Source organism: Solanum dulcamara, chromosome 3, assembly GCF_947179165.1.
Source record: "Solanum dulcamara chromosome 3, daSolDulc1.2, whole genome shotgun sequence".
Classification (NCBI taxonomy): domain Eukaryota; kingdom Viridiplantae; phylum Streptophyta; class Magnoliopsida; order Solanales; family Solanaceae; genus Solanum; species Solanum dulcamara.
Window position 1 is genome coordinate 12565239 of NC_077239.1, and position 72089 is coordinate 12637327.

Here is a 72089-nt window from a genome sequence, read left to right on the forward strand (position 1 = left end):
ATTTAAGTTCACTCCAAGACCTCGATAGGGCATGAACCATTCTTTAGCATTTTCCAAGCCACCATCATAAGAACATGTGGCAATTTTATCCTTTCAACTTGAGTGATACACATAATTTTCCTAGTATGGAATACGAACCCATCCAGTTCTTCCATAATTTTAACAACAGGAATTGAGTTGTTAGGATACATTGAATTATTACCTTCTCTATAAACAACATTTTCATGATGATTCCAAATAAATTTTAAAGCTTGGTGCAGGGTAGAAGGGATCGCACTAGTCATATGGATCCATACCCTCCCAAGTAATAAATTGTAACTAGCAGATATGTCCAATACTTGAAATTCCACTATGAACTCATCGGGTTCAATTTGCAATAGCAACTCAACTTCTCATATGACTCCCCTTTGTGTCCCATCAAAACCTCTAACCCTCACATGACTTTCATGAATTTTTTCAATATTAGTTTCCAAAGCTCAAAGGGTAATGAAAGGACATATGTTAACAGCTGAACTATTATCAATCAAAACTCTAGAAATAACTTATACCTACACTTGACAATAATGTTCAATGCTTTGTTATGCCCTAAGACTTCAAGTGGCAATTCATCTTCATGAAAAGAGACCTTGTTAGCTTCCAAAACTTACCCTACCATGGCTGAAAAACTCTCACTTGTGATATCGGCCGGAACATAAGCTTCACTTAGGACTTTCACTAAAGCGCTCCTATGAGTTGCAGAATTCATCATTAATGACATTAAGGAAATTTAGGCAGGAGTTTTCGTTAACTGCTCAACAACAGAATATTCCTTCATTGGCATTTTCCTCCAGAAATCCTCTATTTCATCCTCTGTCACAACTTTTTTTATAGTTATTCTCCTTATTTGATCCTGCTCGTGCAACTTATTTAGGGGTATAACAATGCTCAAATCTTGTCATTCCTGCAGCAGCAGTTTCTACAACTATCTTTTCTTTTCCTTTATCCCTTGCGTCAGTCGAGTAACTCCAAGGAACAACTTTGGTGTCAGAAAAAGTTGATTGAGCAACCAATATTTTGATCTTAGGCTTGGGAACTAGAACTTACACTTCAATTGGTGGTCATACTTGGACTATGATTATGGTAGCAATAAAGGCAGATATCGCAACATTTTTCTCTTCTTTGACTGGTACAATAGTCTCTTCCAAATTGCATTCTTCATCAATAGTGATCATGTTCACATTTTCATGGTTTGGCAGAGGATTGTTATTTATATTAGGGGCAGCACCTTTGAGTTGAATGACTCCTTCTTTGATTAATGCCTCAATTTTATTGTTGAGAGTAAGATAATTTTCGTGCCATGTCTAGCAGCTCCAAAGTGATAAGCACAATGCTTAGCCTATTATACCATCCTGGAAGGGGATTGGGAATTCGTCCTTGGATTGGTTGGAGTACCCCTACAGTTCTCAACCTTTTATATAGTTAGGATAAAGGTTCATCTAGAGGTGTATAGGTTTTGGCTAGTCTTCGTTCAAAGTTTGAGTGAGGTTTGGGTGCATTTGATGGATGATTTTATGATTGGTAGTGGGATTGAGATGGGTATGTAGGTTGGTATCGTGATGGATTTGGCTAGGTAGGTGCTCTGGGTGGATAATATATTGGTTGAGTGGTGTAAACTTGGTAAGGGACGACAGAAGGTTGATAATAGGGTTGAAGAACCTGGGTAAACTGACTATAGCATGAAGATTGGGGTAATGGGTTTTGGTATGTTAACATCTGGTTTGGCCTACGTTCCTGGATGGTCATGAAAACAGGCACTCTATCCTTCTTCTTAAGGGCTTCTCCAATTGAATCTGACTGAATTTCCTTACTTGTTGCTTACAAAGCTGCTAAATTAGTGATTCTCTCAGTTTTAATACCTTCTTCAATGAATTCTCCCATTCTCATAACTTCAAAGAACTTTTACCCTACCACACCTATCATCGTTTTGTAGTACGTTGCATCTTTTTGAGACTGTATAAAAAAGAGGTCATCTCTCTTTCCGTCATTGAAGGTTGAATTTTGTGGCATCTGCTCTCCACCTCATGGCATAATTCCTAAAAGACTCCGTTGAATTATTTTCCAACTTCATTAAATAAAACCTATCTGGTACAGCCTCATTGTTAAACTTGAACCTATCGATGAACTATTGTGCCATGGTACCCCAACTATGCCATTTCTTTGGATCCTGACTTGTGTACCAGTCCAGGGCTTCTCCTGTCAAACTTCTTATAAATAACTTCATTCTAATAGCCTCATCTTTCCCCACTCAGACTAACTTGTCATAATATGATCTTAAATGAGCTCAAGGATTTCCCTTTCCATCAAACACATCAAATTTTGGTACCTTATATTCGAGGGAAACTCAACATCGGGATGAACACATAAATCCTTATACTCAAGCCCTTTACACCCCTTGTGAACTTGAATACTTTTGAATGCTTCCTTCAAATTATGAATCTCCCTAGCTACACTTTCATCAGATAATTGTTGCTTCAATCAATCAATTAGACAAATAATATTGAGAAAACATGCATCACATAGCAAATAAATCACATAGTAAAAGGAGAAATTCATAACACAAATGTGTCTTAATATGTACGGGACCTCTTTTATGCTAGAGGTGGGCCTAAATGCCAAATAAATGAGATTATGATAGGTTGATCCAATCCATTAAATTGAGACAACTCGAGTTTGGAAGAAAAAAGACCAAATTTTCATTAAATAACAATAGAAGGGTATAATAACAACAAAAATACATGAAAAGATGACATAATATGGAAACAATCCTAAGACTTGGCCTAATTTCTTCTCTTAATAAAGATGGTGGAGGGAATGAGGATGATGCTCCAACATTGTTATGCCCTGCTCTCTCATTATCTAGAATTTGCATTATATTCATCATTTGAGCCCACATCTCTAGTGTAACTATTTTGGTTTCAAGATGACAATGTTGTATCCAAATTGTCATCCTAATATCCTCAAAACCTTGCTCACCTTCCGGTCTTATGCTATTGCGATCCTCTCGAAGCCATGCCTGATATTTTCAAATTCTTCTTGCTAGTACATTTCCTACCTCCATCTTGATAACATTATCCTATTCATGTAGAATCTCTTCAGCTCTAGGGACTTTAAAATCTGATCCAAAGGAAATTTCAAAAAATCTTATGTTTGCTTGAAGAGGAATCACTTATACTTGATCGAACTGTTGGAGCATGCATATCGGAGTATATGGCTAGAGACCTCCCAACCCGATAAGCTCAATGTAGTAAAACCCTCTACATCTTATGTAGGACATGGAACATGAGAGTAGTGGATATTTTCATTGAATTTGGTCACTAGTGTGCGAAATTAAGAACTCATACCAATCATTAGTACCAACTGGAGACACAAACCTTTTCATACCATGTTGTCACATTGGTAAAAATATTCCATTCCCCACAATTACAAAAGAAGATTGCAATCTTTAAAGAAGCTTATTTCCCCTCTTTTACACTTCCCAAGGGCTCAAAGTATTACAACCAAAATCATAGAAACCAAGGTCTTTTCTATCAAGTCTTTTGAAAAGTGCTTTAGCCACAGAGCATATACAAGTGCTAATATTTACATGTTCTCGTGGAAATACCAAAGTTTTAAGTGAAGCCATAGCAAATGCAATAGGATGGTTAACTTGTCAATGGATAGAAGTACAATAGAATCCTTTTTTGAATAATTTGTAACCATCCAAGCCGTACCTCTCATATAAGTAATTCAAGGAAATCCAATTATGTTCGAAGCACCCAAGTTTCTTGGTATTCTTCAATCCTAAGTATCGAAGAAACTTCTTCCCTAACTGACTATGTGGAATAATCTGACCTCTTCCTCGATATTTCAAACTAGTGAAATAATGGATTTCCTCCAATGTAGGTGTTAGCTCAAAGTCTCTAAATGCGAACACAACATGATCTGGATCCCAAAATAGAAGTAACGCTCTAACCATATATTTGTTGGGGGAGATCTTGAAATGTGGGAACCGCATCTAGAATTCTAGAATTGAAGATAAGATACCCATTTTATGATTGCCAACTTTAAACAAAACTCAAAACAACATATCTATAATAGGTTTCTTTTAAAAGACAAACAATTCTAAAATTCACCACATCAAGTTGTAAAGAACTATTTTCTAAAGAATTAAACTAAGACCTTCAGAATTTTATATATGCTACTATTTAAATGTCATGATCCAATTTCTCAGGTCATGATGGCACCTACTATGACCCACCAGTAGACAAGCTAACCCATATTCCAGAACTGCAAGTAATGGGATATCAAGGAAGAAGAACAACAATCTAATCTAAGATAGTAATGTAATAATAGGAGCATACAATGAACGGGCAGAAGCAACTAAATATATATACAAATAAAAAGGATCCCTCCCAGAACCTAAAATTCACATGTACAGAGCTTCTAATAAAAGAGTACAAGTCCCAAAAATGGACCACGGAAACAGAGCTGTCTCAAAAAGCAAAAGATAGGTAAAATATATGTATAGAAGGAGATGGGTAAATCCAGAATGTAGCGTGCTCACCCTCACCACCGATCATGATCGCAGCTAGCGTGAATCAATGTCGGTAACTAGTATGAGGACCTGCATGACAAAAATAGATGTAGAGTGTAGTATGAGTACCAAAATAATAGGTACCCAGTAGGTATCATAGGCTGACTGAGCAAGAAAAGCAAAAGTAAACTGAAATGCGAGTAAAAGATAACAACCAAAGATAGGGCAAAAAGTAAATGTGGGTATGTACACGAGCGTACTAGAAAACAAAGAGAAAAAATCTAACTAACTCCTCCGGGATCCTATAAACCCGAAGGGTACGCTCGTGCACAAATAAAGAGTAACCACCTGCATGGACTCCCATAAGCCCAATAGATGCAAGAATAGCTTAAATAAAATCAACGAAACCAAAAGGATTTTGATAATATCATCATTTTCTCGGACTTGAACCAAACCATTTCTAAACTCTAACACCTCAACCCACAGTTGAGAATAAATGAAGACATAAACCAAAAATTCATCAGAGAATTAGGAATTTAACCACGTGCAACCTGGACCACGGACTGCAATTGGGCAACTGTAGCTAATGAGTCAATATGAGTAGGCTAGACCACGGACTTTAACTGGGTAACTGTAGCCAAGGGTAGAGCATGGGTAAGTTAGATCACGTACTTTAATTGGGTAACTGTAGCTAGGAAGCCTGAACACAAGTAAGCTGGACCACGGACTTTGACCTAGTATTTATAGCTAAGAAGCCGAACACAAGTAAGCTGGACTATGGACTTTGATTGGTTATCTGTAGCTAAGGAGCCGAACACAAGTAAGTTGGACACCAGACTTTGACCGGGTATCTGTAGCTAAGAAGCCAAACACAAGTAGGCTGGACCACGGACTTTGACTGGGTATCTGTAGCTAAGGGATCGGATCGAATTAGAATTCACGACCACGGGAAGTACCCCTAAATTGAGTGTCATCAATGTATCGCTCTAGCCCGAACTAAATATAACCCAAATTGCCGAGAAAACTTTCAAAAATCAAGAACCAGGCAATACATGACCGATAGGAAAATATGACATTATGGAGGTAAGTTCGCAAGCTGAGTTACTGCTTAGCTAAGGCTCAGACTATCAGACTTAAGTCTGCTATATTAGTCTACAGGGAGCTAACGGTCTGAAACAACATTAGAGAAGTTCTAAGGCCCAATGGCACCAAAATTGCACAACTCTAAGGAACACTAATCTAAGCCTAGACTAAGGCCAAATATGCTCACGTATTACCACAAGTACATCATTCATTACAGGATAGAAACAAACAACAACCACGGGAGTCATGCTTACACAGTCCAACAATTACCCGAAATAAGGCCTAGGACATGGATTTTGGGAATTTAGCATGCTCGACACCCAAACCCCTCCAAACTCATACAAATCAATGAACAATTTCCTAAACATGCTTAGTCTCATAAGGGAAAACCATAGCCTACCTGTAAGTCGACAACGCGCGCTCCAACTCACAAAATCAGAGTTTTTCCCTTACGAGCGGCCTCTAAATGTTGTCATGCTATCAACAATAGAATCACAACGTTAATACAATTGTTATGACACTAGAATTATCGAATTGGGAGACAGACCAATTTCAAGATCTAAAACATGAAATGTGGAACCCACATCTAGAATTCTGGAATTGAAGACAAGATACCCATTTTATGATTGCCACCTTTAAACAAAACTCAAAATAACATATCTATAATAGGTTTCTTTTAAAAGACAAACAATTCTAAAATTCACAACATCAAGTTGTAAAGAAATCTTTTCTAAATCATCAAACTAAGACCTTCAGGATTTTATATATGCTACTACTTAGATTCTGGAAGATAAAGTATATATATAAATCTACTAAGTGAGTGGGAAAGAAGAATAAAAACTTATATTTAGTGCACATAGAAATACAGAGCAAAGCTATATGCAACGTATCCACTTTACATTTTTAGTAGGGAAAATACATAATATGCACAAGATTTCAATTCAACAGAATAAATATATGAGAAAACGTTTATTATCACATAAAGATACCAAACAATACCCACTTGGAATCAAAAAATAGTTTTATCATTCTTTAAATTCAAGGTGTTTAAAATATGATGGAAAATGGCTTCAAAATCCCCAACGAAATACAAATACATTTTAACACTGCATTTTATTACAACTAAGCTAAATAAAAATCAACTCACATATGAAATTTCTTATGATTATACATAACACTTTATCATAGAAACAAAATAGAGGAAAGGGGCGACCATCACCTGTTTTGGAGCAGCAAACTGAAGCCCTCTTGATCATGAATCGACCCCCGTTCTTCTAGAAAAGTCAAGTGCAATAGAGAGAATTCAAAATTTCTTTTTTTGAAGTGATATTCAAATGTAAGAGTTTAAGGATTTTTGTGAGTATCAAAGCCTGTCTTCAGCTAAGTATTTAGAGTAGTATTTATAGGCAAAAATTAGAATTTTTTGAGATTTTGAAATTCAAATTTTTTTAGCCGAATAGAATATTATATTGTAGTAAGTATGGGTAAAAGAAGAGGAGGTAAATGGGCGGATGAATAATAGAAAATGGGTGGAAAAGGAAAACGACAAGGGATGGGCATATTTAGTATGTTTATTGTTGGGTCAGTTGTTGTAGTATAAGGATTGATTGAGGGAATATATTTATAGGGGAATGGGTCGGTGGTATAGGGAGTGGGGATGTTGTTGTAAATGGATAGTATGAAATGTTGAGTTGAGAATTGAGTTAGTGGAAATTAGGATGGGGTGGAGTTGACACGTGTATTGTATATTGGCATAGTATTGTTGGTGTTGGAGTAAAGGAGTTGAGTTGGTCAATTTTGGGTCTTTGGTTTGTTGGAAAGGAACATGTTACTGCATATGGAAATTAGGTGAAAATTGGGTATAAGGAATGGGCAAAAATTAAAAGAAAAAAGAGCCCAAAAGTGTCTAGAATTGCGATTAAAAAAAAGTCACATGAGTTCAATTATAGCCAATTGAATTAAGAAATTAGCCATATTGAATTAAAAAATTAGCCAAGGTGAATTTAATTAGGAAATTTGGCTAAAATTTGAATAAAATGAATTAACACTAATTAATTAACAAATTTCTTAATTCTAACAAGATAAAGCAATTAATTTACTTGTAAATTAATTAATTAAAAATATAAGGTACTAATTTACGAAATGATTAATAAAATTAAAATCTTTTTTTTGAGATCATTTTCGAATATTCATAAAACATAATAATTATATAAATAATAATTAAGAACTATAAAAATGACAAAATTTCTTTAAAATAAACTCAAAAATATTTTTGAAATTTTTTATTTAAAAATAATTATTCCGAATTGTTTAAAATTGAAGAAGAGTAAAATTAAAATAAGATGAATAAACATCAATTAATTAACAAACTTCTTAATTTTGACAAAGTAAAATAATTAACTTAAGTTTAAACTAATTAACTTAAAATATGAGTCTATTTATTAAGCCAACTAATTAACAAAATATTTAGTTTAAAATAAAAAATATATTTGAGACGATTTTCAAATAATGATAAAAAAGTAATAATTATATAAATAAAAATAAATATTGTTCAAGAATTATAAAAAATGTCAAAATTACTTTAAAATAGTAAATATATATATATATATATATATATATTGGATTTTTTCAAGCTAATTATTTTAAAATTGTCTAAAATTGAAGAAACTCGATTTATAAATTACGTTGTGGAGGGCCAAATTTGAATGTCAAAACAAGTTATCTAAGTCACTGTATGGGCTTAAGCAGGCTTCTAGACAGTTGAATATCAAGTTGACCACTACCTTGTTGAATTCAGGATTTATCCAAAGTCACCTGGTCTATTTACAAGGCAATGATGTTGCATTAATTCAAGAGACAAAAGACAATTTGTAGCTATGTTTCAAAATTAAGGATTTGGGAGGGTTAAAGTACTTTCTTAGGATTGAATTTGCTAGGAGTAGAGAAGGCATCATGATGCATCGGAGGAAGTATGCTGTTGAACTTATTTATGACATGGGGTTCACTGGTGCTAAGCCCTCTCAAGCACCTTTAGAAGTAAATAAGAAGCTCACTTCACTTGAATTTGATCAACATGTTCAGGATGACACTGATCACTTGTTGAGTGATCCAAGTGAATACCAGAGGTTGGTAGGGAGACTTTTGTACTTAACTATCACCAAACCATACATTGCATTTGCAGTCCAATGTCTCAGACAATTTATGCATTCTTCAAAGGTATCTCATATGATTGCAACTGTTAAAGTGATTAAATATGTGAAATAGTCACTCAGACTTGGTATACTCATGTCATCATTTGCATCTACTTGTCTTACAGCATATAGTGATGCTGATTGGGCTTCTTGTGTGAACACAAGAAGATCAGTCACTGGATACTTACTTAAGCTTGGTGATTCTCTTATTTCTTGGAAATCCAAGAAGTAGCAAACCATCTCCAAAAGCTCAGCTGAGGCAGAATATATGAGCCTTCCTTCCACAGTAGCTGAAGTTGTTTGGTTAACAGGCCTACTTGGTGAGTTGGGAGTGACTCTTAATGGTCTAGTAGCTATGTTTTGTGACAGCAAGTCTACCATTTAAATTTCTACTAATCTAGTTTTTCATGAACGCAAAAGCACATCGCTATAGATTGTCATTTCATTCGAGAGAAAGTACAACTTGATTTGATGAAATTACTGCATATTTCTACTACTGAGCAACAGGCTGATAAGGTGACAAAAGGACTTAGTGCGGGTCAACATACATATTTGGTGTCCAAGCTAGGCATGAAGAATGTCTTCATAGCACCTAGCTTGAGGGGGGTGTTGAGGAACTAACTAATTGCACGACAGTCCCTTGAAGTCACTGTGCCACGTGATTAGTTAGAGTTAATTAAGAAGTTAGTTTGTTAGATGACAATTAGTTAGAGTTATTTAGATTTAGTTAGATTGATTAGAATGAGCTGGATTCTAGAAGATTCCCACTAGCTCTATATAAACAATAGCTTGTACAGATATTAGAATTCAATTCAATATGGAGAAAAGCTTTCACAAATGTTCTTGCGTTCTCTTCTCCTTCTTCAAGTAGTTACATTTTGACAAATATATGTGTTTCAAGTTCAGCTAACACAAGAGGAGCAAAATCTATTTGAAATTGGATAGAATTGTGGTGCATAAATGTAAACAATTGCATATAACAGTGAAGACCAACAATGTTATATTGAAGTGAATGTTGGACCGCTAAAGTCTGACACATATACAAGATGAGTGTATCAAAAATACGGATACTAAAATGGATTTGTACTCATACAATATGAAACGACATGACATGTCGAAAATATTCAAATAGCACATATAGATGATAAAATAATCGAAGGTTGTTTGAGATATTTTGTCCATGGGTCCAAAATGTGAAGCCATGACGAGTAATAAGGTAGAAACCACTTAGAAGAAAGTTGTATTGAAGGACCTACAGTTTCTTGGGATTTATGCTGATTTATTAAAAAATATGGTACAGTGAAAGAAAAAAGATATATAAAAAGGAAAAAGACATAGATTTTCTTCTGAACTTGTCTCGAAAAGTCAGTTACACATTTAAACTATCATGACGATCTATTATAGTGAATTTACTACTTAAAAGTGAATTTGTTTACCCCCTAAAACTAACGTGGTAAAAAAAATTATATGCATCAGATAAAAATTAAAGTAAAAAGAATTAAAAAATTCAAAATCACCCCACCCCCCACATCTCTTCTTCTTCAGACCCCACCCATTATCCTCTTCTTCTTCATTCTTTATTTTTTGTCACAACCTCAAAGTGTGAGACAACAAAACAACATCAGAAAACCTTCCTCCGGCTACGCCTCCCCCGCCGTCGCCCGTGAATCTTAAAGTATCTTTGGAACATAAAGACATGTATTTAAACCCAATGCAAGTTTTGCTTTTCTCTATTTACTTTGTATTTTTGAATTTTGATTTTTTTTCAAAACCCAAAAAGAAGAAGAAATCTAGCTGAAATTCATAAAGAATTGAACTTTAATTCAATGGTGTCATACCCCAAGCTAGACCCTAAGAGTGACACAGTGATCGGAAATCCGAAGGATCCCAACCAAGTCTCTTAGAATACATTGCATTCATAAGGTAAGTAAAATATAATGAAATCAAGCGGAAGAACAATCTCAATCATAGAAGTCTAGGAATAAAAATAAAAACTCAAGTCATATGTTCAAGAACGGACTACATCAACTCTATGTCTAAACATGCCTCTATATACTAGACGGGGGATTAGGACAAGCTCCTAGCTCACCCTAACATAAAGGGAGTCAAAAGTAACAATCACAAAAAGAAAGCCTCATCCTCGATGAATAAGGACTCACCAAAGTACTCTAGAAGTAGTAGCAAGTGCTAGCCACGAAGAGGATGCGTGATATGATCATCCGTCCCTACATTATGATATAATGTAGGAAAAAGTATGTGTCAGTACATGAAATGCACTAAGTATGTGAGATATACATGAATAATAAAATACGGACATAATCAAAATGAACATAGGATGCATGACCAATATAATGAAAAGCATTTGAAATCATATGGTCGACATGTGGTCAATGCATCTTAAAACATTGTAGTAAGACTTACTTCATTTCATAAAACCTGTGTGGGATAAGGCCTTTAACCTCATGAGAGATCGTGGACATGTGTGAGAGATACCGTCAACCGACATAAACCATATGAGCTAACATAGATTCCCAATGTTTACCCATATACCGGAGGAAAGGAGGAGACTAATTGCCGAGGTAGACTCCTATATGCCTAATTACATCCACTAACTTACATGAAGAATCGAGCCTCAACTACGGGTGACCCTTAAAGAATCGATCCTCTACTATGGGTGATCTTTTATCCTATGGTGGCACATAATTATGGGACAATGAGATCTTACTACGGGTCTCTTGTCTTAACTACGGGAGAGAGAGTCTATCTCAAAGTCTACTCGATGTTATGTAAGCTCTCAATGGAATAGACAAATCATAAGTCATAAAGTCAACATCATGTGGGAGGGGCCATATCTATTACCCGTCTACCATTCATAAAAAAATATGATCATAGAATAGCTCCTTAATCTTGTCTCATGTAGCGTGAGTATATGCCTTTCGTCATTACACATTCATACTTAGGTGAGAAGAACCCACCATCATTCATACTTGAATTGCATTTCATCATAAAGATTATTTCAAACCTTTCATGTAACTTGCTTGAAAGCCTTATCAAATCATGCTCATAATATATAGCTTATCATTGAAAATCATAGCATAATGCATAAGACTATATGGAATCATCTTAAAATCATGTAATTAAATGAAAATCATGCTTAATTATATAGGAAAATATCAATTGAATCATAATCGAAAAGACCCATTAAGAAATTTATGAACCCTAAATAGCTTTATAGAGAAATTACTTATAAAACATCAAAACTCATGCAATTTAATAGTAATTCATACTTAATTGAGTAAATAAACAATAATTAAATCTTAATTCATGCAATTGAAAAAAAAGAATTAAACAAGACCCATCATGAGATCATGAACCCTAGATAACATTGTAGAAAATTCATGAGAAAATCATCAATTTCATGCAATTAATTATCATCAACTCATGTTGAAATAGATTTGTAATCATAGAATAAATCATAACTCATGCAATTGAATGGAAATTGAGAAGGCCTATAAATATACATACTTGAATTGGGTAGAAAAGTAGAGATTTCTTTGGGCTCCATGGGTGGAAGGAACCCATGGATGAATACCCACATACCTTAGCTATCAAAGCCCTAACAATGGAGATTGAGTGATTGAAACACTTGAAACCCTAGCTTTGAGAAGATGAAGTCCTTGGGAGAGTTTTTCTTCTTGCATTAGAGAATTTTGAGAGAATGAATAAAAGTAGGGGAAATTTGAAGAATGGGGGTAGTTATAGGTTATGAATAATACCCAAAAAGAGTCCAGGTTCATTGAACCAAGAATGGGAAAGAACGCTAATACCCTTAATGAAAATTAGTCGAAGGACCCTATGACTGGCTCCTACGAATTGTCATCAACTCTACGGGTCATAGACCCAATTCATAAACTCCCCTTGCACAAACCAGTAGCCACTGGAAATTGAACTCAGCCTCTACGACTCATTTCCACAAGTCATCGACTCTTCTACAGGTCGTATAAACGACTTGTCAACTTCCCCTTAGTCAGAAATCAAAACTCAGGATCCAACCTTACGAGTCCATCTATAACTCATCAAACACTCTACGACTCATCCTGTTGAGTCGTAACAAATGTATTGAGGCTTGTTATTCTTTATAAATCAGACATTGACCCTACGACTCATTTCTACGAGTTGTAACAAATCCTACGAGTCGTCAATTGAGTCATAGACTCAACCCACACTTAGTCAAATTTTCCTTCCTCGGCATCCTTTCTACAAATCCATCCTACGATCCATAGAATCCTCTACGAGTCGTAGGTCGACTCATTTGAATTGACACCGTCCAAAAATCCTCCAATTTCCCTCGTTTTGACTTTTCGACTTCTGGGTCTTACAAATGGTGTTGATGAAAAAAACTTAAGATTTTTTTGTAAAAATAAAAATCTGGTGCTCTGTATTTGGGTTTTCGATAATGGTTCTAGTGATATTTTGTGGTGGGTGATGAAGAAGAAGAAGAAGAATTGAAGGTGATATAGTGATGGTGAATATATCAAAAAGCCCAATGCTGCAATAAACGATATAATTTCTATAAATATCCTCCCTATGAATAGTAATAATTTCACTGTGTTATTGTCCTCGACCACGATATAAATACAAGCCTGAATCAAGTATATTGCACCATTTATCGAAAAATAAGAAATCCTCAACTTATATGTTGATGATAAACTATTCGTAGCTTGGTGATATATCTCAGCCCAAAATAAAATAAGGATTGTGAATGTTGAAAAGAAAAGGAGTCCTTGTAGGTCCAAAATTGCGCGAGTCAGAAGGACCTTATTAGGATAGAACAGAAAAATGTGTTTGTGAAATTCAAAGACGATTGCACCAACACCATTTGCAATAAAGTTCATTTGATTGAACACTTTTTGTGTTGTCCAACCATATTGAGGTACCCTTAAATGAATTCTTACTAATTGAATTAACGCAACAATTGAAACGAGAGCATACGAAGCACAAAGGGAGAAGAAAATTTCATCTTGCCATTGAACGGACTTGTTGATCACGTCGTACAACCAGTTGTACACCAACTTGTCAATTGGTGATGATCCAAGTAGTAACCTTGTCATTAATTTTCCTGCTGCTTTTATTATTTGTGCTGAAAATTTGATGTTGTTAATGTGGCGATTGATAAGTAGGGGTTGATTTATATAAAGGGCAGGGCGCAAAGTCCAATTTCCACTTGAAAAAGGATTCAAATCTACCTACTTCTAATGGAAGTTTAAATTGAGAACTCACCTAAATTGGAGCAGATTGAGATTTAGGGTTTAGTAATTTGTTGGAGAAAAAAAATGATTAGGAGTACTAGTGTGCGTGTATTCTTTTTAAAATTTAAATGTTTTTACCTAAATAATTTATTATTTAAAATATTTAACAAAAATAATATAGTTTTAAATTTTTTTATTAAAGTAGACTAAACGTATGTCACGGTAACGTTTTTTGAATTATTTTATTAAAAAATTCCAACTAACAGAAGACTGACAATAGACAATGTTAAATTATGTTTACGTACTCATCAGTTACGAAGTATGGATTCCAATAACGATTTAAAGATTTTTTTTAATATGTGTCTGGTAGGGTTGTTCAAAATTGAATCGAAATTGATAACTGAATCAAAAAAAAAAAGGTTATTGATTTATTGATAATGAGTTATTAATTTAGCGGTTTCAGTAATGGTTTTAATTTTTATTATTATTGAATTATCGATTTTTAATGATTTGAGGTTTTTTGTTAACGAGTTAACCAATAACCTGATAGTAAATTAATAAATTATATTTATACCTTTTTTCATTCGGTATATAAAGTCCTTGACTTAGAGCTTAGTTTCAAGATTTTAGCTCTAATTATCTTAAACTCTCGGTTATTCTACAATGAGTCAGTGTTTTGCATTTTCTCAAGATGTAAAATGTCAACTCATATATGTATGGTTCATTTGGTTTGTCACCTTGTTTCTAAATGATTTTTAATTGTATATTTTTTGTGTCAAATTTTAACAATTAAATCGAGAATTGAACCGATAACGATCAATAACCCAAAAATCGATAATCATAAGCCAATATTTTAATGGTGCTATAACGATTTAGCATATTAATTTATAAATTAATAATCAATAAGTCAAACTAATAAACTTCAAAATCGAACCGACCAATTTGAGATGTCAGTTGTACGAGACTTTTTCTAGAAAAGTAAATTTTGTGGGTCTTTATCCCACGTCCTTACTAGTATATATACTCGCGCGATACGCAAATAATATTAAATTAATATTTTTAATCATTTCATATTGAAATATCTCGTCTAAGCATGTTAAAATCATATAACCTTGAAAAAAAAAAGTTCAACTATCATCGTATTTCTCAATAAAATACAGGGAGGAAAAAGGTCTAAGCTCACCCCCACCCCTCAATTTCTTTTATCTTTTTTTTATAAAAAAATATATTCTACTCTCCCCACACCTCCACCCCCACGACCCCTCCACCACCCGATGACTCTAATACCCCGACCTCTAATCCAATTTATACAAAAAAGAAATATTCATGTAATTGTAAAAAGAAAAGACTTTTATTCTTCATATTTTTAATTATATTATTCAAAATTTAAAGCTATTAGATTGTTAATATCTTTCACCCTCCCCCTACCTCTAATCGAAATTTATATGAGTGAAAATAATTATGTAATTAACAATAAAGCTTTTGCATTTAATATTTTTTCTTATTATATTATTTACAATATAAAGATTTTTGATTGCCAAAAATAATTTAAATTTTTATTCTACTTTTCTTCCATTTCTTCTGTTTAAAATTTATAAATAATAATATGTGTATTATCTAATCACATCGTTATATTATCAAAAATACCTTCACCCCAACCCTGTGTTTACATTTTCTCTATTGTATTTTAATTATTTTTACTTTTCTATAATTTAACTTTGAATTAAATTATTTTTTTGTGTTCGAACGATAACCAGTTGAGTTTTCTTTTCTCTTACATCAAAATATAGAAATTAGAATAGATAGTTTTTCTATGCATAATAAAATAAATGAAATATAGATTAGAAAAAGACTCCAAAATAAATATTTAAAAATAATATTTTTTAAAACAGTTAATATTATAATTATTATACCACTACTACTCATATCAGTTAAAGTATTTAGATACTATTTTCTATTATATTTTTCTCTTTTAATATATATAATGGACTTATCTATACTTATAGAAAAATAAATTTTGTTTATTAAATAGATATGAGATAAATGATTTCCAAACACACATAACATCAAAAAGATAAAATAATTGAGCACAACAATATTTTAGTTGAAAAAACAAAATATTATTAACTACATTACAAACTACTCACCTTTTTTTAATTATTATTATTATTATAGTTTTATCTTTTATTTAATATTTAAATTAAATATATTAAATTATATTTATTGAATAAATAAAAATTTGCAAAAGATAATAATAATTTAGAAATTGTGTATATTAAGGCGAAAAGAAAAGAATGAGAAGAAGTCTACACAAATGTCCATAGTGTATTCATTTTTTCAAAGACCTCATATTTATCTTTCAAATGTGGTATTTGGTTAAGACTAAGAAATATGACTTACTTGATTTCAGGCGTGAATATAGTAGGAAAATAATTTTGTCTATATGACCATCACTCATCTGCATATGAAAATAAAAATGTTAAAACAAAAAAAAACTTTAGAAAATGAGAAATAAAGTAAATAAATTCACCAATATAAATAATGATCTTCTATATATAAAAACATAACAAACTTAATATTAGATATAATAATAGGAACATGTATAAGAAAAAGGTTAAGAAGATAAAATTTCATTTCAACTCAAATTCCATTTAAATTTAAATTCGAATATCACATTTATATGTTAAAAGAAGGTCAGTTTATTACTCTTTCTTATTTTTAATTTTTTAAATACAATCCAAATATATTTTTATAGTTAACAATAACTGAATAAAAAGAGGATCAATCCTTTTCCCATATGTTCTCCCTCTTTTTCTCGTTTCTTCTTCTTTTCTTTTTTTCTTTTTTTCTCTTTTCTTCTTCTTTTCTCTCTTTATTTTTTTCTCTTTTCTTCTTCTTTTCTTTCTTTATTATTATTATTATTATTATTATTATTATTATTATTATTATTATTATTATTATTATTATTATTATATCTTTATTTTTTATTTAATATAAATACTACTACTCATATCAGTTAAAGTATTTAGATACTATTTTCTATTATATTTTTCTCTTTTAATATATATAAATATAATAGACTTATCTATACTTATATAAAAATAAATTTTATTTATTAAAATAAATATAAGATAAATAATTTCCAAACACACATAACATAGAAAGATAAAACAATTGAGCAAAACAATATTTTAGTTCAAAAAATGAAATATTATTAACTACATTACAAACTACTCTCCTTTATTATTATTATATATAAATATATGTTTGTTTTTTATTTAATATTTAAATTAAATATATTAAATTATATTGATCGGATAAATATAAATTTACAAAAGATAATAATAATTTGCAAATTATTTATATTAAGGCCAAAAGAAAAGAATGAAAAGAAGTCTACATACGAAAATAAAAATATTAAAATAAAAAAAACTTTAGAAAATGAAAAATGAAGTAAATAAATTCAGTATAGTTAATGATCCTTTATATATAAAAAGAAAAGAAGCTTATTATTAGATATAATATAAAAAGAGAAAAAATTTAATATTAGATATAATAGTAGGAGCATATATAAAAAGAAGTTAAGATGGTAGAATTTCATTCCAACTCAAATTTTATTTAAATTTAAATTCAAATATCATATATGTGTTAAATAGCTTGTAGTGAACAACCTCATTATGAAATCAACCGAAAGCAGCCTTTGGTATTTAAGTAGTTAAAGAACATCAATTTAATACTCTTCCTTATTTTTAATTTTTTAAATACAATTCAAATATTATTATTATTATTATTATTTTTATTATTATTATTATTGTTGTTATTGTTATTGTTATTGTTATTTTTATTATTATTATTACTACTACTACTATTATTATTATTTTTATTATTATTATTATTATTATTAAAGATTATTATTATCGTTGATATCATATCTTTATTTTCTATTTAATATTTAAATCAAATGTAATCAAATATATTTTATAAAAACTCAATGATAAGTTTATGAAGTAGCCTGTCATGAATTTTTTTAAATACGTATTTCTGTAAGTTATTATTGAACATAAATAGTATATTTAATTTTTTAATTGAAGTATATTTTTTTTAAAATTATCCATACTCCCAAATTTAAATATTAATATATTTAATATTCAGATTAAATATATTTATAATATCTAAAAACAATAATTTACGAAATAGTAAAAGTTCATTTAGAACTCTTCTATTATGTATTTTTATTTTTAAACTAATTTTTTTTCAATTCAAAAATCTAATGTATTTTCAGATTCAAATATTATTAGTCTTTCAATTCAAATTTTTTATTACAATATTTATTATTAACTTTGTCTTAAAATCTTCAAGTGACTTTTCAATGGCTTGCCACTTGGCTTAACCACATTGCAAACTACTCTCCTTTATTATATATATAAATTAATTTTTTACTTTTCCTGACTTATCTTAACAAAATACTCCCTTCGTCCCATATTAGATGAACATCTAATTAATAATAGTTATTTCATATTATTTGGTCACTAACTAAATCAGGATATAATTAATTAATTTTTTTTATTTTATCCCTACAATTAATATGAACTTTGAAAGTTTAATTGAATGTGAACAATTTTCATTACTAGCTATTCCTATACTTCATGTATATTTTTTCTAACTTATTTTTATGTTCATTGATATGAACAAAGAGAAAAATAGTAAAATTAATCAATTTATTAGTAAAACTTTTAATCACTGTATAAAATAAAAAATCTTCATTTAATATGGGACGGAGGGAATACTCGCTTCTACTATTCAATTAATTAAGACCCAAAACAAATGAGTTTTGAAAACTTGAATCAAAGATATGCATGATTTGTAAAAATATTTTCCAAGAAATTTTTAAGTACCCTACATAAATTTTCATGCGGTTCAATTAGTGATTCCAATATGTCAATTAATATGATTTTAGTTATTATATTCTTTAAGCCATTATAAAATTTTTGCTTGAATGCACATTAGGTTTGAGGTTGTGGTAATATTCTGAAAACGGGCCTTGTTGTCGGAGTAAATTTCATAGATGATTACATGACTATGAGTTTTTTTTTTTCCATTAAAGTCATTTAACTGTGTTTTCAACATAAATATATGCCGAAAATTCAACTTTGATGGGTAATTTTTTTTTACTATTTTTTATTTTTAATATTATAATATAAATTCAATTAAAACAGATCGACCTCATTCCGATCTAAATCTAAAACACAAATTCAATGGGTGATAATTTTTTAATTTTATTTTTAATCAAACAAATACAAAATCACGAACCTATCCAATCGCACTTGACCAAAACCCATATGAAGAAGTTAAAATATTGAAAGCGTGAATATATTTGAAAGAAATTTTTATTACAAAATTGTTACTCTCGATGTAAGTAGTAGTAACAATTAGTGTATGAGCCCGTTTGGATGGTCTTAAAAAAATAACTTTTATGTATGAAGTGTTTTTAAAACTTTGAAGTGCTGAAAGTTATTTTTATAAATAAGCAGTTGAGTGTTTGGATAAAAGTGCTTATGTTGAAAATAAGTGTTTGAATTTTAGGGTTAAAAGAATAAAAAAGGTAGTTTGAGAATTTAGTTAAAATATAAGGGATTTAAAAGTAATTTCTATGGTCAAACAAAATGACTTTAAGCATTTAGAAAAAAAAAGTTAGAAATCCTAACTTTTCAACTTTATGGCTTAAAGTTAGCATTAGGCAAATACGTCTAAAAGCTAAAAAGTAGTTTATAAGATGGTTTGACCAACTTAAGGCCCATCCAAACGGGCTCTCTATATATATACTAAAATTGAAAACATCCTAAGTTAAATTTAATTTACCTAATTATCCATTTAAAGTTGAGCGGCGATTTGTCCTTCAACAAAACATTATTCCAAAATATTTTGAAAATTAATTTATCAATTACTATTATTCCAATTTTCGTATTTCTTATTATAAATCAAATCATATATGCATGAATTGATATTGAAAAGAATAATAGTACATCTTTATTCATTCAAAAGAATACAATTTTATATTTTACTAGCATCATATAACATATGATATGCTTCTTATGTATCAAAAATTTAGACAAGAATAAGAGTATTTTAATTTTTGCATATGAATTTTGGTCGAAGTGGGTTTGAGCGATTCTTTTTTAATAAGATTTGAATTTATTCAACTAAAAATGAATCATAAACAGAATAAAAGATTATCACCCATCAAATTTAGATTTTAAATTGGGTCGAGTAGAATTGATCTTTTTTAAAATGCATTATTATTATTAGATAAAGAAGGGAAAAATGCCCATCAAACGTTAAATTTTGGGGAATTTCGTATATAATCACTAAAAAATACTTTAATTATACTTCATACCTATAGTTTGCTAATTAAAATTCGTAGTTATAGTTATAACATCGTTTGTATAATTCGTGCAACATTTGTATATGTTTATATAATTTGCTATACAATTCGTAGTTTTTGTATAACGTTTGTATATGTCACTATATAATTCATACAGTCACTATATAATTCATGCAGAACGCTTGTATAATTCGATATACAATTTGTAGTGTTTGTATACAATTTGATTCGCGCACAACGTTTGTATAAATCGCGCAAATTATATAAAATTCAACTGTATAATCACGCGTATTATACAAAACTTAAATTGTAATTATAACTAGATGTTTGTCGCGAGCCATAATTAATTTAAACTATAGCATGTTAGCTAATTAACTAATATATGCTTGTTTATCCACGTAATTTTTCCTTAAACGTTTGGTTATATGCGACTTTTATGTTAGTAACAATAAAGTCCTGTGAATTTTGTGTTAAAAAAAATAATTTTGACTTTACGGAAAAAAAACTAATAATAGCTTTGTGATCTATTTTTTAAAATTTTCCTTTGTTGCCGTAGTTAGTATCTTGTTGAAAAATGAGTTTGAGAATTTGAGATTAAATTAGATGATCTTGAAAAATAAATTTTGAATTTGGTAGTTGATACTATTTTGAAAACAGCCTCTTTAACTCCTCGAGGTAGTAGTAATGCGTGCGTACACTCTGTCTTCTCCAAACCTCGCTTAATGAATTTCACTGAGTATTATGTTATTGTTGTAGTTGGGTAGTTTACTACCGTTAGGTTTGCCCAGAAATATTTTTAATAAAGAATATAATTCATAAACCGTGACTACAAAATTCTTTTAATTTATTTTGATAAGAACTAAAGAAACTATATTATTTTAGTTAGATATTGTAAATAGTTGATCATTTAAGTCAAAAACTAGGAGAAATAATAGGACGTCGTTTTAAACCTATTATTAAATAAATAAGACATAATAACCAGTTAGTAATTTAAATGTTACCTAATAATAAATTATTTAATTAAGTCATTTATATTTATTTATTTTATATTAATAAAGTCACTTATGTTAGACTAGTTTCCCTACAAAGTAATTATGACCTTAACTAAAGGAATAATTACATAATCCTTCTTCAAATTTGACTTCACAATACTTATTTTCTTTGTAATTAAAAGAATAATTCATTTCTAATATATTTTGTTATTTAAATAATTACATAGACATCCTTCTCTTCAAGAAAAGAAATTGTGCTATAGTTGAATGACTAAAAAGGTTATTTTAATTTTTAATATTAGAATCCTAAAGCCAGGTGGTAATTTCTAAGATTGTGCTGCAATAATCTAACTTTAAGTTTTACCTTCTCTTTGTTGAAATAAGAAAAAACGAAAATAATATGATAAGCGATTATCAATAAATTATTAGACATAATTTTTCTACCTCTTAAGATAGAAATAATTAAGAGCTGAAGAGTATCCGACTACATAGTGCGCCTATACTTCATTGATGTCATCGGTCTGATGATGTATCAATATGAGATTAGAGATATTTATTCATGATTTGAATTTTAACTGAACTGATACTTCCACATAGAGAATTCATTATTGATCCACCTAATAGGATCGAGTTTGACTTTTCTTCCTCTTAAGATAAAAACAATTAAGAGCTGAGGAGTATCCGACCACACACTGCTCCTATGCTTCATTGATGTCATTGTTCTGATGCATGAATATGAGATTAAAGACACTTATTTATGATCATAATTTTTGAACTGATGCTTCCACGTGTCGAATTCATAATTAATGAATTGATCCACTTGTTGGGATCGAGTTTCACTACATACACAAAGAACATATAACACTCTGAGAGAAAATATCTTTCAAAAAATATATTCCTTCAATTTTTTTTGGATTAAAAGTTTTTGCAAAACAAAACATTTTTTTTGCTAGTGTATCACTAAGCATGCATGAAGTACAATACGGGTTCGGATTCTCCCATGCCCGCCCGTTTTAACATTTTCAGTGATAAGCGAAATCTTTGATACTCTCTCAGGCTTCAATGGAGAAAAATGGCGGAGACAAAACTTTGTTTCCCATTTTCCCTCAAAACTGAAAGAATGGCTTTTTATCTGCAATTCAGTTACCCCATCTCAACCTTTTCGTGTTCCAACCTTTATAATGGAACTAGAACTCAACCCTTTAAATTCTTGTGTACTTCTTCTTCTCCACAATCTGATTCTTCCAACAGTAGAGAAGAATCTATTAAAGACTCATCTGGGTATGGATATTCTATACTTTTGATTTCCTTTCAAACTAAGATTGGTAATGGGATTGGGGCTTTGTTGATAATGGTGCATATTTGTAGACTAATCATCTTCATCCTCTTAATTAAAGGGAAAATGATAAAGGGCATGTGATTCTGGTGGAGAAGTACAGGAATGGAAATTTGAAAAGGTGAGTATATGTTTTTAACTATTTTTTCAACATTTTGCTTCATTCCTTAGGCTTATTGATTGAATGCTACCTATAAAAAAATGTGCTGATTGAATGATGGAGATTACTTCTTGATGTTTTACTAGTCTTGATTTTACTGAAAATGGGTTTAGTGTGGTCTGAGTATGTAATCAAGAATGAATAGTCCGAGGTGGATACATGATTTAAACATGATGAGTTCGACATAAGGTTTTTAGCACTGAACTCGCGGCACCATTAGAAATCAGAATTATGGTTTCGCAAAAACTAATATTTATTAAAACTTTACTAGTTTCACATATATGCCTACACTACGTGTCAAAAATACACCCTGTAGTTGGAACACTACATCCGCCTACATGAATAGCATTTTATCTTTGCAAAATGACATGAATAGTAACCATTCTCTCGAATGTTTGACCATGTTAGAATTGATTCCTATGGATAGGTATGTTATAGATAATGACTCTGAAATGAAAATGTTTCTTGAGGAGCATGTGCCCACAACTACTGGATCCCAAGATCTTGATATCTCTGGCATGGAGTTATCTTGGCTCCCTAAGGTTATCAAGGATTTTGTGTTACCATCAGGTTTTCCAGGTAACAAACATCATATTATTTGTTTACATTTTCTTCTTCTCTTTCTTATTTCCCTTTTAACTATATTTCTAGTTTTTATGTTCCTACATGCCAAGTGCCCTTTTTTTTTGATGACCGTGGTGTCCAGACTAGCTTTCGCGCACCTCGACTAATTTCATGGGATACTTGCCACCTCCCACCAACAATAGGTACTAGGTAACTCTGTCTACCAAGGCTAGGACAAATGAGAAGAATCACCTAGTGTTTTTTTGTCTCCACTGAGTTTCGAACATGAGACCTCAGGATTCTCCACCACTTCATTGACCACTAGGCCACACCCTTGGGTGCATGGCCAAGTGCCCTTTTGACCATTGAGAGATTGGTTATTAAGTCCATCAGTAATTTTTAGATGTTTTATATGAACTATCGTTGCAGATACAGTTTCAGATGATTACTTGGACTACATGTTGCTTCAGTTCCCAACCAATGTAACTGGATGGATCTGTCACACGCTGGTGACTTCAAGTCTCTTAAAGGCATGTCAATCTTATTCAGGCCATTAGTTCCACTTGGGTATGTTAAAGTGCTTGTAAAATCTGCAACTGCTTGCCAGGATCGTGACCTTTTAAATGAAAATCATTGACAAACTAATGAAACAGAGTCTAATATAATTTTACTTTATTATCTTACAAATTGTTCTCTGCTCAGTGGCTCTCATTTCGATCTGCCTCTGGTCTCTCTCTCTCTCTCACTTTTTTGCCTTTTGACACTTATCTTTGAGTTCTCATCTTCTCCAGAAGGTTCAATGTTATTCAACTGTCAAGTTTGTTGCTTTTATTTAATGATGCGTCCCATGTATATATGTGAATCATGTTATTACACTTTATCCTAGTTATATTGGGCTTAGGAGCTGCTAACATATTTTATGATCGTTGGACTCATGCCCACGTGCTTTCAGTTTGATTCTGACATATTGTGTACTGATTAATATCTAACATCCAGGCGGTTGGGGTGGGCTCTTTCTCCGGAACTTCCGCAGCTGCTTCTGCTGCTGCCATCAGGTACTGTTCATTTTCATCAGCGTTTTATCTGCATGCAATGTGGCCTTGACTTTAAGGAATTCAATATTGCGTGTATATATTTATCATTGAACCCCCTAAGCATAATCCAAATGGTTTAGCTTAGTGGTAAAGGGGTTCAATAGTTTGCCCAGCTGTGCTAGTTCGCGGGTTCAAATCTCGTTAACCACACTTTTTTTTCCTTTCTAATTTTAGGCATATTTGTAGGCTTAGTTTTAGGCATGCTTGATTTTTTTTGAACCCCCTTGATAAAATTTCTGCCTCCGCCACTGGCCTCATATGTTATTATGATTCACGCTGATTGCTACTAGGAAACTTGGATAGCGTTGTGCTTTTAAGTTCATAGCATGCACTATAGTTTAGTGGTTGTCCTATTGTTTTTGCAGATGGGTTTCAAAGGATGGAATTGGTGCCCTTGGACGCTTTTTCATTGGTCTGGTAGTTTAAAATAAGAATAAGAACAGAGTTAAGGACTTATCTGATTAAAATTATTAGTAAAGTCTGATGTCTTCCAGGTGGGCGGTTTGGCAATATTTTTGATTATGATCCTAAACAATGGCGCATGTATGCAGATTTCATTGGCAGTGCAGGAAGGTATTGCAAATATTCGTCTTTCTTGGGTACATCAAAGTTTATTGGTTCTAATGAACTGATGGAATTGATTTTTTTTTTGCAGTATATTTGATCTCTGTACCCCTCTCTATCCATCTTATTTCCTACCTTTAGCATCTCTTGGAAATCTTGCGAAGGTATTTAGCTAACGAAAAATATAGTCAGTCTTCATGCATCCTTGGGAAATGATTCCGTGAGCAGTATTCTTTGTGTAGAAGTTCTCTATGAATCTTATATATATCTTTCTTTTCTCGAGTTGTGTACTAAGTCATTTTTTTGATGTTTCTCAAGTGTTGGTATTTTTTAAGTAGGCTGTAGCTAGAGGGCTAAAGGACCCTTCATTCCGGGTTATACAAAACCACTTTGCTATTGCTGGAAATTTGGGAGACGTAGCAGCAAAGGTATTACTTGAATATTTCTGCCATGGATCAGATCTAGTGAACTGGATTTGCCAAATTTAATCTTCATATGATGTTTGACTTCGATAGGGTAGTTGTTTGTATGCTGGCATGCCTTTCCTTTCCTTGTAACATATTTGGATAACCTAATATTGATGACAGGAGGAAGTCTGGGAAGTAGCTGCTGAGCTGCTGGGTCTTTCTCTCGGCATACTAGCTTTGGTATGACATATGTTTGTTTTATATGGTTACAAGCTAGGTCTGTCCCATCATATGATAACTTTCTAAGGTTCCTCGGCCAATATAATCCTCATCTTTTTCATAACAGCAGAGTTAGATCTTACTTTTTCTTCTGAAAATTGTAATTACTGAAAATGTGATGCAGGATACACCTGGTATCTCAAAGTCTTATCCTACATTGGCACTAACATGGTTAAGTGTGCGGATCCTACATCTTTGGTTTCGCTATCAGTCTCTTTCAGTTCTGCAATTCAACACGGTGAGACTTTATTCTTAGTTATCAGTATACTGAATAGCCATTTTGACTTGCAACAAAATGTTTTTGGCACTACTATCAAGTAATATTTAAAATTTCTTTAACACTCCGCCTTCTCATCTTCATCTTTTTTTGTGGACCCTGAGCATAAGTTAAGAGCAAGACATCATTCACCTATTTAGTAGACCACAAGAAGGGTCCCTGATGTTCGATATACTGGCTCTATAAGATTTCTGAAAGCTTTTTTTAGACAATAAGATTTCCCAAAGCTTTCTTTATCCATATATACGGAACAGCTAAGCGAGTACAACGAACGATAAAGAAACAGAAATTTGGAATTCTGAATTTCCTTGGCATGTTGACTTCTGATTACTCTGTTTGTGTGCAGATAAATCTCAAACGGGCTCGCATATTAGTGAACTCTCATGTGTTACACTGTACAGTTCCAGGTAAACTCAGTCTTGTTTGCTGTGCAATCTTTAGCTCTATGCAGTAAGTCAGGCCTGTTACTCCATGTGGACCAGGAATCAATGAATGCAATAGGATGGAAAGCATCTTATTGTGGCAAAGATTCTTAAGGCCACAAATTATTTTTGAGGTATCTTTGGAGGAGATGATCAATGGGGGCAAATACAGATCCATGGTATATAGCCTTCTTGGCCCATATATAGCTTTATGACCAGTTTAGTTGGCTTATGCTTATGAAGTAACTTATATCCTGGGTTGATAATAGCAGAATAATGTAAGAATAGCAGTTAATGTCAGTTTCATGAAGTGAAGTGAACTGTTCAATAGAATCTGCAAATGGATTCAGAGAACTTTTGATGTGTTACTCAAATCCATGACTGTATTCTTGAAAGGTGATGTTTGATTCATTCTTTGCAGCAAATCAAGCAGCTCCTTCATATGTACAAGGAGGAAGAATATTTTCTTGTAGTAAATCAACAAAAGCTAACACATTTTCAGGTCTTTGTATCTTTCAAGGTATGGATTAATTATACTCTGCTTAAGAAACAGAGCGCTCACTTTACTTGCAATGCTTATGTCTCTTCTCACTTCCCCGCAGGAAGGAGCCACAAGCCTATCCGTGTTTCGAAGTGTATGGCAAACCTATTGGCTATATCAAAACTGGGGCTGGTCAGATAATATCTTTGATCGACTTGAACAGAGCTTGGTCGAATTAAGAGATAGATTTCCTGATCTACTACAACAACTAACTGATGCTGGATGGGATACAAATAGTTTAAGTTTAAAGGTCCCAAAAGAAATGTTGATCAAGGAGCTGAGTTAATTTCACATATGACCACTGAGTTTTATCCACTACAACAGTAAACCTACGTTTTTGTCTTTTTAAAGTAATTGAACTTTACCTACTGTTATAGTGAGGAAAGTTAAGTAACCATACGTGAAATTAACTCTTCATGCAGCGTAACACCAGGGAAACACCTGTCTGCAGTTGATCTTACTCCAAAGTCCTCACTAACTTTTTTTGCCTGTTTGATGGGTCGTCGTCTCAAGTTTACCTTCACTGTCCCTTTTGCCATTGGATGACAAGTTTTCAATGGCCTCGTCTCCTTGGAAGAGATCGATGCACAATTGGAGTCAAGTTTATTGTTATAGTAATAAATCAGCTTGGTAAATTTTTTTGCAGTTTATGGAAAAATGCTGCTGGCAAATGAGATAATTTGTACATGTTCAGGAATACCATTTTAAGTCTTTCTTTTTGTGCTGGTAAATTTTAGTCTATTTATGTGAAATTTAGAAGGAAGCTGTCGTCCTTGTTACTTGAATAATACTCGTGCAAGTTTATTTTTATCGAAAACCTTAAAGGGCTAAAGTTACCCTTGAACTATTTGAAATAGGTCACATTTATCTTCTGTTTGTGTTTGGTATCAAAAAAATCCTTTCCGTCTATTTTTTGACCACAAATACCCTTATGATGTTAGCACATAAGCCATTTAGATTCTGACATGGCAGTCCAGCATGGCAAAAAAGGGGCAAAATTGCCATTAAACTATCATAAATAGCTCAATTTTAGCATTCGTTTGCTTTGGGTGTAAAAAGTACCGTTGTCTTGTAGTTTTTTGGTGCATTTATCATTTTCTTTTGTTGGTTATTTGATGGGTTTAATAGGTTTTTTCTTTATGCTAATGTTAGAATCTTCTAAAAAAATTATAGGTTCAACTAAAAACTTTCAAGTTCAAATGAATTTAAGTAATAGGTAAAGAAAGAGTTATTAAGAATTAAAATATGTTTTTAAATCATCACAAATTAAGTTCAAGTTTAAAATTATCCCAAATTTTGTGAAACGAATTTTATGGATGTTATTTTTGGAAATTGAATCTTGTGTTGAAATATATATTACATCGACATAGACATTCAAGCACATGAACATTGTGGAAGTGAAAGGATAAATTCCAATAGAGGGTATCTAGGGTATTTCCATAGGAGGTTATCCAATACAAGATATTGCATCTAGAGCATTTCATTCTAGTGTTGTCCGGTAAATGGACCTCGCGAGTTCCTCATGTCGACTATCTGACTGCGGGTACAAGTGTATGAATTTTTTCCTTTTGTGATTTTGTATCTATGCGTGTTGACATATATGTTCAATGGAACTCGTAATGCTACTATTAATTCAACTCCAAGAGATAAAAGTTCTAATAAAAGAAGGGATGGTAGTATTCATGAAATTGGACACAGTGATTTTGCACCAGTTGAGGAATTTGTTGAATTTCTGTTTAACCAGGAGGATGTAAATATTAAAACGTGGCAGAGTTAGGTTGTTAATATTGTTACAATTAGTTAGATTAGTGGTTAATTGTACAACTGTTAAGTTAGATGAGGCGGTTAGTGCAACTTTCAATTCTATATATTTAGCTCATGTACTGATAAAATATCTTCTCCAATAATTCTCTCTCTAGGTTTTGATCTGCATTCAAGAACTACTTGAGCTAAGCTTGACGCTCATAGTTCATCTTTTCACATGGTATTAGAACAGTAGATCTCAGGTGTTCATCGCTTAATTGATTGATTTATACCTCATTGAAGCACAAGCTTGTTATTCTGCTACTTAAATGGCTGGAAAAAAAATTGATGACTCATCCTTTGTTTCTAGGTCCGACAGATACTCCAAGATCTGTCCTTGTTCCGGTGAAACTTAGTGGATTTGAAAACTATGATTTATGAAGTAGATCGATGCGAATTGCATTGCTAGGTAAACGAAAGCTGGGATTGGTGAATGGAGCTTGCAAAAAGGCTTCGTACAATGCTGAATTGCATGAACTATGAAAAATGCTTAATGCAATTGTCCTATCATGGATAATGAACATAGTCTCTAAAGATCTTCTAAATGGAATCGTTTATGCATCAAATGCGCATCTGGTTTGGGAAGATTTGAAGAAAAGATTTGATAAGGTGAATAGGGTAAGGATATGGCAACTACAAAAGGAAATCACAACTCTGATGCAAGGTACAAGTTCTGTTTCAATGTATTTCTCAAAGTTAAAGGAATTATGGCATGACTATACTGTGTTAGTCCTATCACCAAGTTGTGGCTGTGAGAAGTTGAAAGAATACATTGAACATATGAGTCAACATAGATTGTTGCATTTTCTTAGTGGCATGAACTAATCCTATGACTAAGTTAGAAGGCAGATCCTCATGAAGTCAGTAGCATCATCCTTAGGGTAGAATATGCCATGATCATTCAGGATTAAAGTCCGCAAGTAGCTTTAGCAAACATGACTACCAAGACAGCTGAGAAGATAGAGTCCTTGGCAATGCAGACAAGTGGTATGACCCTGCAAGCAGGAAAAGGTAGAGACTTCAAAGGAAGAAAGCAATTCAAGCAATGTGATTAAAGTAAAATGAAGGGCCACACAAGGGAGACTTGCTATAAACTTATTGGTTATCCACCTAGAAACCCATATAGAGGTGGAAATGGCTCAGAAGGAAGGAAGAATGGTGGTAATTCAGAAGGATGGAGAAGGAATGCAAGTAACTCTTATAGCTGGAGAAGGGAATCGCCACCAACTGTAAATCATGTTGATGTTGCATCAACATTTAAAAATCCCGGAGGAGGTCATCATAACAGACAAGGACAATTTTACAATCTTTTTACTGATGAACAATACAGACATATATTAGGCATGTTGAATAAGGAATCAGGAGGACATCAAGCTAATATGGTAGGTATTATTACTTTTTTAATGTCTATGTCTCATTCTCCAAAAGATGAATGGATCACTGACTCTAAAGCTACACATCATTACAATACAAATAAAAGGTATTAAAGGATAGTGTTAATGTAGATATTTCTAAGAAAGAAAAAGTGCATTTATCTACAGGAGAGAAGACTGAGATCATCCACACAAGAAATGCAAATCTATTTGGTCAGGATACAGTGAAGGATGTGTTATATGTCCCTGAATTTAGGCTTAACCTTTTATCAGTATAAAAAGTGACTAAAGAGCTCTTTTTCTTTGTCGCCTTTTTCCTTGGATTTTGTTTGTTTCAGGATTTTTACAATGACAAGGTGAAGATGATTGGTAGAGAGCAAGGAGGTTTATATCTGATTGATGCAGGCACAAAACATGATATAGTAGTTGCTGAATTGAAGGCAGCACACATGTCTAGTAATAGTGAAGATCATAGTGTTTGACACATGAGGTTAGGACATCCTTCATCCACAATTATGCAGAAAATTCCATAGGTGAATAAGTGTACTAGCACTACTACTATTACATATAATAATTGCCACATATGTCTATGGGCAAAGCAAGTTAGATTACAGTCCTCCATTAGTACTTCTAGTTGATTTTTCCTTTCAACTTGTACACATGGATCTTTAGAGTCCTTATAAGGTGCCTACTTATGATAAGAAAAACTATTTCCTGATTATTGTGGATGATCTTTTCAAATTTACTTGGGTTTATTTGCTGCATTTAAAATTTGAAGTGATTATTGTTCTTAGACAGTTCCTATATATGATACAAAATCAGTTTGGAAAGATGATTAAGGTGTTAAGATCTGACAATGGGAGTGAATTCTTCAATACCAAATGCAATGAACTATTGTTAGACTTAGGCATTATCCATCAAAGTAGTTGTCTATACACTCCACAACAAAATGGCACAGTAGAAAGAAAATAGATAAATTCTAAACATGGCTAGAGCCTTGAGATTTCAGGCCATGATTCCTCTTAGATATTGGGGATCAAAGCTGCTGTTTATTTGATGAATAGATTTCCTTCTGTTGCCATAGAAGGAAGTGCTCCTTATGAATTGCTCTATCACAAAAGTCCCTCACTCACTCATTTAAGAGTAGTAGGTTGTCTTTGTTATGCAACTAACCTGGTGAAGGGAGATAAATTTGGGCCAATAGCAAAGGTTGTTGTACTTCTTGGCTTCTCAGAGGAACAAAAGGATTATATTCTTCTTGACATGATTTCAAGAAATATATTTGTTAGTAGGAATGTTGTTTTTAAAGATTTTTTTTCCTTTTCATTCATTATCTTTACTGTGTACCTTGATCTCCAGTTCCCATGAAGATCTATTTATTCCCTTAGATACAGATGAGTGTAGTTGGTATAGTACCATGCCTTCTTCACCCTCAGAGTTAGTACCTGCTATGCCATCAGAAGAGATATGAGATCCTGAGTTAGATCATGGAGTGCAGGATCCTGTAAAGATTGGTGGTGATCTTACTGATATCCCCGAAGACAACTCTATCCCAAAAATGAGGTGTCCTACAGATGCTGGTGGTGCTAGAAGAATATCTGGGAGGACTAAACAACCTATATGGATGAAAGACTATTTTAGCAAGTCTAAGTCAAAGGAAAATTACACCACTAGTTTATACCCATTGTCTGCCTATCTATCATATGACAAGACCAGTCCCAAATGTCAAAGTTATCTTAAAAAGTTTTCCTCCCTTGTGGAACCGCAAACGTTTAAAGAATTGCTAAAGATTCTAGATATATTGAAGCCATGAAGTTGGGGATTAAAGCCCCGGAGGACAACAAGATATAGTAGGTTGTTGATTTTCCTGAAGGAAAGAACACAATAGGCACTAAATGGGTTTACAAGATCACATTTTAAGCAAATGGAGAAGTGGAAAGATTCAAGGATAGACTGATTGCAAAAGGGTACAGTCAAAGAGAAGGTCTTGACTACCGTGAGACATTTTCTCCTGTGGCCAAGATAGTCCCAGTCAAGTCTGTTATTGCTTTAGCAGCATCCAAATGATGGGACCTATTCCAAATGGATATCTTTAATGCATTCCTACAAGGTGATTTATGTGAGGAGGTCTACATAGAAATGCCTGAGGGTTTCAGAAGTCAGGGGGAGACTAAAGTATACAAGCTGCAAAAGTCATTGTATAGACTTAAACAAGCCTCAAGAAAATGGAACATAAAGCTAATCGAGGCATTAGTTAGCAATGGTTTTATTCAAAGTAATCATGACTATTTCCTAGTTACAAAGAAACAAGATGCAAATATTATTATTATCTACTTAGATGATCTACTAGTCACAAAAAGTTGCAGGAGAATGATCAATGAGACAAAGGAAGCATTTCACAAACAATTCAAAGTTAAAAACTTAGGAGATCTTAAGTACTTATTGGGTATAAAGGTGTTGAGATCAAAGTATAAAAGATAGTTGAATCAGAGGAAATATGTGTTAGAATTAATCTTAGATATGGGACTTGGTGGAGCAAAGCCTTCATCTACACCTTTGAAGATCAATGTCAGGTAAACCACTGCAGTATTTAATGAAGCAACAGGAAGTTAAGGTGATGCCTTATTAGTAGATGTTGGTTCTTATGAGAGATTGATGGGAAAATTATTATACTTGACCATCACAAGGCTAGATATTAGCTATACTGTGCAGACACTAAGACAATATATGCAGCAGCCTAAACAATCTCATTAGGAAGTTATTATCATAGTAGTGAGATACTTCAAACTTGCACCAGGGCAAGGTATTCTCATGAGTTCACTACCTAGTCAAGAGCTTCCATGTTGGTGTGACTCATATTGGGTAGCATGCTCAAACACTAGAAGGTCTGTGACAGGCCACTTAATCAATTTTGGAAGTTCACCGGTGCCTGGAAAATCTAAGAAGAAACAGATAGTGTCAAAGAGCTCTACAGAAGTAGAGTATAGAAGCCTAGCATCAACACTGGCTGGGATTACATGGTTATTAGGCTTATTTCAAGAGCTGAGAGTACAAGTAACACAATAAGTGACAGTCAAGAGTGACAGTACGACTTTTTTACAAATCACTGCTATCCAATATTTCATGAGCATACAAAGCATATCGAGATAGATTGTCATCTCATTCGGGACAAGATCAAAGAAGGACTCACTAAGATAGTGTTTGTAAGAATTGAAGAGCAACAAACAAATTTGTTAACCAAAAGGCTAAGTAAAGTGCATCATTCCTATTTGATGAACAAGTTGGGAGTGTTCAACATTTTACACTCTCCAGCTTGAGGGGGATTATTAACACTCCCAACTTTCAAGATGACCACCTACTTTCCAAGAACTGACTTGCCTTCTAATGATTTACCAAATGTGCCTAAACAAATCCAATATGCTCCTGTTCATGGTCAAGCCCCACTAACTCTTCCATCTATAATCAGGATTGCTCCTGACCTTTCTACTCAAGACCCCACCATTCGTACCTACCCAACAACACCTTAGATATTTGGGGCACACATCTACGCTCCTTACGATCCATATATGCCACCTATATATGACATTAATTCTCCTACTTTCATGATACCGGCTATGGTCAAGGTTCCTGTATGAGGTTGATCAATATGCAGAGATGGAGAAGGATGCTCGGTCGAAAGAAGATGAGTCGATAGATGTCCAACTTCATGGTCTAAGAAAGGCATTGAAAAACTTGAAGGTCACTAGGGGAACAAAGTCTAGATTATGATGACTTATGCATCCACCCAGATATTGACTTGTCGTTAGGATACAAACCACTAAAGTTTGACATATTCGATGGAAAGGGCGATCCTCATGCACATCTGAGGGTATATTGTGACAAGTTAGTTGGTGTAGGGAGAAATAAGAATCTAAGAATGAAGTTATTCATTCGAAGTCTGTGTAGAGAAGCATTGACTTGGTATATGCGCCTGGGTCCTCATAAATGGTATAATTGGTAGGATATGGCTGAGGATTTCATGAATTGCTTTAGGTTTAATACCAAAATCATATCGGATAGGTTCTCATTGGCCAACATACAGAAGAAACCATATGAGGACTTCCAAGAGTATGCACAAAGTTAGAGAACCGAGGCTGCTAGGGTTTAACCACCATTGGATGAGAGTGATCTCTCAAAGTACTTTATTTGAGCTCAAGAGGGTATCTACTTTGACAAGATGATGTCGATGATGGGCTAAAAGTTTGCAGAATTGGTCAAGATGGGGGATTTTATAGAGGAAAACATCAAATCGGGTAAAATTCAGTCCATGGCCGCATTGTAAGTTGCAAGTAAGGCCATACAATCAGGTCCATTAGTGAATCAAGAAGAAAAGGGAGGATATTTCAGCTGTCACTTACTAGTATAGAGGACCATCCTACCGATACCCCAACAGTCCCCAAATCATTGCACATACTCCATACGTCTCATACCCAGTATATAATACCAAACCACACTACAATCCACCCCAAGCACCAGCATACCAAAATCCACCAAGACCACATGTCCCATTCCAAGTACCAATCAACCAAAATAGACCAACATATCCGCTAAGGCCGCGTTCAAATCTTGAAGCCAGAAATACTCGCACCTATACACCTATTTCCAACCTTATGCCTAATTGTTTGAAAGACTGAGGATAGCAAGAGTGATATATCCCGTTGAAGGAAAAATTCTTGATCCAATCCCTTTTTAATTTTGATGGAAACAAGCAATGCGCTTACCACTTGGTAATCCAAGAACATGACACAGAAGATTGTTATGGCTCAAAGAACCAGGTTGAGTCTTTGATCAGAAGAGGAATAATAAAATGCACTCCAACACTTTTGAATGTAAACAACAACGCATTGCCAAATCATAAGAATCGAGAGGTCAACATGATTACTCTAGCAGAAGAGTACAACTTAGAAGGAACATGCCTATCTGGAATCCCAAAGAAGTTGTCACTGCATCTCCAACGCAACTTGTTATCACTGTTCAGCTAAGGGAACCTCTAATTGTCCAATCATATCTCCCAAGAGTTATAGTGACCACTAAGGTTGCTATAAAGCCTGAGTTTGGCAACAAAGAAGTCCCATGGGACTATAAAGCAAAAGCTAACGGCAAGATGATTGACGTTGTTGTGGCTCATGGAATAACTAGGTCGGGAAGGTGTTATGCTCCAGAGGATCTGAATCGAGGAATTCTTGGGAAGGAACAGAATCCAAAGAAGAATTTTATCAATGCTGAAGTCATTGAATTTTTGAGGAAGATGCAGCCAAAAGACTATTCAGTCGAAGAGCAACTGAAGAAAACGCCGACCCATAGATCCATAATGTCTTTACTAATGAGTTTTGAGGCACATAAGAATGCTTTGATGGAAGTTTTAAATGGAGTTTGTATTCCAAAAGAAACCACAAGTGAAAACTTATCTACAATAATTAGACGAATGGTGGAAGCTAACATAATCTCTTTCTAAGATGATGAGCTACAGGCAGAAGCGACTGGACACAACAAAGCACTTTATATCGCAGTCAAATATTGTGATAAGATTGTCACTCGAGTACTGATGGTGGTTTTGGATGTAACATCTACCTTTTACAACTCTAAGAGTTTTAAACTTGAATATGGGAGATGTAGAAGAAAGTCGTGTGAAAGTTAGACCTTTTGATGAAGCGCGGAGAAGCTTCATTGGAGAAATCTGTCTTACATTGCAAGTAGGCCCAATAAAATTCCCCATTCTATTTTAAGTGATGGATGTGTCATCCAACTATAACCTATTGCTGGGAAGACCATGGGTCCACATGGAAAAATCAGTTCCTTCGACTCTTCATCAGTATGTAAAATTTGAGCGGGGTCACATAGAAGTTACCATTCATGGGGAGCTCAATCACCCCATCTATTCTATAAAATATGTTCTGGTCACTGAGGAGTTGGATGGACCACTTTTTAGACTTTAGAAATCATACAAGCTGTAAGGGTTGACGAGAAAGTAGAGTCGGTTGATGTGAAATAGTTAGGAGCAGCGAAGATGGTCGTGTCTGAGATGTTGAAATATGGGTATTAGCCTAAGACATGGCTTGGACCCAAGTCCACTGGCATAGTTGAACCAATCCAACTAAAGTATCATAAAGGCTCCATTGGACTCGAATATGAACCTAGATTAGGAGAAGTCCACAATACAGGATCAAGCAAGAAAATGTTTGTACTAGAACAAGCTTTAATTTTTGATCAAGAAGTTGATGATGACATCGCAGAAGGAATGCAAAATTTGTTCATGGCCATTATTAGAGAAGAGAAAGAGATAGATCTCAGCAAATTGACCATCCGTGATTCCAAGCCTGGAGAAAGCTTGCAGAATTAGACCATCAGTCAATCCATGTTTTGACAAAGTCCTGGTAGTGTGGAAAGTAGTTTGGTATTTTTAAATTTGCATGATCAAAGTCGAGTCTTGAATCATTCTTGATTCCTTATTGTCTCTTGCTTTTTCTAAAAAGCTAGAACACTTTTAAATAAAAGTCTTTAGTTTTTGTAAAATTATCTCATTATTTTACCCACTTATTTATTTTACTTACCTTTTATACTTTTCAGCGCTCATATTAATAAAAATCCTAGTTCAACGGTTATGACATGTAACGAATCCATCGAGCAAAGTAAAATTAATAAACTTGATCATGAAGAATATGATGAAAGAATGATGCCTGAAAAGCTACCACAGGAGATCGAGCAACTTGAAAGTCAGAAGAAACCTAATATGGATGAAACAAAGATTGTCGACTTAGGAGATGAGGAAACTGTGAATGAAACACGAATTAGCATACATTTAGAGGTTGAAAGAAAGAAGGAGTTAATAGAATTACTTAGGCAGTATGTCGATATATTTTCTTGGTGGTACGATGATATGCCGTGGTTAAGCAATGATATCATCTCACAAAAACTACCAATTGATCCCACTTGCCTACCTGTTAAATAAAAGACAAGAAAGTTCAAGCAAAACTTGAGTCTAAGGATCAAAGATGAGGTAACCAAGCAGATTGAGGTGAATATTATAAGGGTTAAAAATTACCCTACTTGGTTGGCCAACATATTACCAGTGCCAAAAAGGATGGGAAAATCAGAATATGTGTGGACTATCGAGATCTTAATAGAGCTAGTCTTAAGAATGATTTTCCTCTCCCAAATATTCATATACTCATTGATAATTTTGCAAAACATGAGTTGCAATCATTTATCGATTACCTTGCGGGATATCACCAGATACCGATGAATGAAGATGATGCAAAAAAAAGAACATTTATCACTCCATGGGAAGTGTATTGCTATAGAGTAATGCCATTGCCTACAGGTAAATTGGAAAAATAGCAAATTTTGTTGAGCGAGTTTGACATTGTGTACGTGACACAAAAAGCCATCAAAGTATAAGCCTTGGCTGACCGCTTCGCAAAAAATCCAGTGGATCAAGATTATGAGCCGCTCAAAACCTACTTCCCTAATAAAGAGGTGTTGTTTGTAAGAGAAGACATATCATAGCCATATGATGGTTGTAGGATATTTTTTGATGGAGCATCAAATTCCAAAAGAGTCGAAATAGGAGCAGTCTTAATTTCAAAAATAGGTCAATATTACCCAATCTCAGCCAAGATTAGGTTTGATTGTACAAATAACATGGAAGAGTATGAAGCTTGTATTCTCAGACTTAGGATGGCCATAGACATGAACATCAAAGAGCTCTTGGTCATAAGCAATTCTAACTTATTGGTTCATCAAGTAAGGAGAATGGGCCGCTAAAAATGTGAAGATCCTTTCTTATTTGCATTGCATAAAAGAGTTGAGTAGGATATTCACAAGGATTGAATTCAAACATGTCCCTCAAGCTCAAATTGAGTTTGCCTATGCTTTGGTAACATTATCCTCAATGATTCAACATTTGGAGAAGAATTACATCGACCCTAATAAAATAGAGTTACATGATTGACATGCATATTGGTTTCATGTTGATTAGGAATTGGATGTAAGACCATGGTACTATGACAGCAAGAGATTGAAAGACGCACGAGAATACCCTGAAAATGCTACAAACTAGCAAAAATGAACTTTAAGAAGGATGGCCAATCATTTCTTTCTTAATGAAGAAATCCTATATAAGAGGAAACCAAATTTAGGATTGCTGAGATGTGTTGACGTCAAAGAAGCAATAAAGCTTTTAGAGGAAATACATGAAGGAATATGTGGACCTCACATGAATGGGTTCACTTTGGCGAAGAAGATTTTAAGATTGGGCTATTTTTAGATGACCATAGAGAGAGATAACATTCGATACGTGTAGAAGGTCCATCAATGCCATATGCATAGAGATTTTATACGAGTGCCACCAAACAAGCTTAATGCTATGGGTTTCCCTTGGCCATTTTCCGCTTGGAGCATGGATGTAATTGGACCCATAGAGCCTCTCACATCATTTCATCCTTGTAGCTATCGATTATTTCACAAAATAGGTTGAAGCTTTGACATATAAGGCAATAACTAAGAAGGTAGTGGCAGACTTTATTCGTAACAATATAGTTTGTTGGTTTGGGATTCCAGAATCAATCATAACAGATAATGAAGCCAATATCAACAACGATCTTATGAAGGAAATTTGTGAACAATTTAAGATTGCTCATCAAAATTCCACAGCTTATCGGCCACATATGGATGGAGCATTTAAAGCTGCCAACAAGAATATCAAGAAGATTTTAAGGAAGATAGTGGATAGTCACAGACAATGGCTTGAAAAGTTGCCATATGCTCTTCTCGGTTGTCATACCACAATCAGAACTTCCACTGGACAACTCATATGTTGGTTTATGGTTCAGAAGAAGTAATACCTTCTGAAGTGGAAATATTATATTTAAGGATTATTCAAGAGGTCGGTTTAGATGATGCAAAATAGATTCGCAGCAGAATTGAATAGTTGATGCTCATTGATGAGAAAAGAATGGACGCAGTTTGTCATGGTCAACTCTATCAGAAAAGAATGGCTAAAGCATTCAACAAGAAAGTCAAACCTCGATAGTTCACATCGGGACAATTGGTATTGAAGAAGATATTTCCTCACCAAAGAGAAGCTAAAGGGAAGTTTGCAACAAACTGGTAAGGTCCTTACATGGTTCATAGAGTATTCTTTGGAGGAGCAATTATCTTGGCAGAAATGGACAGCACAGTGAGCAGAAAGCCAATAAGTTCAGACGCCATCAAGAAGTAATACATCTGAAGATATCAAGACTAGCTTTCATTTTTGTACTCTTACATTCCATGTAACAGAACTACGTCTTGACTTAACTTCCTATGGTGGGGTACGTAGGAAACCTACATCGGGTCAGGTCTCTCTTAGAAAATCCAAAAACATCATTTCCATGTATTCAAAACTACGCTCAACCTAAATTCCCTTGGCGGGATACGTGGGTAATCCTTGTCGGATTTGGTCCCTTCATATTTTCACTTTCTATTGTATTTGAACTACGTTCTGAATTGATTCTACTTGGATACTTAGGTAGCCTGAGTAAGGCTCGGTCATTGAATCATATGTTCTTATTCTTATATTTCTCCCTTTGTAACTGAACTACGTCCTGACCTGATTCCACCTGGATACATAGGTAGCCTAATTTAGGCTCGGTCATTGTATGTCATAATGTTCACTTTTTATCCTCGAACTACGTACAAACCTGATTCCCATTTGGGTATGTAGGCAACCTTAAAGATTCGGTCATACCTATAGGAAACCCTCCTTTAGTTAGGTATCATTAGAACACGAAGGATCTCGTAAATGCGTCAAGGGAAGCGTCATTAGAAGACAAGACTACGAGAAATATTACATTTGGATATGGAGAAGCTTGATGGACTTCGAAGCATGTCATAACCTTAAAAAGATTAAGGATTACTCTCTCTCTCTCTCATATACATACATATATATATATATATATATACTAAGAACAAACTATTATTTTCAAAATACTTCTCTACTATTCCACCTACCAAGTCTTCAGGTTAAGCTACTACGGACGGCCTAAAGAAGTATTGAAGGTTTCCAGTGATGAGGCCTGAATCCGGGAGTCAATACAAATCAAAACCCCGTCCCAAACTAAAAGTTTTCTTTGAGCATAGGAAGACAGGAGATCAAGGAAGATAACTTCAAGTCTCAGGGCATGACTGAAGACGCCATTCGACTTCTCATAATCATACGCCAAAATATCCTTCCTTTAACTTATTTATTGGAAGTTTTTTATACTTGGATTTGTTGTCTAAAATATTTCCTTTTAAATATTTGCAGGTACGTTCAAGATCTGGATCAAAATACTGAAGACAAAGGGGGCCTATAGGATAAATAGGATAGTTTGCTTTTGTCAAAGATAACTCCACCAATTGGAGATTGTCATCTGGCCTCGTCAACAAGCTTCACCAATTGAAAACTATCATCTAACTGCATCAAATAAGTTCCTTCAATTGGAGAATATCGTCTAACTACATCAAATAAGCTCCCTCAATTAGAGAATGCCATCTAACATTGTCCAAACTACGCCAAGCGGAGGTTGTACATAGTAAACGCCATTTAAAATCCACCGCCTGGAGGTTGTACATAGCGAAAGCTGTTCAAACTCCATTGTTTGTAGGCTGTACATAGCAAACATCGTTCAAACTGCACCACTTGGAGGCTGTATATAGCAAACCTCATCAAAACTCCACTAATCAGGAGCATGCATAAAACATCATCATACATCTATGATTAAATTCTACATTACAAGCTTTACACCGTCGGATACAAATGTTACATTACAAGGTTTGTACCGCCAGATATAGGCATTATATTATAAGCTTTACACCGCCAGATACAGGCATTACATTACAAGATTTACACCACTGGATACAAGCGCTACATTAAAAGGTTTACACCACTAGATACAGGCGCTACATTACAAGCTTTACACTGCGGCTACAGGCGTTACATTAAAATCGCTCCGCCAGTTGAAAGCTTTACATTACAAGTTTTAAACCGCTGGATATAGTCGTTACATTACAATCGCCCCACTAGTCAGAGGTTTTATATTATAAGTTACTGTACTTACATCGCATTCATGCCACAAGGCAGAGACATCAACAATCGTTTGAACATCTACACCTTACTCTTTACATTAATATTTCAATTTATTATTTTTGAACTGCGATAGTACTTTTCACCATTTAACCTATTTTGCAGGACACTAAATTACAATGTGGAACCCCTCTAGGCAGCAAACTAGGGCAAGCTAGTGAAATGTCAAGCATCCCTAACTACGTCAAAGATTCTCTTTCAGAACTCAACTCGACTAAATTCTTAAAAGTTTGGATTTTATTTATAACTCTTTCACGTCTCAGTATCACCATAACTGTTGCATCCAAACACACATGTAAGTGTACGCGGTCTCAAAAGTAATATAGTGACCCTTTTTAAGAGCTGAATATCAAACCCACAGGAAAAATGCAATTAGGCGTTAGTTAGATTTTAATGAATCCAATTATTCATGTGTATTTTCAAAGAGTTGAGTTCAATTAAATTTTACAAAATAATTATACCAAAAACGATATGAAAAATCTAATTTAACAACATTAGAGAAATTTTTGTAAATTTAAAGAAGAGTTCCTGGATTGTAGTATTTATAGATTTCCAGTTTATATCCGTTACTTTGGTATCAAATGAGTTTTTGATAATTTACAGGGTTGATTTTACAATTATGGTCTTCCAACCTCTAATTGCCTTTCTTGTTGACAGCTTAACTATATCATTGAGCGGGGATAAGCATGAACCAACAAAGTTGCATTAATATTATCATCCTATTTAGTAACCAAACATTGTGTATAGATATGTATCACATCCATTCCACACACAAATTATTCTATGCTATTTTAGGACAAACATGCTCCTTATATTCTAGTGTTCTAATGATGATCAAGCATTAAAATAATAAAAAGAAGAACACAAGAGTAATCATATGTAAAAACCCATTTTCAACCAAAGCAAGCAAGATTTAAATCTTCATCTTATGGTTATAACCCAAGAACAGGAAATTTAGCCACTCATAGTTTGTGACATACTTACATGAATCATTTGTAACATAAAATTTGAATTCAAAATGAAAAGAAAGGAGAAAATATCACCAAAGATAGGGTTTCCTTCATTTTCTGCAACTCTCCTTCAACAATCTAAAGTGCTCCCTAATAAAATATGTAAATGTGCTATTTATAGGACCAAACAAATACTGAATTAAAGCAAACGCACTGAAGTCCGCAATGCGGACTTTCTTCATTTCAGTACAAAATTTCATTTACCGCGTCAACTGAAAATTTCTCTTATATAGAACCAGGTCTGCGACACTGACCTGGCGTGGACCTTACTGTCTCGACGAATAATTTCCAAGTATGAATTTGTTCTATCCATGGCCAGGTCCGCGACATGGGCCTGACGTGCACTACACTGGTTCGCGAAATAAATTTCAAAACTTGGTATTAAATCTCATAGTCCAAATGCACGATGAGAGCCTACTTTGTTGAAGGGTATTTTCTTCACCTTTTGTTCCCAACTTCTCCTTTTATCTCCACTTTCAATCCAATCATGCTTTGAATGTCCAATCTACTCAATTAATCCTGAAAATGTCTAATCATGCTGGTTGGTTATAATAATATACAATATGAAAAATATGAACTAAACTCTAGGAATTTGTTCTCAACTTGACTAATGATTTATGAGTTTTAATTGCTATTGGGCACATAAATGTACCCAAGATCAATAACTCGATACTAGGGCAATTTGTTTAGAAAATTCATGTTTTTTTCTCTACCATAGGTCCTCAGTAAAAATTGCTACGGAGCATTTCTCATTCCGACTTATTCTTTAGAATTACATCTGACCTAATTTCCCACATCTTAGGATAAGCATGTAATCTCAGTTTGAGCATGACCATATTCTTTCTATTCGTGCTAACGTCTTTGTCATCATCACCCGAAAGAACTAAGTATTGCCATAATATGATATTGGGGCAAATTTTAAATTCAATCAAAATTTGCTATGATTCTATCCTCTCGAACTACATAATGGCCTGATTTCTCATGAAACCTGAGATATGTAGGCAGCTCGGAAGACAGAGTTTGGCCATAACTCCATAAAAAATAATCTTTGTGTCAAGTGGTTGCTCAAAAGATGTTTTGGTTAGCGACCCAAAATTGGTTTGTTCAATATTTCTTTGTCCACGCCTTCTTTACTCTCCTCCATGGACAAAAAAATGGGTAAGCTATTGACACCCAATTTTAGCTCTTTATTTTTAATCAATTAATCTTCCATAAAAAATTGTTATGGCATGAAAATATATTTTTTACATGTCTATTTTAGTATATATTATGTATGTGTATATTTTCTTTATATAAAAATTATTACTTAATTAAGTTTATTTTATAATTTACTTATTTTTTATTAATATATCTATTACATATCTATACACCTTATGTACGTATGTATGTAAAAGATTATTACTTAATTAAGTTTATTATATAATTATATATATTACACATCTATTTTAGTATGTATATATATATATATATATATATATATATATATATATATATATATCATCTCACTTCTTGGACCTCTAAAATGGCAAGTCTTTGTTTGAAAAAACCAAAATAATAAACTTTGGATCCATTATAAATCAACTTTCACTTTTCTTTTTCTTTTCACTTTCATTAGGACTACTGTCCCCTCCTCACTGTCTTTTTACATCTTTGATTCTCACAGTTTTGATATTTGTCAATCACTCACAGGCTTGAACAATGTGCATATTTTTTTTAAATAGAAATTCTTCACTTTCAGTCCCATTTGCTCTTTTTATCCTGAATATGAATACCCTTTTGGAATCTTGGCTTAGCACATTCTTTTCTTGCTCTCCTGAGTGCTATCTTAATAAATTAGGCATTTCTAAAAATCTTATTTCTTTACTAAGTAATTGAGTTTATATTTAGTTTTACCTAATAAATCATATTTTTTGACATTTATAATTTATAACATTTTATCTTTTATCTTTATTATTGATATTTCCTAATTTAAAATAACAAGCTTCATACGTTCAAATATTTTACATGTCTATTTTAGTATAGTGTGTATATTTTTCTTTATATAAAAATTATTACTGTAATTAAGTTTATTTTATAATTTACTTATATATATATATATATTGGTACGTACATGCGTATTTAACTTATATATAAAATTATTACTTGACAAAATTTATGATTTTCTTATTCAACATATATATTATGGTTATTAATTAGATGACAATTTGTAATGACCCTAAAGGTTATTTTTGATAAAATTACCATTTACACCTCCCGTTGTCCGTGGAAAGGATGATTCATTCGGATTGGTTTTCCTGAGTCACTTTTAGTTGGGTTTGAAAGTTGGTTTTTGAAAATCTTGTGTAAAGTTGAGGTTTTGCTTGAGAAATGAGTTTTAAAGGCTTAAGTTGTCATATTTTGAGTTTTGAGTCATTTGGAGTTTCGAGTCTCAGAATGGAATTTCGTTGATTCCATCAGTTTTGGTATATGGAAATTGGTCTAGGATAGATGTCGGAATTAGATTTGAAGTTGAAACGGGGAATTTAGGTCTGAAATTGAAAATTGAGTTAAAGTTTGATCCAAGTTTGACTTTGGTCAATATTTGGGGTTCGGGTTTTCGGATTGGGTTTCTGATAGTTCCAATGGTTTCAGGAGGTGATTTTAACACTAGAAAAAACTTCATTGTAATTTTTAGAAGTCCCGAGCTTATTTTGGTATTTTGGATGCCTAAGTTGGTTTAGTTGCGACTTTTTGAGTTTCGGGTCAAGGAAACTTTGAATTCAGATTCCATTGGTTCCATTGAGTTTGAAATGTTATTTCTAAGCTAGTAGCATATTTGGTCTGTGTTTAAGAAGTTCCAGATGAGTTTTAGGTGAGTTTTTAAGCTGCTTGGGTGCGTTCACGTTGTTTCAGCAAATTGTGGCAACTAAAAGGTTCATTTTAGTTTTAAAGATTGAAAAATTATTTCAAAACTTTTGAAATTTAGAGCATGAATTATAGGACTTATCTGCAAAGGTTGGTGCATTTTCGCTAAGCCGAGATTGAACTTTTATCATAAAATAAGAAATAATTATTTATCGAGCTGAAATGATATTTTTCTGGGAAAATGAGTTCAAAAGTGAGTTTTGATTGAAGAAGAAGGTCCGTCTTATTATTTAAGACAGTTAGAAAAAAGAATCGGGTCATTTCGCTATCGTATGAGGGATTTACGGCTCCTTTAGAGAAAATATATGTTGCAGATTTTCTGGTGCTGTGCTCGGTATTTATTTGGTGCTGGTGTATGGACCGTTTAAGCGAACCAGGTTTTCAAAAGAGAACTTACGCCTTAACGAAGGGATTCACTTAAATGGGTTCACGAAAGTGAACTAGGTTCTCAAAAATGAACCTCCGCTAAAGCGAAGATCTCGCTTAAATGACATATGAGAGGGATTTAGGTAAGGTTTAAGGTAGTTTCACCATTTTCAACGTTCCTAAGCTCGGTTTAGGTGATTTGTTCTAGATTTTTCATGAAAGATTTATTGGGTAGTGTATTTTTAACACTTTTCCCTGATTTCAATTGAATAATTTCGTAATACAACTTCAAATTGTAGATTTCAAATTGGAGATTTTTGGTTTTCTTGAACATGAACTTTTAAAAGTGAAATGGGAATTTTGAACTCATTTTGACTTCATTTTTGAAAAAGATTTCACAAGTGGGTTCCTAATTACTTGATGAACATTTTCATCTAAAAATATTCAGATTTTGGGATTCTTTTCCGATATGGGATTTTTGACCATTTTACCCTTTCACCCAAATTTCTTTATTTTAATGTCTATAGATTTGAAATGTAATTTTGAGTCTATATTTGATTAAATTGTGGTGATTTGGAGTATCATTGGAGAGAGAAAATGGTGATTTCAGATTGGTCATGACTTTGTTTTCTAAGGCAAGTGAAATTCTAACATTTGTTTAGTATGTTGAACCTTGTATTTTTCTATATGAGGGGATTGGGAGGTGTTGGGTCATTAGATTGAATTAAATTATATGAGTTGAAGTATGATAGTGGAATCCAAATAGGGGTAATTGTCTAAGTATTGTGAATTACGAGGCATTGATCTATTATGTAATTGTGAAATATATGATATCTTATGTGAATATTTATCCTGTTTCACTCATTATTTGTGCATATATTATACCTTTGATGGCTGCGGAATGATATGAGTGAGGTACTGGATATTGGGACTGATGTTTCTACCGGTTGTGGTGATTTGCCAAGATTTCTTCCGGCGGCAGAGGTCTCTTTCGACAGTCGAGGTCTTTTCCGACAACTATTGGCCGAATTCACTTCTGGCAGCTGAGGTCTTTTCGAAATAATATTGGCCGAGGTCATTTTTGGTGGATACATGGTCTATATAAGGCCCTCATGGGTTCCAGTCTGAGGTGATCAGCGGATGTGTATCATAGAATGGACATGCATCAACATTACATTTGCATTCATTTATTTCTGTGATTGATCGTGATTTTAGATTATATGTGTTTGCTTAAGTATAGTGGTGAGAATGTATTTGTGTATTCTATCATATACTGTCTAGTATTCTAGTGCATTTGTGATACAAACTGTATAGATTGGGCTGTCTAAGTCCAGGTGTGTAGTTGTGGAGGATTATTGTTGGGTGTCAAAAGTACCCGTGTTCCGCATTGCTTTTCTTAGGGTTTAGTTTTCATTTTTCTGAGTACCGTGTTGTTGGTGCTCACCCCTTGCTTTTACATTTATGTAGGATCTGAGCCCGACACCTTCTCCATTTAGTACTCCATCGATCAGGCCGAGCTTCTAGACGTTTGAGAGGTAGAAACTTGTCCTTTTCGGCAGACTCTCATCGTCCATTACTTTATGCTTTGTTTTACTTAGAAACTGAGACATATATACTTGTATCTTTTCATTTATGTTGAAATAGTGGGTTGTACATGTGATACCAAGTGTTGGGTAGTTTAGAATCTAATTTCTGCTTATCCTTATCTATATCGTTTTAGACTTTACATTTCCACTCTTATTTTTGCATATATAGAATTGTTCAGACTCTTAGGGTGATTCGTCATGGTGGGTTGGTTGAGTTCCATCACTCCTGAATTTGGGTCGTGATACAATCTATTCAATTTTCCTCTAATTTATTTAAAGCATAGTTTGCTTTATCCAATTTATTTGAATTCTAGATAATTTCTTGATAATTAATTGCAATTCTAGCTTAATTAAACCAAATTTTGGCCTAGTTTTGAATTTCCTAACTTAATTTCATCTTTTCTACCAACACCCAAAACATAAACTATTTTCCCACTTCTTCGTCTCATAAGCCGTCTCTCTCTCATCACACCTCTCTCCAGCGCCGTCCCTCCCTCTCTTCTCTCCATCCACCTCTTCTCCTCCCTCCACCCTCACTCTGCCAACCTCCCTCTCTCTTCTCTCCCTCCGCCTCTTCTTTCTCTTCTCTTCCCAACCAAACCCTTAATTACCATCCCACATCCTTTCTCCCTACATCACCTTTTCTCTCCTAGAACCACCAACGCCGCCCCACTCTTTCTCTCTCACTATATCTTTGCTTCGATCGGTGAGACAACCGCCCTCCACAAGAGATACCCACAAATCAGGTCCTTTTTTCTCTTTCTCTTCTTATTTCTCCTCCTCCCCATTCTCTTCTTAACAACCAGCGAAGAGTTCTCGCATTGTTCTGGAAATTAGCGAGAGGTGGCGCATCCCAAAACTCCTCTCCTCGCTGCCATAACTCCGGTCAGCAACCACGAAGAATGACAACGAGTACCATTACTTCGAAGTCTTAGCCCATTAAATACAGATCTAAACAAATCTGTCCATGGTTTGTTCTTTTGTTTGATTATTATCTCATTCTTTAATAAATTGCATGATTGAATTGTGGTTTTCCAAATATAAGATTCATGATTTTCCTTGCATGCTTGTTTATGTGAAAGTCCATAGTCGTTGTGAACTTCCTCTTTGAGCATGAACTCTTTGTGATTTTGAGCTTCTATGTATTTTTATCCTTGTAATTTTGATATTTGCTTGAATACAACCTGCTCATTTTTGAATTGGTGTTAATACGTCTTTGATTTTTTTTAACACTACTAGAATTGTTAATTCTTGATTTAACTTGATGAACTTGGATTTGATGATTGTAGTCTTAATATATTTTTTCTTAAAATTGATTATTTCCTCTAATTAAGTTACATAGCTTCTTCTACAATTATTGATTGTATGCCCCTCTTCACATGAATTTTGGCACTTTCTAACAATATTAGTTATTTTTCTTTCTGACTTTTTCACCATTTTGAATTAATCTGACCAAATCACATGGTAATTAATTTGGTTTTTAAAATTTTTGGTTGATTTTTTTGTTGAAAATCTTTGTTGATCTTGTTTTTGAAAATCTTGTCATCTCCATTGAAATACATGCTCCTCCTATTGACTTATTTGGGGGAAAAAGTCTGTCTAAAATCTTGCCTAGTCATTTTTCTGGATTTTCTTATTTTTTCTTGATTGTCTTTGATTACTATAATAAAAGAAAATCCATATTCATTTTAAGAGGATATACACACATAGAGACAGAGAAGACAAACAACACAAGAGCAGAGAAAGAAAGAGAAGAAAGACATAATTTTCTACTTTCCATACCTCAAGAGAAAACGAAAATAAAACAAAAAGAAAAGAGTTTCTTACATACTTTAAATATTCTGTTTCTTGTTCTTGGCATCACGGTTAGGATTTTATTTGCTTTTTCTTCCTAACTAAAGTATCCAGGTTAGTCTCAACCTTTTCTTTATATGTGTAGGTCTATTATTTTTGAAATATGTTCTTATTTTTGTTTGATTGTTTTGTTAAGGTAAAATTATATAGTCATAATAGAGTTTTATATTATTAGTGTATTGCTTGTATTTTTCTTTATGGTTTAGCAGGTTTGTACTTCAAAGTTCAAAGTCATGAAGAGTAACTTGGGCATGGAAAGTTGGGATGCCACTGTTTAGCTTTACGTTTGTTCATTTGTATTATTTTATTTACTTCTTTTATTTGGTTTGTAGTAATATTGTAAACATACTATCTATAATAATAAATCGATTGGGGACCATCTAAGTGGAGGGAACTAACGTGCTACTTGATATTTACTTATTTTTTTAATCATAATTTATTTGTATATGTCTAGAAGTACGTTATGAGTTTATTTGATTACCTAAAAGTTGTCATATCATCTCCTTATTAGAAAGAATGCCTATATGAATATTATTAAAATACCCATGATGTATTTTTGAGTTCTGTCAAGAATTATGGCCTTTAAAGAAGCATGCAACTTCTAGTGATAGACATAATGATTAGCATTTTCATTTGGATTTATGGTATTTGGTAATGTGTTTAATATTATTTTGTTAAAAAAGTAGTTTATGCTTAGAAATCATGACCATAAGTAATTTTGTAACGACCCAAATCGTCCTTAGTTAAGATTAAAAGTAAACACAAGAGATTTAATCAACTTGGTCCCACCATCCTGCCAGAGCGAGATGGTCCCGCCTTAACAGCGCCGCCAGAGCGGGAGAACATGGGTCAGAACTTAAGTCACAATTTTTTATTTTCCCTACATCTTCCAAGGGTCAGTTAGAGGCGAGGGTTACTACAAAATCCCTCTAAAATGCTGCTCTTGACTTAAAAAGAAGAGGAGATAGAATCTCAACATTAGAAGGCTTTCAACCGGTGGAATTTAGTTCGACTTTGCCCGTAGAATATCTGGAAACAATGATTTCAGCAACATTATCTGTCCACAGTTGCTTGTCACCCATGTAAGCTTGGATTCTCTTTTATGAGTAGTAAATCTATACCTATTATGTAGTATAAAAGGAAATTTAATGACAAATTGTATAACTAAGCTATTGGTCATGGATAACGGGCAGAAATTTAGTTGTGTTAAGGTTTAATTCAACTATGACTTGGGTAAAAAGGCGCTGTAATGATTGGAAAATTTTATTGATTGTGATTTTATTACATACAAATGGTTAAGTTATAACAGACATAGTATTGTGTGCAGAAATATAAAACGAGTAGATATTGAAGATAAACCTTAAAGTTTGGTAGTGTAGGTGATGGTTTGTTTCCCGGAAATGTCTTATGTACTTGTTGAGTTACTTATGATATGCATAGGTGTGTATGCTTTGGGGAAAACATGTTAGACTTGATACAAATGATCACTTGCTGGCTTATTTTGTAATGAACCTGTTCTCGATGATATAATATGGTCTATTATTAGTAGTTTGTGGTTGGTTTGCATAATGGGATTGAGTATCACGTTTCAACATATATTTGGATTGGTTGTCACGTTTTGATACATATTTAGATCAGGTATTATGTTTTGACATATTTTTGGATTGGGTGTAACATTTTGACACATTCTTGGATCGGGTGTCACGTTTTGACACAAATATGATTGGATTGGGTCTCCTGAGAGGGCCAAGTATGTGTGTATTGAGGGTCCCATGAGAGGACCTGATGATATATGTATTTTCATGTAATAATAAGGTTAGTGGTAAATCATCCATGGATTAAAGACCTATTAAGAAACCCTCGAGTTGAGATGTGTTAGTTATAAAGAATTGTGAGAATGTATAAACTTTTTCGTCGGTAAGAGGATGGTCCATATTAGGACTTGATGTGAAATATATGTTATATGAAATATTCTATATTCATAGGTTTATAGGTAGAGGTTGCTTGTTGACAGACAATTTTATCATTGAAGTTTCCACGAGTAATTATGGTAGTAGTAGTGGTTATCTAAAATCGGGTTTAGTTAGGAAGTGTGGTTGTGGGATTGCTAGACCTATATGTTGATACAGTTAGACCAAGACCAGTGATCGCTGGTTAAAATCATTGAGCGGTTAAGGTTCTTAAGTGGAGACTATTGGAGTGAATGAATAGTAGTAGGGTAGGACCATAACCTACAGGTCTTAATTTGTAACTAGAGTGGGTAGTGGAACTCTGGAGAGTAGGTTGGTGAGGACCTTAAGGGTGAGAATAAGGAGTGTAATTATTTGGTTGAGGTGGAAAGGTTTGTAAGGTTTAATTATTATGATCTCTCTTATTTTCTTGTTCATATAGTATGCGGTGGGTATTTTATTGAATGATGATGCCTACTAGTATGTGTTATTTGTACTGATACTGTTCTTACTATGTCACTTGACATAGTGTGGTTGCAGGTTCAGGTATGTCTCTTAGGTGAAGACGAAGGCGATACTCCTACAACTTCTATTTTTCCTTCTTATGGTGGGAGCTGTGTTTTTTCTCTTTTAGTTTTTTACCACTCTTAGAAGTTCTTCTACCTGTTTTAGACTAGTATCTATTGGGGGGTTTTGTGTGTTCTTATTGTACAAGTGTATTACTAAAAAATTCTATAAACTTCTGGCTTAATTACTCATGTTTTGATTTAAATTATGCGATGTTATCTATATAAGGGGTTAAGGGTTCTCCTACTTATTTCTTAAAGCTAGTGCCCGCACGGCCTGGTGGGCTGGGTCGTAACAATTTGGTATCAGATCCCAGGTTATCGATCTCCCAATACAAGAGCAAGTATGGAATAAACTCCTGCGGATTGGTGTGTTGACGTCCACATCTAATCTTCAAGAAGCTATGAAGCACTTTAGGAAGTAGTTCCATTCTTTCTCTCTTATTCGTGTAGTCTATCGTTTGTAGTATGGGTTGGATCTAATTGGTATCCCTGGATTCCAATTGGTATCTCAACGAAGTAAACAGGATGCCGTTCTCACGGCTGAAGGGACATAAGTAAAGAAATTGAAACCAAGAAGGTTCCAAGTGGTATCTTGCCTTAGAGGCAGTGAGAATGCATATATGATCAACTAATAGTCATCCATGAAGCGGACGTAATTGATAGTTTTGGTCTTTCTTGAGGTATGTCGCTAAATTTATGATTATGTGCATAGTAATATCTAATTTAATGTTTGAAACACCTTTGCCTGCATGTTGAAATTATGTGATATATGTTGCTAGTACTTCTGTGAGCTTGATGTCAGAAAAGAGTCATAGCTGGGTTATGTGCACTAGTCTTCCTGTAAGATACTAGTTGATCAAATAATGAGGGATGATGTATAATTGATTTACTCAGGTGAGGGACTGCGGCCTGTAAATTATGCATGGACTTACCATTGGTAAAATTGGTAAGTGAAAAGAACAGTTTGGGATGGTAGAGAAACTCAGGTTTCGGGACAGTCAGAATTTGGTTGGGAAATGGGTGAGAAACAGAGCTGGGATGCACATTAGGGTGGTTATAAAAGATTTTCTTAACATATTTCATAATATTTCTAAAGATGTTTTGCTAAATTGTGTCTATCTGTCATAATGGGTTGAACTGTTAGCTTGAGTTAATAAGAACTCGGTGTTATGAGTATTCTAAATTGTGGCTTCATTATCTTGATGTTAGTGGTCTAATAGGGAGTAATGAATGGACCCTGGTGGTGTTACTAGTTGTTTCAAACCGTTATTTTATCATCTTGATGACCTTAGTTTAACGTGGATGTTGGGCGGATCCTTGTGGTGGGCATGCTTGTTAAACTAAGGTAAATGAGGACAAGAGATTTCATAATATGTCAGGCTAGGTTTGACTCTTGGATATACCTCGCTAATTTCTCGTTAAAGGGGAGTCAAATGGGCTAAGTTTCGACTATGAGAGTCCTATGTGGGATATAGGGCAGGAAAATGCACCAGGAAAAATTAACTAAGGCTACTATCTCGGCAGTTTCTGCACCAGCAGGAATATCCTACTAGAGTAGGCCCGCTAGAGCGGGAATTATCCCTCCAGAGTGGGATTTCGCGACACAGAAACCTCAGGAAGAGGTCCCTTGTTTTTCCCCTACTTTTGCAATGAACTCCTAAGCACAAATGACTAACTCTTTGAAAAATATAGTGCTTAATAGAGACTAAATAGCCGAAGGTAATATATATATGTAGAGATGTGAAGTAATTAAAAAAGCATCCAGGTACTTACAAAAATAGTGAAATCAGTAAAGAAAGTAGTAAATTGTTTGTTTAATGCCCAACGGGGCAAACCAGATAATAACAAATCCAAACTGGGGTGAGGGGGAGTGTCGACATCTGAATCTAGGTCCTTAGGGGTACTCTCTAGCCTAGACCACGTTCAGGAAGGGGAGCTTGTGAATATCGCCGAGTTCTAATCTGGAAGTTCCCTTTAGGGAGCAACGTAGGAGAAGATGGTCTTAATCATCTTCCACATCCTCGTCATGAGGTGTTCTCTCTCTATGCTCCCACCGCAATAGACGATGAAGCATCTCCACCTCCATAGCAATAGTTGGTGGCACTGGAGCAAGGATCTGGGAAAAGTGGCCTCCTAGTTGACTACGAACAGCAACTAAGTTCTCCTCCAAGCGATGGTCGATTGGTGGCTATGATTGAGTGGGAGGGGTAGCATCCTTGTCCTCATCCCCACCCTCTACTACTGCTGCCTAGCTGCTCCTAGCCCTATCGGTCGCTAGCTTCTTTTGTCTCCAAGAGGAAGCCCTCCTGATAAGCAAGGGATGGAAAGGGGGATCCATAGGTAGTACCTCGTCAAAGTCCAGGAGTGGCATCCCAACCACCTTGCACATGGACGAGATCAGGCCCGACAAGAAGAATGCCTTCTTGTTGCCATGGTAGAACACCTTCCACTAAGACACGATTTGGGCCCCCATATTCAGGCCTATCCCCTTAATAGCATAAGCCACCACAAGAGCTCCCAGGAAAGTCACATTTGTGCAGTTGCCTGACAGGCGGATCCTCCTGGCCACCAAGTATAGCCACTTATTGGCCTCGTCTGACTAGTCTATACTAATAATACCCTCTATGCTGGGCCAATACACCCTGTTCCGATGCTCTAGGGCTACCAGAGTGTCCCATAACCAGTCCAAGTTCATCTCCCTCAATTTTGATGTATAGTCAGTATTGGAGGCATCAATGACATCATTAATGAAGTGGGAACTGAGTAAGACGTCCACCTCTATGATGCAGATGGTGGGGTCAGGATCAACCTAGCTTATTACGGGGATTATAGCATAGAACTCCCTCACCACACCCATGCATCTAGAGGGATGGGATTCAGTCATAGGGACCCAATCGTACTCTTCCATTCTGGCATGGAAGATAGGTATTTTGTCCCTCACTCCTATCATGTAGAACCCCCTTTCGAGCAGAAACTTGTTGTTACAGTAGTCATGATGCCTCTTCATGGTAGAGGCATCGGGGAATTATACGAAGGGGAGGTTGACATTGTCATTGTGATCCATAGTACTGTACCTACAAGTTTCATAGATATTCGGTTAGAACTCAATAGTATAAGTGTAAAAAAAAAATAGGGTTGGGGGGAAAGGGCCTCAAATATGAGGCCACTACCTGATGAAATCTAGCCAGAGCGACAGGATCCCTCTAGTACGGCCCCGCCAGAGCAGGATGAAGCCCGCTATAGTGTGCTTTATTCGGGAAGAATACCAAGCATGTTCATGGTTCCTCCCCATTCACAAATCACTTCTTTTTTCAAAATTTGTGCAGATCAGTGCTCCTAATTGTCCTAACAACCTTATTTACAAAGGAGGTTGGTTCAAAAACTCTAAATAGTTGGCATAATCAAGGTTTTGGCCAAGAGAAACCTTTCAACTTCCACCTCCATATTCTAGATCGATTTGGGTGAAATTCGTTACTTATGTTATGCCCAAGACATCGTGAAGACATTCGGGATATAAGGAAAAGGTCTATGCTATGTTAATCTACCAATGCAAGCAATGTATTTCAAAAAGGGTTGAAAACTACCCTATAAGCCTTGATTCTACCAATTCCTATCATGTTATCATTAGAATGTAAATAATAACATTAATCTAAAGTTACGAACGAGATTCTTACCGTAGAGTACACGATCAGAGTGAAGAGTTTGAGAGAGTTTTGGCAGAGTTTGATGAGGGAATAAGAAGAATGGGGAGAAACTATTCTTCTTCCCACCCTTTACTATCACGTCATCCCGCCAGAGCAGCAGGATCCCCACTCTAGTGGCCGTTCCAACAAAAAGAATCCCACCAGAGTGGGAAGAGGCGGGACAGTGAGGTTTAAACGTGGGTCAATTTCTCATTATTTAATACTTGTTAGACATGTATTCAAGGTATTTCCATTTGCACATTAATTCAGAGTATGCGAATTTTCCCTTAGATTATGGACAGTGGTCGTTCCTTCAAGCGTGCCCTAACCGGCTCATATCTTCTCTCATATGTCAGTTGGGGACAAACGAAGGGTAAATTAATATCTATTATAACGACCTGAATCGTCATTAGTTAAGATTAAAAGAAAATGCAAGAGACTTACTCAACTGGGTACCACCATCCCACCAGAGTGGGATGGTCTCGCCTTAGCAGTGCCGCTAGAGAGGGAATATGGCCGCCAGAGCAGGAGGACGTGGGTCAGAACTTAAGTCATAATTTTTTTATTTTTACCACTTCTTTGAACGGTAGGTTAGATGCGAGGGTTACTGCAAAATCCCTCTAAAATGCTTTTCTTGACTCGAGAAGAAGAGGGGAAGGAATCTCAGCATTGGAAGCCTTTCAACCGGTGGAATTCAATTCATCCTTGCCCTAGAATATCTAGAACTAATGATTTCAGCCACATTATCTCTCCACAGTTTCTTGGTGCCCAGGTAGGCTAGGTTTTCTTTTCTGAGTAGTAAATCTATACCTATTATATAGTATAGAAGGAAATTTAATGAGAAATCATATAACTAAACTGTGAGTTATGTGTCATAGGCATAAATTCATTTATGTTAGAGTTTAATTCAAATATGACCTGGTTAAAAAGGCACTGTAATGATTGGGGAAGTTTATTGATTGTGATATTATTGCATACAGACGGTTAAGTTATAACAGACATAATATTGTGTGCAGAAATATAAAATGAGTAGACATTGAAGATAAACCTTAAATTTTTGGTAGTGTAGGCGATGTTTTCCCCCCCAAAAATGTATTATTTACTTCCTGAATTACTTATGATATGCAAAGGTATGTATGCTTTGGGGAAAATATGTTAGACTTTATGCAAATGATTACTTGCTGACTTGTTTTGTGATGAACTTGTTCTTGGTGATATATTGTGGTCTATTATTGATAATTTGTGGTAAATTTGCATAATAGGATCGGGTGTCATGTTCCGACACATATTTGGATCTAGTGTCATGTTTTGACACGTATTTGAATCGGGTGTCACATTCTGATACATTCTTAGATCGGGTGTCACGTTCTGACATAAATATGACTGGATTGGGTCCCTTGAGAGGGCCAAGTATGTGTGTAGAGGGTCCCATAAGAGGACCTGATGATATCTATATTTTTATGTAATAATAAGGTTAGTGGTAAATGGGCCATGGATTAACGACCTATAATACCCTCGAGTTGAGGTGTGTTAGTTATAAAGAATTATGATCATGTATCAACTTATTCGTGGGTAAGAGGATGGGCCATATTAGGAATTGATATGACATATCTGTTATATGAAATATTCTATATTCATAGGCTTAGAGGTGGAGGTTTCTTGTTGATAAGCAATTTTATCATTGAAGTTTCCATGAGTACCTTGGTAGTAGTAGTGGTTATCTAAAACCGGGTTTAGCAAAGAAGTGTGGTTGTGGTATGGCTAGACCCCTATGTTGAGATAGTTAGACCAAGACATATGATCATTGGGTGAAATCATTGAGCGGTTAAGGTTGTTAAGTGGAGACTGTTGAAGTGAATGAACAATAGTAGGGTAGGCCCATAACCCATAGGTCTTAAGTTGTAACTAGAGTGAGGTAGTGGAACTCTGGAGAGGAGGATGGTAAGGACCTTAAGGGTGAGAATAAGGAGTGTAATCATTTGGTTGGGGTGGATAGGTTTGTAAAGTTTAATTATTATGATCTCTCTTATTTTCCTATTCATATACTATGAGGTGGGTATTTGATTGAACGATGATGCCTACTAGTATACGTTGTTTGTACTGATACTATTCTTTCTATGTCACTTGACATAGTCTGGTTGTAGGGTCAATTATGTCTCTTAGATGAAGATGAAGGTGATCCTCCAACTGCTTCTATTTTTTCTTCAAATGGTAGGAGTTGTGTCATTGTTCTTTTATTTTTTTACCACTCTTAGAAGCTCTTTCACATGTTTTAGACTAGTATCAATGGGGGGTTTAGTGTGTTATTTTTGTACAAGTGTATTACTACATAATTCTATTAACTTCTTGTTTAATTACTCAAGGTTTGATTTAAATTCTGTTATGCTTTCTATATAAGGGGTAAGGGTTCTCCTACTTAGGTCTTAGAGTGGGTGCCCGTACGGTCCAGTCGGTTGGGTCGTGACAAATTCTTTGTCTATTAAATCATAATCATAGGACCATTCATACAACTAGCTATATCATGTCTCAATGATCATACCTATCTAAATATCATGGAATCATTCATATAACTTGAATTGGATCTTGTTAGCATCTTGCTTTATATAAATCTTGCTTCTAGTATTTTAATCCTTGGCCTTAAATGTTTTTTTAGGAATCATGCTTATAGGATTTTATAAACATTTTTGGCATATTAATTTCTATAGAAACCATCTCTATAGGATACTATAATAATTTTAATATGTTAGTCATTTAGATATCATGTTCATATGATTTATTTAATATATTTTAGCATGTTAAAATCATATAGAAACCATGTCTATAAGACTTAACGAATATTTTAGTATTTTATAAAAATTATGCTTATAAGATTATAAATATTTTTATCATGTTAATTTATAATAAATCATGTCTGTAGGATTTAATGAATGTTTTCAATATATACTTTATTTAGAAATAATGGCTATAGGATTTAATAATTTTAATATATCATATCTATGTATTTTAATTAATATTTTTAACATGTTAATCACTTCGATATCATGTTTATAGGATTTTTTATGTTAATATCATATAGCAAATAATGTTTATAGGACATATTGAATACTTTAGTAATTATAAATCATATTTAAATTTTTATCCTGTTATTAGGATTAATGAATATTTTCAAAAGGTTACTTTAGGTAGAAAATGTGCCTATAGGGTAAAATTGACCTCGTTAATTAATCATGATTAATATTGGTGACATATATTTTGTCAATTTAGATATCATGTTCATATGATTTAATTTAATACTCTCATCATGTTAATATGCATAGAAATCATGTTCATAGTATTTTAATAAATGTTTATCATAATATTATATGTAAAAATTATGCCTATAGAATTTTGATAATTATTTATCATATTATTTTATATTGAAACCATGTCTATAACATTTAATAAATATTTCAGCATATAATTGTATTAGAAAGCATGCTTACTATTTTTCATAAATTTTCAATATATTGAGAAAATCATGCTTATAGAGTTTTAATAAGTTTTCATAATATTATTTTATAGATAAATTATGCCTATGAATTTTTAATAAAATTTTCAACATAATATTTAGAAACCATATTTATAGTATTTTAATAAATTTTCAACATGCTATTAACTAGAAATCATGTTCACAGGACTTTATAAATATTATTAGTTAATAACTAAAGTTATTAAGAATGTTCTCTTTTATTATAATCAGTCTAGTAATTGCAATTGCCTTCGTATATTGAATGATTGATCCTTTTCCATGACATTCGAGTTTTGACTATTATATTTAACTATATTTGCACACACCTAATATTTATTATGCCCTCCACAACTTGTGTGATTTCAAGTATGCTAATTAATTAACAAGTGGTTTATTTGAGACTTTATATGACAACTACTCGCCTTATTTGTTTTGTTTGACGATGTGTCTAATTAGGAAATCTATATTTCTTTTTAGTCTAGAACTTACCCAATTAGTAAATCCAATGCCTCTTGGATATTAAGTTGGGATAGTAGTCACCTTTTAGGACGTTAGTTTTTATTTCTTTTAGATAACTTTAGGATTATAATAATAAATGAACTTAGGAAGGAAGGGTAGGGGTAGATAGGCCCTTCGAAAATAATGTAAGGTGACCCGACAGAAAAATGACAAAATATTATATATTTTTGTCTCCCAATTAATGAGCTGGGCGATGATCCGAAGAAAATAAGAATGTAAATATTTTAATCATGTCAACTTTTAAATATTTTGTTTGTATATATTTGGTGTAGTTTAATGTTATTTTTAAAAATAATAATAATAAAAAACTTACGTAATGATTTTTAGGCATCACTAATTTTATTTGAAGTTTCACCCCAAATTATATTTATTACATATTACATACCCATATATCTATGCTTGTCTATTATTCTATTTACTCATTTATACTTTTTTTTAAGTAACGAGTTTTAATACCCAACATTCATTCATATTAGTTACCATAAATTTATATAAGCTTATTTATTCATATGACTTTAAACATACATCTATTTTTAATACATACAGTTTCCATACATTTCAAGCATATTTATTTATTACTTATTTTTACCATATGATGAATATATTACTATACAATTTATTCCATTCATATTATAGATGTATATATATGACATACCTTGTATTTTCCTCTTTCTTTCTCAAATTAATGAATATTTTCTTACTATCATTTTTCAAAGCAAATAAATGAATAAAATATCTCTAATTATTTTTTAAAAACTAAATTTATGAACTATCGTCAGATAGTCTCTGAGGGGTGCTTAATACCTTCCCCTATAGTAACCAAAAACTTACCTAGAACCATACTAGTTTCGTAAATCAAAAAAGAATTTACATTTACATTCTTCGAAAATGGTTTTCCTAATCTTCTCCTTAAAATTAGGTGGCGACTCTAAATAATATTCAAAATCAGAGGCATAGCCATTTTATATTGCAAATTATTTCGACCAGTTCAAAAATAGGGTGCGATATCTTATATTGTGACAAAAAAAAAGTTTACTGGTATTAAACGGTGCCAAAAGAAATAATTAGGGAACCCTAAAGAAAAGAAGATCGAATAGTACAACTAATTCTCTCATTGATGAAAATGGCCATCAACTGGTGCACCTACCTACTAGCTCAATCTTAGAGAAGCTTTAAGTCCCTGAAAGTTGGAAAGTCAAATGAAAGAAAATTCTCAGAAAAAGCTGCAGGCGCGTGGCATTACTAGCCTATATATGGATTGTACAAGCCTATACAGCCCGTACAGAGGAGTCGTAAAGGATTTAGGGTGTGGGAAAATTGGGAGTTGAGGTTCAGGAGTGCTTGAACGGTCCATCACAAGTTGTACGGATTGTAGAAAGGATCATATAAGGGACACTTGAGGAGGAAAGTTAAGGTCATTGTTCACGGGCACTTATAGGACCCATGAGGAGTAACACGAGCTATAGAGTGGCCCGTTAAGGTTTCACTTCCCCTTTCACGAGCCCCTTCACGGGTCGTGAAGGGTTATACGACCCATAGGAACTTCTTATAGGATCCCCCAAGAGCCAAAGAACTATCCCTTTTCATGGACGCTCTTACAGTCCGGGGAAAGTTATGCAGATTGTATAGAGGTCCATATTAAGGGGTCGATTAGTGATTCTTATAGGGGGAGTTTGGAATTTTTCCCACTCATTTGTTTTGATACTTATACCTTTTTGGATTATATTTCTAAACTAATAACTTCCTAAAACTCTCCATTAACCCTCATTCTCTCAATTACTCTCCCAACCAAAATCCTCTCTCTAATAGAATTCTCCCAAAGGTTCTTCTTCAAGATCAAGCTAGGGTTCCAAAGTTCAAATGGTTCAATCTCCGTTATTGTAAAGCTTCGATTTCCAAGTATGTGAGCATTCACCAATGGATTTCATTTATCCATTGGGTCCAAAAGAACTCAATTCTCAAGTTTGAACTTACCCAATTCTTTGAGGGTTTCATGTAATTTTTTCATGGGTCTTTGTCAATTGACTTCAATTAATGAGTTTTCTCTTATTTATGCATGAATTTACTATGATACATAATTTTAAATTGATTTCACATGGACCCATACATTATGTCTATGATTTTCAACTAGGAACTATGAATTATGATCCTAATTTTATGAAGGCTTTATGAATGATTTATGAAAAGTTATGAATCATGTTCAAGTATGAATGAATGAATTGTGAAAGGTTTTCTCACAATATCAACAAAACATGACTTCGATGCTTAGAAAAATAAGTGTCTATATGAACAAAGTTATTAAATCACGATTTAAGGAGCTATTCTAATGATATATTTTACGGATGTAATTGGTACATGTTTTCCTTTCCGATTGTTAATGAGTTACTTATTTCATTGGGATTAAATTAACTCCGAGAGGACTTTGTGGTGGAGACTTGGTAGGGGGGTCTCTAGTAGCAGCCCCTAATAACAAAATACGTTTCCCCTGTAGGTTAACTTGATTGGCCTAGCTAGTTAATCCGCATATAGCACATGTTTATGATTATGATACAGAGTCTACCTTGGCAAGTGACATCTCTTTTTTCAATTTGGGAATTATATTGGATTCCATGTTTATATGGTCTTAAATATCGGTTAAGGTTAATACCCCACAAAGTACTATGTTCTTCTTATAAGCTGTTATGATGGTTTTATGATATCATGATCCAAATTCCAAGGTCATGATGACACACAATCCAAACCCAACACGATGTGTAAGCCTAAAAGTAAAACTCGTATGAGACTCCCAAGGGGAAGTCAGGCCATAATTAAATGAAAAGAAAGATAATAAAGTAATTATCCCAAAACCTGTAGTCATAAATGTAAAGAGTATCTAATACAAGGTTTGAATTTTATCATACAACAAAAGTGTCTAACTAGTACTAAAGACTGAGAAATAAAGATAGACTAGTAATGATTCGTATCCTAAAATCTCACCACTAATCTGGAGATATAAAGACCGTTAGAAGATCAGTTGTTGCACAGAACGCCTGACTAAAATCATCATCAAAAAGGACACAAAAGTAGGGTGAGTACAATCTACATTTACTCTGTACGTCTAACCGATTGAGTATAAGGAATTGATCAAACCTATGAAATAAACTAAGGAACGTTTCCACCTGCATACAGAAAAGTCCCAAATTGGCTTTGATACCGCCAATTTATATAGAACAATGTGATTTAAAGTAAACACATAAGTATAATTCATTATCACAGTTAACAAGATAAGTCAAGTATCATAGATATCAATGCAATGCAACGCAATATTATGATGCAATGATATGGTGGTACGGTGGAATCAAGACTGTCACACAAATTGCCATATACACTTGTCAAGCTAAGGCTTCCAGAAAAGAACCCATGGGGGGACTCGCAATCCTTATACCAATCATAATCTCAATATCTCATCTACTTGCTGCCTAGCTCGTGGTCAATGTTATAAAAAGATATCATATTTTCTTTATAAAAAAATAATTCACAGTTCTCGATTCCCCAATATCAATGTTGTAAATGAATGAGGATGAATATATCACAATATTTATAGCATGGAGGTAATACTCTACTTAATATTTAATACAAGGTTCAATTTCTCTAAGCTCAACCTAAGCATGATATTCACCCTCAATACATAGAAATAGGAAGGAGTTTCACTAAAATAAATGACCACCCTCTTTCGGAAATATTACAATGCTCGAATACACACAAAACCTCCAACTCAACCCCTCAGGCGGGAAATTCAAGTCAACTAGTCTCTCACACCTCTATCACAGATAACTCACGAGTTACATATTCACCAAAGATGATAAGATAGATAATAAAACTCCCACACGGGCTACACATCACAGATAAGCCCCCACACGGGCATCATAAATATTTTAACTTTCCGAATATACAACACAACCCTATACCATAGTCTATAACATAATTTTGACTAATTACCCCATCCCAATCTCAAGAATATAGGCAAACCTAAGTCAATTGTCGAAATCACACACGAACGCTCCTGCCGGATGAACAAATCTCGAATTCAACATCCAAAATGACAACCCACTATAAAGAATAAAACATACATGTCATAAGAAGTCCAACGACACCCATATTGCTAGAATTCAGAACTGGGGTAAAATGGACCATAAATTGATTAATCTCGAAAAAGGGTAAAACTAGAAATTGATTTTAGAATCAGGTTCTACATAAACAAAATGGAACTCATGGATGAGAAACCCATAAAGTTTAGTAGGAATTGAGTTCAAAATCACCATTTTGGGTTTATGGAAATTCAAGGAATTTGAGGGTTCAAAATCAAGAAATTGGAAGTTAAAATCACAAGATATTACATGGAAAATAAGGGTTTTAGGTAGAAAATCACTTACCCAACGTTGTTCCTCAAAGAATCCCCTTAAAAATTGCCCCACCAAGATCAAGAACTCCAAAAATGGTGAAAATGGGGTTTCCCCGATATTTAATGTTCTGGTACTGATTTACCAATCGCAATTGTGGGCTACTAACCTCGCGATCGCGGAGCATAAGACTTAGACCCTCGCGAACGCAGACCATTCCTCCATGAACGCAGAGCACTGAGACATACTTTTTGCAAATGCGGGAGCAATGTCGTGAATGCGAAGAAGAGGATGGAAGCCCTTTGCGATCGCGAACCTCATAGCCGCGAATGGGAAGAAGAGTGAGCTTGCACCAGATAGCAATCCAAGTTTAAGAATAAGTCTCCAAACTGACCCTCAAGATTCATTCGAAATTCCATACACACAAACCATATATACACTTCTACTAAATTTGATGTTTCAGACTGAATGGAACTATGAGAATTTGAATTCGAGGTCTCATTGACCAAGAACTTGATAAGTCGCAACTAAACTAACTTTGAACCTCAAAAAGACCAAAATGAGATCGTGAACTACAGAAACTATAATGAAGCTGCTCTTAGGCCTAAAATCACCCACTAAAACCAACTGAATTATTAGAAATCTTATCTGAGTCTCTGAACTTTGAATTGTTGACCAAAGTCAAACTTAACTCATTTAAAATCAAACTTTCCAACTTAGGACCACAATTTCAAAAAAAAACTAGGAATTCAAAAATGAAGACACTGTTAGACCAATTTTCACATTCTGGAGCTGATGGAACTGGCGAAAATTTGTTACAAGACTTGTAGCTCTGGTTAGTACCGAAAACCACTTTTGAACAACTTAAACCTTTAAAACTCAAAAGTCGCACAAATGACAACCTTTAAAGAATTTACCAAAACCAGCCACCTAATCAGATCAATTAACACCCGGGGAAACTAACGAGAGGGGTAAAATACAAAAATTACCCTCAGGGTCGTTACATCATCCACTATTAAAGATAATGTTCGTCCTCGAATATAAGATAAAGGAAAGTACTTGGAATCTCAAAAAGCCGAGGGTACCTAGCCCGCATGTCAAACTTTAACTTCTAAGTTGCCTCCTTAACAGGTCGATGTCGCCACTACACCTTAACTGAAGCGATCTCCTTGGTCTTGAGCCTACAAAGCTACATACCTAGAATAGCTACAAGCTCATCCTCATAAATCAAATACAGACCCAACTCTTCCTCTTCATAATAGGTTACATGGGACTCATCCGATATATATCTGCAAAACATGGAGACATAAAACACCAAATGGAAAGATAACAATCTAGAGGGTGAGACCAACTCATAACCCACCCCACCTACTCTCCTTAGAATCTTAAATGTGCCAACAAACCTCGGGCTAAGCTTTACCTTCTTCCCAAATATCATCACACCCTTCGTGGGTGATATCTTCAGCCATACATGGTCTCTCACCATAAACTCTAAGGGACGGATCCTCCCTTCAGTATAACTCTTCTGATGACTCTGAGTTGTCAATAGTAGACTCTAAATCAAGCGCACCTACTCTATACCATCTCTGAGTAAATCAGTATCCAATGCATCCAAAATAACTTAATCAAACCACCCAATAGGGGATCGACACCTACGACCATACAATGCCTCAAATATTGTCATCTGAATGCTGGAGTAATAATTGTTATTATACACAAACTTCGCTAAGGGAAAGTGTTGGTCCCATCGGACACCAAAATCAATTACACAGGCTCTAAGCATATCTTCCAACACCTGAATAGTCTGCTTAAACTAGCCATCATTTTTGTGTAAAATGCTGAACTCATGTCTAACCGAGTACCCAAACCATGCTATAATTCCTCCTAAAAAGAGAGGTGAACCCCGAACCCCGATCTGACACAATCGAGATTGGCACCTTGTTTAACCTAACTATCTCACAAATGTAGATCCTAACTAACTGCCAAGCATTGTAGCTAGTCTTCACCGAAAGAAAATGGTATGATTTAGTCAATTGGTCCACAATAACCCAAATAGAGTCATACTTACCCAATGCCATGGGTAATCCAGTCACAAAATCCATGGTAATACTCTCCCACTTCCACCCGGGAATAGGCATCCTTTGCATAGGACGACCCAGTTTCTGATACTCATACTTCACTTTTTGGCAATTTAGACACTTAGCCACAAAATCAACAATGTCTCTCTTCATTCGACACCACCAATAGTATTGTTTCAAGTCGTGAAACATCTTTTCCTCAGTCGGGTGAATCGAATATTGTGTACAATGAGCCTTATCTAATATTGTACGCACCCACTCACAAACTTTGGGATCATAAATGCGATTGTTAATCCTCAAAACTCCCTCAGGATTAAGAGAGGCTAACTTAGATTTACCTCCCAACACTTTATCTCGAGTGGCCTTAACTTATCATTATCAAACTGATGTGCAAAAATATGATCCATCAAAATAGACCTAGCCTCCACAAAGGCCAAAATGCTATGAGGTATAGAAATATCAAGTCGGACCAATTGCCTATCCAATGACTGAACCTTCAAAGCCAAATGCCTCTTATATGCCTTAAGGAAGGCCAAACTACCCATACGGTGCTTTGCGACTCAATGCATCCGCTACCATATTAGCTTTTTCCAGATGATAAATAATGGTGATTTCATAGTCTTTCAATAACTCCAACCACCTACACTGCCTCATGTTCAGATTCAACTGAGAAAATATATGGTTAAGTCTACAGTGATCGGTAAAGACTTCACAATGCACACCATAGAGATAATTCCTCCAAAACATCAAAACAAATACCACTGTTGTTAACTCCAAGTCGTGCGTAGGGTAGTTATTCTTATGTATCTTCAACTATCGAGAAGCATAAACTATAAATCCACCTTTTTGCATCAATACACCACCCAAATCGACTCCTGAAGCATCCCAAAATACAATAAAGGCCATGCCCTCTTCGGGTAAGGCCAAATAGGTATTGTAGTCAATAACTCCTTGAGCTATTGAAATCTTGCCTCACACTCATCAGTCCACTAAAATGCCATGGTCTTTTGAGTTAGCCTAGTTAATGGGGCCCTAATAGAAGAAAAACTCTAAATAAACCAATGATAATAGCCTGCCAACCTAATAAAGCTCTGATTCTCGATAACCAACATAGGCCTAACCCAATCACGAAATGCTGCAACCTTGGTTGGATCAATCATAATATCATTCTTGGTCACTACATGACCCAAGAATACCACAGAATCGAACCAAAACTCATATTTGGAGAATTTTTCATACAACTTCTCCTCTCTTAATCTTTGAAGTACGATCCTCAAGTGACTAACATGATCGACCTCATTCGTAGAATAAACCAAGATATCATCGATAAACACAATCACAAATGAGTCCAAATAAGATCAAAATATCTATAAAAGTTGTCAGGGCATTAGTCAACCCAAATGACATAACCATAAACTCATAATGCCCATAACGAGTCTTAAATGTAGTCTTAAGGATATTGAATTCCCAAACTCTCAGCTAATGGTGGCCCAACCTCAAGTCGGTCTTAGAGAGCACTGATGCACCTTGAAGCTAATCAAATAAGACATCAATACGAGGAAGAGGATATTTTTTCTTGATGGTGACTTTGTTCAACTGTCAATAGTCAATACACATCCTCACAACACCTTTATTCTTCTTCAAAAATAAGATCGGTGCACCCCACGATGATACACTAGGTCGGATAAACCCTTTCTTTAATAAATATTCTAATTGTTCCTTCAATTCTGCTGGAGCAATATGATAAGGAGAGATAGAGATAGGCTGGGTGCCCGACTCCAAATCAATCACAAAATCAATATCATAGTCAGGAGAAACACCCTGCAAGTCTGTAGAAAATACATCCATAAACTCTCTTACCACCGTCGTGGTCTCTAAAGGAGATGACTCCTTCATAAGATCCCACACATGAGACAAATAAGATAAGCAATCTTTATCCAATAAATGATGAGTACAAATATCACGCTTAGGATATGAACTCGAATTACCCTTCCACACTAACCAAGGAAAACCAGGATAAGCTAAGGTCACAGTATTTTCATAACAATCTAATATAGCATGATAGAGAGACAACCAGTCCATACCTAATATCACATCAAAATCAAGCATATCTAATAAAATCAAGTCTGCATGGGTCTCTTTACCAAAAAATACTACCTTACAACCTTGGTATCCCCGATCCACCATGAAAACTTCACCTATTGGGTAGAAACAGTAATAGGCACAACAAGGAGATCACACACATAATCACTACCCACATCAAAATAGGTCGACACATACGAATAGGTAGACCTTGGATAAAATAATACTAAAGTAGGATGATGGCAAATTGGAACAATATCTTTTCTGCCTTAGATCTACCTGGTATATCATAGAATAAGTGAAGGTCACTTATAACTTGCAAACCACCACGAGCGCCACCTGGATCTCCATTCTTTCCACCTTTGGTGCCACCTCTAGCACTCTGTAAAGCACCTCAAACAGCTAGAGCAGGTGTAGAATGAACAAATTATATCCTGGGCCATTTAGTAAAAGGAGCACGTCTTGGAAAATCTTAGGCCTGATGTCCAAATTCATCATACTCATAACAACCTTGAGGACCTGAACCCCATAGAGGATAGCCAGAAGTGTCAATATGCCGTCTAGAGAAAGAAGAACCACTATATCAGTCTGACCCAATCTAGATCCACCTGTACCATTTGTGCCCTGAATAGCTACCTTGACTAGTCTGCCCTAATAACCATGCATGCCTAGACCTGAATACTCTTTCCTTCTGGAAGAATGACCTCTGAATTGACCCTATCAATGGAACCTCTTGGCACCGCCCTGTCTAGCATGTCGAATACTTTTTATCATCCTGGCATGATCAATAATACTCTTAAAAGTACCACCAAATAGCACAAGAGAGGTTGTAGCCTCTTGAAGAAAATTGGTGAATCTCTTTACTAGCTTGCGAATCCTCTCAAACTCGATGGGAATACTCGACATAACATAACAAGACAACTCATCAAAATGATCACCATACTCTAATACTGATAGAAAGCCCTTTTCTAATCTTTCAAACTCATCTCTATGCTGATCACAGAGGCTATAAGGCAAAAACCTCTCCAAGAATACCTTAGTAAACTGCTCTCAATTCATCATAGGGAAACTAGCAGACCTACGAGTAGTAATCAATCTCCACAACTCTTTGGCCACCCTGTAAACTGATATGAAGTGTAAGCTACTCTATGTGGCTCTAGAATACCCAATTTGAACAACCTATCCTGCACTCAGTCAAAAAGTCATAGGCCTTCTCTTCGACCGTGCCATCAAATCTGGGAGGTGCCAATCAAATAAACCTCTCAAAGATCATCTACTCAGCTATTGACATGGCAGCACTGGTAGATATTAGCAGAGCTATAAACTGTGAATGTGAAATAAAAGGTATTAAAGAAGAACCCAAAGTCTGAAACCCAATACTAAGCCTCTAAACTGGTAGTGTAGCACCAACTATGATCGAAGAGCCTGAAATAGCTGCAAGAACACCAGGAGTCTATGAGGGTTTAGTTCTTCCAAGGACTGTTAGAGATATATTCAACCTGTTTATGGATAGATCAATCAGTTTTGGGTCAAATAAGAAGAACTAGAAGATTCCACCTTTAGAGGAGCACCATCCAATCTAGCCAATTGTCTAACCAGTAGCTCCTAAAGCATCAAAGCACTACCAGGAGCCACAGAAGGTTGGGCTGGCCTCGGCTCCTCAGTTTGCTAATTATAATCATCCTTATGCTTATACATGGGCTCAGGGGATGAATCTCTAACTCATCCATGAGTAGGTGTTATTCACCTCACTCGTCCTTGACCCCTAACTCCACCAAGACCTCTGCCTCATCCATGGACTTGGCTCAAACAGCAGGTGTAGCCTCACCCTCATTGACTCTAGCTCTAGTCCTTACCACTTGCACAAAAAGAATACATTAAAGGTATAATATACTTGATATGAATAACTCATATGAAAGGAATCAAAATCTGAAGTCATGATGGCACACATCCCAAAGCTAGCTGGATGTATAAACCTAAAAGTAAAATCATATGAAACACCCAAGGAGAAGTCAGGCCATAATTAAAAGAAAGAATGAAAATGAAGTAATTATCCCATAACCTGATGTCATAAGTGTAAAGAGTATCTAATACATGATTTGAATCTGGTTATACAACAAAAGTCTCTGAATAGTTCTAAAGACTAAGAAATAAAAATAGACTAGTGACCATCCAAATCTCGGTATCTCACCACTTATCTAGAGATATAAAGTCTGTTAGAAGATCACTGCCACGCAGAACACCCTAAGTAGAATCTGCATCAAAAAGGACACAAAATTAGGGTGAGTATAATCCACATGTACTCAGTAGGTTTAACCCATTGAGTATAACAAATTAATCAAAAGTATGAGATAAACTAAGGAACACTTCTACTTGTATATAGAAAATTCCCAGTTTGGCTTCGATACCATATATTTATATATAACAGTGTGATTTAAAGTAAGCACATAAGTACATTTCATAACCACAATTAACTAGATTAGTCAAGTATCATAGATATCAATGCAATGCAATGCAATATGATAATGTGATGATATGGTGGTACAATGGAATTAAAACTGTTGCACAACCTGTCGTATACATCTGTCAAGCTAAGGCTTCCAGACAAGGACCTATGGGGGGACTCGTAGTCCATATACTAATCACAATTTTAATATCTCATCAACTTGTCACCTAGTTCGTGTTCAATGTTATAAAAAGATGTAACATTTTCTTACTCAAAAAAACAATTCACACTTCTCGATTTCCCAATATCAATGTTGTAAATGAATAAGGATGAATGCATCACAATATAAATAACATGGAAGTAATACTCTACTCAACATGTAATACAAGATTCAAGTTCTCTAAACTCAACTTAAGCATGATATTCACCCTCAATAAATAGCAATAGGAATGAGTTTTATTAAAATAAATGACCATCGTTTTTTGGAAATAGTTCAATGCTCAAATATGCTCAAACACCCCCTAACTCAACTCCTCAGGCGGGCAATTCAAGTCAAGTAATCTCTCACACCTCTATCACAAATAACTCATAAGTTACATATTCGCAAAAGCTGATAAGATAACAAATAAGACTCCCACACGGGCTACAAAACATAGATAAGCCCCATATGGGCATCACAAATAATTTAACATTCCCAATCTACACTACAACCCCATCCAATAGTCTATAACATAAGATTGACTAATTACCCCATCCCTGTCTCAAGAAGGATAGTCAAACCTAACTCAATTACCAAAATTGCATAAGAACACTCCTACTAGATGAACAACTCTCAAATTCAATGTCTGAAATGACAAACCACTATAAGGATTCCAATGACACCTATATTTAAAGGATTCGGAACCGAAGGTAAAATGGTCCAAAAATTGATTAATTTGGAAAAAAGGGTAAAACTAAAAATTAATTTTAGAATCAGGTTCTACATGAAAACAATGGAGCTCGTGGCTGATAAACCCTCAAAATTTGAGTAACAACTGAGTTCAAATCACCATTTTTAGTTTATGGAAAATCAAGGAATTTGGGGTTCTAAATCAAGAAATTGGAAGTTAAAATCACAAGATATTACATGGAAATCAAGGGTTTTAGGTAGAAAATCACTTACCCAACGTTCTTCCTCGAAGAATCTCCTAAAAAATCAACCCAACAAGCTTAAGAAGTCCAGAAATGGTGAAAATGAGGTTTTCTCTGATATTTCACTATTCTGGTACTTATTTACCCATCGCGATCATGGGCCACTAACCCTGCCATCTCGTAGCACAAGCCTAAGACCCTCGTGAATGTGAAGCACTAGGGCATGCTCTTTGGTGAACGTGGGAAAAATGTCGCAAATGCAAAGAATAAGATGGAAGCCCTCCACGATCGTGAACCTCGTGGCCGTAAATGCAAAGAAGAATGGGCTTGCACTCGATAGCAATCCAAGTTTAAGAAAAAAATGAATGGAACCTCAGAATTCGTTCAGAATCTCGAACACACAAACCATATAATGAATGGAACCTCAGAAGTCATTCAGAATCTCGAACACACAAACCATATATGCACTCTCACTAAATTCAACATTTCAGACTCAATGGAACTATTGAAATTCAAATTCAAGGTCTCCTTGATCCGAAATTTGATAAGTTGCAACTAAACTAACTTTAAATCTCAAAAAGACCAAAACGAGTTTGGGAACTCCAAAAGTATA

General features: G+C 34.4%; 2 protein-coding genes across 5 annotated transcripts; one reads left to right on the top strand and one right to left on the bottom strand.

Annotated features, from left to right (window-relative positions):
- Nucleotides 1-13115: 13115 nt before the first annotated feature.
- On the bottom strand, nt 13116-14134 carry LOC129883464 (tobamovirus multiplication protein 1-like). Its single transcript, XM_055958122.1, has one exon. The coding sequence runs from the start codon at nt 13935-13937 to the stop codon at nt 13116-13118; it is 822 nt and encodes a 273-aa protein (XP_055814097.1). The 5' UTR covers nt 13938-14134.
- An 8237-nt stretch (nt 14135-22371) lies between these two features.
- Nucleotides 22372-27947, top strand: LOC129882414 (protein root UVB sensitive 5). 4 transcript variants are annotated; one of them, XM_055956703.1, is made up of 16 exons: nt 22379-22730; nt 22847-22906; nt 23373-23524; nt 23939-24039; nt 24506-24564; nt 24969-25015; nt 25098-25176; nt 25259-25331; nt 25506-25595; nt 25755-25814; nt 25978-26091; nt 26477-26537; nt 26613-26731; nt 26974-27072; nt 27155-27416; nt 27516-27947. In XM_055956703.1, exons 1-15 carry the CDS (start codon nt 22522-22524, stop codon nt 27377-27379), a joined length of 1548 nt encoding a protein of 515 aa, XP_055812678.1. In that variant the 5' UTR covers nt 22379-22521; the 3' UTR covers nt 27380-27416; nt 27516-27947. The 4 variants fall into 4 exon arrangements, with proteins under 4 accessions (XP_055812680.1, XP_055812679.1, XP_055812677.1 ...); XM_055956702.1 differs by having other exon boundaries at nt 22378-22730; nt 27155-27947; XM_055956705.1 differs by lacking the exons at nt 26613-26731; nt 27516-27947 and having other exon boundaries at nt 22372-22730; nt 27155-27372.
- Nucleotides 27948-72089: the final 44142 nt, after the last annotated feature.

What these genes read in the sequence shown, in the direction of transcription:
- LOC129883464 (XM_055958122.1), bottom strand. Translation starts at nt 13,937, where the DNA reads ATGACAAGGTTACTACTTGGATCATCACCAATTGACAAGTTGGTGTAC.
- LOC129882414 (XM_055956702.1), top strand. Translation starts at nt 22,522, where the DNA reads ATGGCGGAGACAAAACTTTGTTTCCCATTTTCCCTCAAAACTGAAAGA. An exon ending in TCTATTAAAGACTCATCTGG is followed by an intron (nt 22,731 to 22,846) that starts GTATGGATATTC and finishes TCTTAATTAAAG; the next exon opens with GGAAAATGATAAAGGGCATG. An exon ending in GTTACACTGTACAGTTCCAG is followed by an intron (nt 26,538 to 26,612) that starts GTAAACTCAGTC and finishes CATGTGGACCAG; the next exon opens with GAATCAATGAATGCAATAGG.